The sequence below is a fragment of the Benincasa hispida genome, chromosome 1 (assembly GCF_027475165.1).
Source record: "Benincasa hispida cultivar pf3 chromosome 1, pf3_genome.v1.1, whole genome shotgun sequence".
Lineage (NCBI taxonomy): Eukaryota > Viridiplantae > Streptophyta > Magnoliopsida > Cucurbitales > Cucurbitaceae > Benincasa > Benincasa hispida.
Window position 1 is genome coordinate 6,013,907 of NC_143478.1, and position 72,089 is coordinate 6,085,995.

At 33.4% G+C, this 72,089-nt stretch overlaps 4 protein-coding genes across 6 annotated transcripts; 1 reads left to right on the top strand and 3 right to left on the bottom strand.

Annotated features, from left to right (window-relative positions):
- The first annotated feature begins 14,835 nt into the window (after positions 1–14,835).
- On the top strand, positions 14,836–22,681 carry LOC120088928 (growth-regulating factor 9). Of its 2 annotated transcripts, XM_039046371.2 has the most exons (5): positions 14,855–15,078; positions 15,203–15,571; positions 16,733–17,440; positions 18,070–18,477; positions 20,794–22,681. In XM_039046371.2, exons 1-4 carry the CDS (start codon positions 15,036–15,038, stop codon positions 18,453–18,455), a joined length of 1,506 nt encoding a protein of 501 aa, XP_038902299.2. In that variant the 5' UTR covers positions 14,855–15,035; the 3' UTR covers positions 18,456–18,477; positions 20,794–22,681. The 2 variants fall into 2 exon arrangements, with proteins under 2 accessions (XP_038902296.2, XP_038902299.2); XM_039046368.2 differs by lacking the exon at positions 20,794–22,681 and having other exon boundaries at positions 14,836–15,078; positions 18,070–18,856.
- Positions 19,686–22,410, bottom strand: AUR3 (ataurora3). The gene is made up of 6 exons (XM_039046376.2): positions 22,275–22,410; positions 21,542–21,784; positions 21,165–21,260; positions 20,766–20,980; positions 20,120–20,192; positions 19,686–20,025 (listed from the first exon to the last, which is right to left on the bottom strand). Exons 1-6 carry the CDS (start codon positions 22,398–22,400, stop codon positions 19,921–19,923), a joined length of 858 nt encoding a protein of 285 aa, XP_038902304.1. The 5' UTR covers positions 22,401–22,410; the 3' UTR covers positions 19,686–19,920.
- Positions 22,682–32,293: 9,612 nt separating the features above from the next.
- Positions 32,294–38,954, bottom strand: LOC120069861 (cytochrome P450 704C1-like). Of its 2 annotated transcripts, none has more exons than XM_039021684.2 (5): positions 38,049–38,954; positions 35,303–35,584; positions 33,887–34,225; positions 32,858–33,058; positions 32,294–32,733 (listed from the first exon to the last, which is right to left on the bottom strand). In XM_039021684.2, exons 1-5 carry the CDS (start codon positions 38,568–38,570, stop codon positions 32,539–32,541), a joined length of 1,539 nt encoding a protein of 512 aa, XP_038877612.1. In that variant the 5' UTR covers positions 38,571–38,954; the 3' UTR covers positions 32,294–32,538. The 2 variants fall into 2 exon arrangements, with proteins under 2 accessions (XP_038877612.1, XP_038877606.1); XM_039021678.2 differs by having other exon boundaries at positions 33,887–34,228.
- An 871-nt stretch (positions 38,955–39,825) lies between these two features.
- LOC120070200 (AAA-type ATPase family protein) lies at positions 39,826–54,054 on the bottom strand. Its single transcript, XM_090307337.1, is given in 14 exon segments — positions 39,826–40,153; positions 40,676–40,773; positions 41,418–41,453; positions 42,122–42,212; positions 46,960–47,009; positions 48,162–48,285; positions 50,933–51,013; positions 51,126–51,241; positions 51,718–51,813; positions 51,923–52,160; positions 53,005–53,024; positions 53,137–53,228; positions 53,752–53,975; positions 53,977–54,054. Coding segments are annotated over 14 exon segments (1,461 nt in total). The 3' UTR covers positions 39,826–40,036.
- Between the last annotated feature and the right edge of the window lie 18,035 nt (positions 54,055–72,089).

Sequence of the window (72,089 nt, forward strand, 5' to 3'; positions counted from 1 at the left end):
AGGGAATAACCTATCTGGTAACCCTAAATTGGGTAAAAATGAATTTCATCTTGCAGGACTATATTCCCAGCTATTTATCCGGTCTTATCCCCAAAATGGGAGGTTTATTGAGCAAAGTTGTTAAAATACTCTCACCTATGCAGATCAAAGGATAATTCCGAATAAACAAGAGTTTATAGTTAGCTCAGGATTAAGATCGAGTTACCCTATATCATCGAATTGAAATAGTCAATTTTAACAATAAACAGTCGTTATAAAGAAAAGTGACTATTTCATGGTCCAGTCTTATGCAAACATCTTTTGCATAGGATGCCCCCACTCACATGTCTCCACGTGAACCATTTCGGGATCACATCATTTGTATCAGAATAGCAGGCAGCATCCACAATGTCCCCAAGATGAGGTACCCAATCTCATCCATATACTTATAGACCTTTTAGGTTATATACTATAATTTGATCCTCTTTTATGTCTTGACATAAAGTTAAAGTATTCATACTATAGACTGGGTTCGTTTATTGGATTTTTTAACATAATACAATTTCAATAATACTTTTATTGATAAATAGAATATGTTTCTAAAATTACGAACTGCGAGTTTTAAGACATTCCAAACAGTATGCGGGGGGGCCTGTCCATCTCTTTTATGAGGGCAATACAGTAAATTCAAACATCACTGACACAAGAAAAAGGCCATATATCATTGAAAACCTAGGAAGAGGCCAAATAAATTTTGGGTCATCCATACAAAATTCTCTTGATACGATCTGACATGTTCCCAGTAAAATTCGACATTTTCTCCAGTTAGGCTGTGTTTTATAAGATCTCGTTCTATTTTAATTCGTGTACATTTTTAATTTAGTCATTTATTATAACAAAATGAACTAAATTTAGACATGTAAACTTAAGTAGAATAAGTTTCAACATGTATAGATCAATAGATATGGATATTTGAACCTTCGATCTTAAGTTGTTGGAGTATATATATTTATGAATAATAATCAGGGTTAGAATTGAAGTGAAATTTTGCCCCTTTTTCTTTTGGATTCCATCTCTAAACGGTGAATATTGGAAACATGTGAGCTTACATTATGGGCCTAGTTTTGGAGTTTTGTCATTTAAAAAGTGGAAAAAATTTATTATAACGTTGTCTTGTAGAAAATGTCAAACAAAACAAATTGTATTGTGCAATAATGTCATATGTTCTCGCAACAACATAAATACCTTCTAATCGGGTGTTTGGTTCACCAACATGAGTTGAGTTAATAAAATATATCAACTCAATGTTTGGTCCACCAACTTTAAATATTGGTGGAGTTGAGTTGGTATATTTTACCAACTCACCTCAACTCTCTATTCTTCTAATATTTTCAATGGTTCCACCTATCGACGATTACCGCTACTACACTCCGACAACCACCTTCGATAACAAATCCAGTGATCAACTCTGACCAATTTCGTGCTCCAAAAACCACATCCGACAACAAACTCCGATGACCAACTTCAATACCCACCTTCATACAACCAACTATAGGCTTCGACTACAAACTCCAGTGAAAATTACCTTTGATGATCAACTTCGACGAACACCTTCACACAACCAATACCAGGCTCTAACAGCCACCTCAAACGATAAACTCCAGCGACCAACTCCAATATTACCTTCATGCAACAAACTTTGGCCTCCAACAACCACCTTCGACTACAAACTCCGACGAAAATCACCTTTATAGGACCAACTCCGAGCTTCGGCAACCACCTCCAGCGACCAACTTCAATACCATTTTCATGCACCAACTCAGACTCCGACAACCACCTTCGGCTACAAACCCCAGCAAAATTCATATTTGATAATCAACTTCAACAACCACCCCGACTATTATAAGACTAATGATTGTTAAAGTATGTTGTAGGGTTGTTGATCATATAAATGATAATATTTTGTCTATGTTAAGAGTAATATTTATATGTAGAAAATTGTAAATTATATTTTTGTTTAATTGAATTCGCATATCAAATGAGTGTTAAGAATATTTAAAAATGTGTGTATATAGTTGAAAAGTATGTAACAATAACAAAAAAACCATAAAATTGAGACTTTTTTCCTGGAACATTTTATGGCATGAATTAGTGAAAAGTAGATATTTGTTCTCTAATAATCCTCTAAATTTGGAGGAATTAAAAGTGAAATTGTTGAACAAATGTGGTATCATTCAATTGGCTAATAAGATGATGGAGGAGATTCAATTAAAAAAATCATTATAGAGGAAAAATACAAAGCAACAATAAGAAGAAGAAGATGATGATGAAATTCATGAAAAAAAAATTGGAATCAAAATCTTCTATTTCTTTGTTTTCTTATTTTATTTAACCATATTCCTATAATAAATGTAGTGAGTTAATTGTTGTTGATTACCCAAAACAAGAAAGAAAGAAAGACTTTAAAAAATAAAAGTAAAATATTGTAATCCATATTTTATTTAAATAAAGATTAGTAGAGTTATTGAATAAAAAAAGTTTTAAAACAAAAATAGTAATCATACAAATAGATTATTTAGAGTTCTAAAAATACACCAGATACCTCAGACATATGAACTCAACTCTGTACCTTAAACACAGACATATGAACTAAAAAAAAAAATTACACCCCAAATAAAGACATATAAACTCCACATATATATAAATTTCAGACATCATATCTCAACCCAGTGCTCTAAACAGCTCCTAAGTTATATAGAATGTACAAATGTGATTATCATCATTATTTAAGAAAGATCATTGTATGCATGAGTGTGTATATTGAAATAGATTAATTATCATTATTATTATTTGATTGGATGATAAATGCACACATTTTATTTTCATTTACAATCTCAGTCTATGATTTTCAAATTTGTCATAATCGACTTTATGCAATGAGTTAACGCACTTATATTTGATTTGATCTAAGTGTCAAACATTTTCGCCTCAATAATCATTTGGATTTTAGTTTTTATTTTTTAAAACTAAGTCTACATATGCTATTTTCATATTCAAAATTTTTTATTTGTTATCTATTTTTTATCAATGATTTAAAAAATCAAGCTAAATTTTGAAAACTAAATAAATAGCAGTTTTAAAAACTTTTTTTTGTTTTTAAAATTTGACTAAGAATTATACCATTGTACTTAAGAAAGATGCAAATCATTGTAACAAATGATGAGAAAATATACTTAATTTTCAAAAATTAAAAACAAGAAATGAAATTATTAACAAACAGGACCTTCAATTTTCTCCTCCACATATTTTCTTAAAAATCAATTTAATGACCCTAAACTTTTAAATTAACCAAAGCTTTAGATTAATAAGTATATCAATTAAACTATAAACTTTTCATGAGGGATGAATTTAGATTAGTTTCTAGCAATTCATAGTTATTTTTGCTTAAAAGTTCATTCAAAATTGTCTGGGCTATTCTTTCTCCTGCTATAATAAGAAGAAAAGTTACCACGTGACAAAATGATAATTGGTATACACTTCTTTCCAAGAGGTCAAAGGTTAGATCCCCATTCCCTTAGTTGTTGTACCAACAAAAAAAAAATCACCATGTAATTTTTCATAATAAGTATAGGTAAATACAAATGAACAATACAAAATGAAAGACCATTCGTATTAATAGACACGACACGTGCAATGCATGTAGTATCAAATTAGTATTAATAAAAGCTAGTACTACAAACTAATTTAAGCAATTCTCTTTAATATTAACATGTGATAAGAATTGATTAGTCGTGAAAGTTTAGGATTTGGTAGGGAGGTTTAAACCACGGACCTATTGGTCGCTTACACATTCACATGCCGATTGAGCTATGCTCGCTTTTACGATATTTATATATATTTAACATACAAATTTGACATAGCCCAATGTCTTCATCGTACTTCTTTAGTACAAAATGTTGTTACATTTTAATCTTTATTTCTAAAGGTTTTAACTTTTATGAGTCAATAAATTTGTGTTGATTTTAGTAGTACAATTGGGATAGGTGGATTTGAACCACATACCTCGTGTTACTAATACACTCGTATGTCAATTAAACTATGTTCGATTTGATAAATCTGTGTTATTTTACTTTCATTTATGGTCATCAAACTTTCATTTATGTAATATTTTACTTCATAGACCTTCAAAATTATCACTATTAAATTAATGTTGTAAATTTTTTATCAAAATTAAATAATTATTTTAATATTTAACCATTTAAACTTTGTAGCATATTAACATAGTTGTAAGAAGTTATATGAAATTTTAATAGTAATTTCTACAATAAAAATTAAAATATACCAAAAAAAAGACTAAAAAATTATAAAAGTTAGTGACAAATCATAGTACGAAGGTTTGGATTGAGTTAAGAAAAAAATATTTTTTAAAAAAATTTATTTTTATTTAAATATTTTTTTTATAAAAACGGATTAAAATACTGTTCGCACGAGATTTCCAGAAAAACGTGTTTCGTAGAGTTGAACTTGAGTTGGTGTTGATGTTGGAGTTGATTTGATACGATGTGGTTCGATCTCTAATACTTGATCCTCTTATTCTCTCTCAGTTGGGTGAATATGCTTGACTTGGAGAAGGAAAGCACCGAATGTTCTTGAAGTAAAAGTCTTGGAAGCTTGGAGTAGAAGTCTTGGAAGAGTATTTGTGTCTTCAAAGGTCTTCTGCCTTATAGGAGTGCAGCTTCAAGAGTCTTGGAAGTTTGAAGCAGAAGTCTTGGAAGAGTATTTATTTGTGTCTTCAAAGGTCTTCTGCCTTATAGGAGTGCAGCTTCAGGAGTCTTGGAAGCTTGAAGTAGAAGTCTTGGAAGAGTATTTGTGTCTTCAAAGGTCTTCTACCTTATAGAAGTGCAGCTTCAGGAATCTTGGGAGTCCTCTGCTTGTTAGTGAATTCTCTTTGGGTCTTCTGAGTGTAGAAAATGCTATCTTTACAAATGAAGGGAACTTCTCTATTTATAGAGTTCTCAGGTGAGCTTCGTGGGCTTGGTTGGTTCATGGGCCTGACCCTTGGGCCCAATTAATTGGTTTTGGGCCTGATATGGAATTTAGGTCCAATTCAACTTTTTTTATAGTTTGGACTTTAAGCCCAATTAGTAATATCAAATTGGATCAATTTAATTTTATCTCATTCATCCGCGTGTCATCGAAACTTGTCTTCAATTCAATTCAAGACATGTGTCAACTTCTAATTGGACCCAAAGTCAATGATTTAGAAATTTGTCGTTAATTTAGAAAACGACGTGGTGACTTGTGATTGATCCAAAATTTCTCATTCAACAAATGCCTCTTTTTGAGATTTATGCACTTATATGCATGGATGAATCTTGAAAAAAAAGTAATTTGAGATCAAAGTATGATTTTTTGACTCTTTTAATTTGATGCATCATCATGATCAAAATATGAGAATTTAGCTCAAAATTTTGATTTGAAATCTTGTCCGTTTGACACACTTTCGCTAAGTAAACTTTAATTTGAACTAAAGTAGAATTTATGTTCTCATTTAATTGTAATTTTAATTTAATTCGAATTTGGACTAGAATTTGGGGTGAAATTGAATCTTGATCTATTTTGGTTTGAGATAAAAATTTGGGATATGCTCAATTTTACTTGGAAATGAGTATAGAAACTAAAGTTGATTTAAATTTGAGATAAAATTTGGAATATAGCCAAAATTTGACTCAGCATTTTATTCATAACTCAATATCAAGATTAACCATTCGAATATTGATAAAATTTGGGATATGGCCAAATTTTAATTTGGGAGGAATTTGACATTTATCTCACCCGATTTGGCTGGCTTGAATTTAGAATAAAAATTTGGATTAGAAGCTTTAGACTGAGATTTGGAATAACAGTTGATTTTAATTCCAATTTGAATGGAATATGAATTTGAATTTAAATGGAAGAGATTTTGGAGAGCCAACGTATTGGAAGACAGCCTTACTAGCGAGATCAGGCCATTACCAGCGATACCAAGCCCTTACTAGCGAGATCAGGCCATTACCAGCGATACCAAACCATTACCAGCGAGATCAAGCCATTACCAGCAATATCAAACCATTACTAGCGATACCAGGCCATTACTAACGATACCAAGCCATTACTAGCGATACCAGGCCATTACCAGCGATACCAAGCCATCATCAGCGATACCCTACCAACTTCATGGTGATACCCTACCAACTTCACCACGAACTTAATTTGATAATCAAATTCGATTCGTTTAACAGCTGAAGAAGGAATGATACTCTACTACCGAAGACAAGAGAAGAAGAGGACGAAGAAGAGTGTAGAAATGTAGAAGATCTACATCTTCAAGGTGTTGAAGCAAGTTCATCCAGACATTGGTATTTCCAGCAAGGCCATGGGTATCATGAATAGCTTCATCAACGATATCTTTGAGAATTGGCCAAACACGTTGTCTCTGAAGGCACCAAGGCGGTGACTAAGTTCACGAGTTCCTCTCTTTTCATAATCTTCTGTTTGCAGTGCTTGCAATTAGCACGTGAAGTTTATTGGAGAGAGCGACACTGGAGAGAGCGAGATCGTGGGAGGGAGCGAGATTATGAGCGAGAAAGTGGGAGAGAGTGAGAGTGGAGAGAGCGAGATTGTGGGAGAGAGCAAGAGTGGAGAGAGCGATATTTTGGAGAGAGCGACACTGGAGAGGGCGAGATTTTGGGAGAGCATTTCGAGCGAGATTCTCCCTTTTTATTATTATTTTTTTTATTAGTAATTTTTTTTCTTCTTCTTTTTTTTTTTATCTCAGACAGCCGTCTGCTTTGTGGCTAGCGATACCAGCCTTAGCGAGATTTCCTTCTCCATACTGTTGGCTTATGCCAGATTCTCTCAAGTCTTAAGCTCAAAACTCCTCGCCGTTGAATTTGGGGATTCAAAACTCCACCATGACCCCTAATTCCGGCAGCCTCTAATCGAGCATGATCTTTTTTGTTGACTTTTAACTAATTTCAGCAAGAATCGGAGTTCCACAAATAAATAGTATTCAGTTCGAGTAACCCGTGATTTTATCAGATTTCAACTGATTAGTATAAAAAATCCCATCAAACTTAGCTATATAAATACTGGCAGGACGCATGCTCTTTTTCATCTTGTAGTGTGATCTCCTTCGTTCTTACGTCCTTTGCAGTTTGAATTGTGATTCTCTTTCGATCATACGTTCTTTACATCCTTTGTCAATCGGACTCAGATTGCAAATCAGCCTTGAATTGTAGTAGGAAGTTGTAAGTGAGGAGAAGGGACTAAGAAGGAAAGATGGGGAATTAGGGCTTCCCTTCCTTCTTTTTTTTTTTGTTTTCATATATATTTTTTTCTTTTTTTTTTGTTTCTTAATTTTTTTCTTTTTTTTGCTCTCTTTTTTTTCTTATTATTTATTTTTTTACTAACTTGCCCCCCTACTATTTTTTTTGTAGGAGTTACAGTGCAACCAAAGGAGTACAAAAAACAAGTTTTTTTTAATCTCATCGACCCGTCTTTGGTGCACTCGTGTATCCTGATCGTCATAGGAGGGGCCCTGTAAAGGCTTACAACTCTCCCATTCGATCACCCTAGGTGGATCCCGAAAAAGTCTACTTTGCAGCACCGTTCGTACATCCTGATCGTCATGGGAGGGACCCCGCAAAGGCTTACAACTATCCCATTCGATCACCCTAAGGAGGATCTCGGAAAGGTCTACCTTATAGCGCCACTCGTGTATCCTGATCGTCATAGGAGGGGGCCCTGCAAAGGCATATAACTCTCCCATTCGATCACCCTAGGGAGGATCCTCGAAAGGTTTGCCTTGTTATGTTACTCCGTGATCAAAATTTGAAGATAAGGGAAATATGTCATTGAGTATTTGAAGATGAGGCAGATATGCCATCAAACCTTGAAGATGAGAAGAATGTGCCATCAAGATTTTGAACAGAGTCAGGTTGGCTTGAGTTGATCGCGTACAAGGCAAAGCCAGACGGACCGGAGTTGTCCTCGCATATGAGGTAGAGCCGGATGGACTAGAGTCGTCCTCGCATATAAGGTACAGCTAGACAAACCAAACTTGATCTCGCATATGAGGTGGAACCACACCCACATTTTTGGAGAGGAAGCGAAGTTACATAAATTTTGGAGAAGAGGTGAAGTTGTACCAATATTTGGAGAGGAAACGAAATCGCACCACGACTTTGAAGATGGAGCGAAGTCACGTCACTAGTTTGGATATGAAACGAAACCACGCCACGACTTAAAGATGAAGCAAAGCCACGTCATTAATTTGGAGATGAAACGAAGCCACGCCACGACTTGGAGATGAAGCGAAGCCGTGTCATTAGTTTAGAGATGAAATGAAGCTGCGTCATGATTTTGTAGACCGAGTCATTGAAGATGGAGTCGAGCCATGCACATCGACCTTGAACTTGAAGATGGAGCGGAGTCATGCACACCGACCTTTAACTTGAAGATGGAAGTGGGGCCATGCATGTCAATCTTGAACTTAAAGATGGAGAGGCATTAACGAAGCCTTTGAACTTAAAGATGGAGAAGCATCGACGAGACCTTCACACTTGAGTTTGACAAAGCATCAAAAAATTCTTCGCATTTGAGTTTGATGAAGCATGAAGCTTTGGCAGTAGGCTTGACTTTGTGACTTAAAGCATGAAGATGAAGCATCGATGGAGCCTCTAAACTTGAAGATGGAGGAGCGTATAAGTTTACTTTTAAAGAGGAAGTGAAGCGCATTCCACATGTGTGCCTTTTATTTACTGTGTTGGCTCCTTACGAGGGATGAACATCTTCAACTCATTGTGTTGCCCCCAATAGGGATGAACATCTTCAATCTGAAGTATCATTCTTTGACGTAGATGATCAACATCAATCTTGTAGTATTATACTTAGGTGGTTGTGGTACCTCTTCTGATGGACTAAACTTAAATTTCTTGAAGTTACCTTCGTACCTTTAAAGAAAGGGATCGAATCATGACGTAGTTCAAGTTTTTTTTTTTTTTTTTTAACTGGACTGAACTTGAAGTTTCTTCAAACTGCCTACATATCCTTCTTAATGATAAGGATCAAGTCATGATGTAGTTCGAAGAGAATTTTTTTTCTTTTTATGCGCGACTGAACTTAAATTTCTTTAAGTTGCCTACGTACCCTTTATAATGAAAGGGATCAAGTCGTAACATAGTTCATACAATTTTTTTTGGGCCGTTCACATTTTAAGCTCATGTGGGCTAGATGCATCATGCAGTTTAGGCTCGTGCGATGAGGAGCTTCTTCATTTAAACTTCATAAGCTCTTATTTCATCATGGTTTTGATTATCCTCTTCATTTGTAGGATTTGTTAATATGATGAGTTTTGGCTTCACTATCAAGGAACCTTCTGTACTTATGTCAACAGAAAATTTCCTTTTCATGCGTGAAGGGACACGACTGTGAATCTTTTCGTCGTTGTTTTCTTCATGGAATGACGTTGGCTTCAAGATTTTCATCCTTCCTTTACGTTGATCGCTTATTGTCTTGAGACGATCAAAAGCAGCTGTTGAAGGTTGATCTTTCTTTGATGTGGATATACTTAGCCTTTTGAAGGCTGAAGTTCGAGCAAAAGTAGTCATTGGACATTGGTCTTCTTCTCCCACCGTGGCCATACTCAATCTTTGAAAGACTGAAGATCGAGCACTTGAAGGCTTAATACGATCGAAGACAAAAGTTCTTTGCTTTATTTCTTCTGAGTCGTTGACTTCTTCAGCAGTCACATGATTGTTGTCAACTTCCACTATGCCGACAGTGTGACATGCAATAACTTATGATATTTTCTCTGGATGATTATTGAGAAAGCTTCTTGGGAGAAATTCTGCCGAAGTTTCCAACTATCGGAATTGAGGGAAGTCCTTGTCTTTTTTCTTAGCAGGCTTAGGCTTCTGTGTCATCTTTTTGCCTTTCTTTTTATGAGTATTGTTTCTTCTTCTATAACTTCGATAGGAACGCGAATTTTTTTGGGTGGAGTTTGGTTGTCTTCTCTTTCGATGAGTCATTATTATCCACCATTCGTTGTCATCTTCAACAAGCTCATCTTTCTTTTTGGAATTTGTTGTTTGAATCTTTTGTTGGAACCGAACAACTATGGGCTCGAATTATCCAAACTAGATCGGGATTTGTCTTTGAGCATAGGACACAGATAGTATTGGAACATTTGAAGTCACCGCTACTATAGCGTGATTTGTCTGAACTACTTCATTCAAATCTAGCTCTATCTTCTTTTCACAAGCCAACTTCATAATTCGTTCTTTCAGCACGAAGCACCTTTCAACTGGGTGACTAATGATCCGATGATACTTGCAGTAGTTAGGATCATCTATTTTTCATTTTTGTTCCAGCCACTTGCATTTCGATAGCTGAATAAGTTGCTTCTCTAGTAGTTGCTCCAACATACTTGCCACATCAGAGTCAAGGAATGGATAAACCTTTTATTGTCGTTCTTTAAGAGTTGAATGACTCTTCTTGCTCTCATTGTGCCTTCTTTCAAATTTTGTTTGTTTTCCTTTGGAGGAAAATTTCAGCTGGATCACAGAACGACCATAGATTCTTTTGTGGCACTACCCACGATCTTTTCAGTGCCTTTGGCATCATTTTTGTATTTTCTCCCTTTAGAGACTAGGAAATCTTTAGTTCCCCTATTGGCAATGCTCAGCTCCATATCATGAGTGTGTGTTGCCAACTCCTCAAACGTACGAGGTTTTATCCCTTGTAGGATGTAGATAAGCTCCCAGTGCATGCCTTGAGTACACATCTCCACTGCAGATAATTCAGTAAGTCTATCTTTGCAATCCAAACTTAAAGCTCTCCGTCGGTTGATGTAATCGATGATTGTCTCTCCCTTCCACTGTTTGGTATTTGTCAGCTCCATCATGCTAACAATACGCCTTGTACTGTAGAAGCGGTTTAGGAACTCCCTTTCTAGTTGTTCCCAACTGTCAATCACTTCTGGCTCCAAATCAGTATACCAATCGAAAGTATTTTCTTTCAAGGTACGGATGAACTGCTTGACTAGCTGGTCTCCTCTGGTTCCTGCATTTTCACAGGTTTCAATGAAGTGTGCAACATGTTATTTTGGATTGCCCTTTCCTCGAACTGCTGGAACTTTGGAGGTTGATACCCAGCTGACATTCTGAGGTTTTCGATTCTCTTGGTGTATGGCTTGGAGTACATAAAAGAGCTTTGCAACGGTCCTTCGTACTGAGCTCTTATAGAGTTTTTGATCATATCCTGGAGCTGTTGAACTGACAGGGAGGCAACAAAGGTGGATTGTGGTGGCTAACTTTCCTGCAAGACAGTATTTCCTTTTTCATTGGCTTTTGTAGCTGGGGATTGACTTGATTCAGTAGTATCTCGAGCCTATATCTGATCTCTTATAGCAGCGATTTCATGATCTCGCTCCTCTACAGCCTTCATTAGGAGGTTGATCTTTACCTTCATCTTTGCCATGGTCAACAAAGTCGTTATGTCAGTCATCATGACAGATACTACATCAAGATGTGATTCTTTCTCTGATAGATCAGTAGCAGAAGCATAATTGTCGATTAAGGGAGTTTTTCTGATGACGATCCCGCCTTTAGAAGATTCCATCAACTGGTCCCATATTTCCTTCGTGATGATAGAGCTTATGTAAGTGTTGCTTGCGATGGTAGCTTTGGATGCAACTTTCTTTGGTGCCATTTGTAGATTTATTAGACTTGGATGACGAGAGAGAAATGAGAGGTAAAGATGTCTCATTGGGCGTGCCAATTTGTTCGCACGAGATTTTCGGAGAAACGTGTTTCGTGGAGTTGAACTTGAGTTGGTGTTGATGTTGGAGTTGATTTGACGCGATGTGTTTCGATCTCTAATACTTGATCCTCTGATTCTCTCTCAGTTGGGTGAATATGCTTGACTTGGAGAAGGAAAGCACCGAACGTTCTTGAAGTATAAGTCTTGGAAGCTTGGAGTAGAAGTCTTGGAAGAGTATTTGTGTCTTCAAAGGTCTTCTGTCTTATAGGAGTGCAGCTTCAGGAGTCTTGGAAGCTTGAAGTAGAAGTCTTGGAAGAGTATTTATGTCTTCAAAGGTCTTCTGCTTTATAGGAGTGCAGCTTCATGAGTCTTGGAAGCTTGAAGTAAAAGTCTTCGAAAAGTATTTGTATCTTCAAAGGTCTTCTGCCTTATAGGAGTGTAGCTTTAGGAGTCTTGGAAGAGTATTTGTGTCTTCAAAGGTCTTCTGCCTTATAAGAGTGCAGCTTCAGGAGTCTTGGAAGCTTGAAGTAGAAGTCTTGGAAGAGTATTTGAGTCTTTAAAGGTCTTCTGCCTTATAGAAGTGCAGCTTCAGGAGTCTTGGAAGCTTGAAGTAGAAGTCTTGGAAGAGTATTTGTGTCTTCAAAGGTCTTCTGCCTTATAGGAGTGCAGCAGGAGTCTTGGGAGTCCTCTGCTTGTTAGTGAATTCTCTCTGGGTCTTCTGAGTGTAGAAAATGTTGTCTTTACAAATGAAGAGAACTTCTCTATTTATAGAGTTCTCAAGTGGGCTTCGTGGGCTTGGTCGATCCATGGGCCTGACCCTTGGGCTCAATTAGTTGGTTTTGGGCCTGATCTGGAATTTGGGTCCAATTCAACTTTTTTTTTTTTTTTTTTGTAGTTTGGACTTTAAGCCCAAATAGTAATATCAAATTGGATTGATTTAATCTTATCTGATTCATCTGCGTGTCATCGAAACTTGTATTCAATTCAATTCGGGACATGTGTCAACTTCTAATTGGACCCAAAGTCAATGATTTAGAAATCGTCGTTAATTTAGCAAACGACGTGGTGAGTTGTGATTGGTCCAAAATTTATTATTCAATAAATACGCTTGAACAACTATTTTAAGTGGTTACCAAATATTCTATTTTTTCAAAATGATTTATCTTTCAAATTAAATACTTAAAAATGTATTTCAAATACATGTTTATAGATAAATAAAAAAATTCAATGATTGAAAAGTGATTTTTTTTAATTATAATTGTTTCTTTAAATTAAATTAAATGAAAATTTTATTTAGACACCTACAATTTAACTTTTAACCAAAATTTAATAACGAAGTGGGAGCAATTTATTTGATCGTTTCGAAATTTAATTTACAAATCGAAACAGAAACAAACTCAGAAGGTGACAAAGAAACAAGAATATTAGAGATTGGGGCCCACCGCGAGTGATTAGACGGCTCGACCAATGACGTGTCATCTGAATGCATCGCCACGTAACCAAGGTCGACAAGAGCGCGTGACTGACACTATCAGTACTGCCAATTGCCAAAAGCAAAAACTGGCAGTTCCACCACTTGAGTCGTGTTTTTCACGCACAATTTCACAAACGCGCGAACCTTGTGATACTGATTTTGGAGGCAGACCGCTGACGGAAAATGGAAAAAGTAAAAAAAATAAAAATAAAAATAAACGGCAAATCGTAAAAACCACCGATAAAATAGGTAGTATTAGATGTAATTATACCATCTCATTTTTAATTTACAATAGTGATAGAAATGTAATTCTCAATCGATAAAAATCAAACTTTCAAATTTATATCATTGTTGTAACTTTTATAATCATGTAAATTTTAAGATTCAATATTTACGCTTATATAAGCTTGAGGGTCTAGATTTTTCACCTAAAATTTAAGAGTGTAATTATAATTACCACTATATTTTAAGGTTGATTTTTGTAATTTGTCCAAAAAATAAAATATTAATTTGGTCCCTAAATACTCTAATTTATTTAATTTTAGACTTATATTTTCAACCATCCTTAGATTTATTCTCTCAAAATTAGTTTTATCATAATTTTTTAATAAACAAATTGTGCAATAAAATATAATATGTTAGTACGTTCTAAAACTTATAACAATGTTTATTGATAGCACAAATATTAAAGGGAAACATAATTTTTTGTTTCCTATATTTTGGGTTTATTTGAACTTAATCACTAGATTTCAAAATGTTAGTTTTGAGCTTAGCTTTAATTTAGTACATAATTTTAAAATGTTACAATTTTACTATTGACATTTGAGTATTGTTTCAATTCGATTCCTATATTTAAAAATTTACACTTTTAATCTCGATTTGCAATAAATAATTGCTTGCGACTGACATTAATGTTTATTAATTAATTTAAAATAATTTTGAAGTAAAATTTTAAACTTAATTTTAACAGCGACAAAAATAGTGAAACTTAATTCATTATAATAGACATGACCTTTCTCTAGAGGTCGAAAGTTCAAACTTACATTCTCATAATTGTTGTACTAAAAAAAACACTAGGGATGAAAAAAATGATTATTTAATGAAAATTGAGGTTAAAAATTATAAACTTTTAAATTTAATGAACAAAGTGAAACAACACTGAAATCTGAAGGAGACTAAATTGAAACCACATTGAAAACTTAAGAACGTAGGTTTATTTGCACTTTGGTAGTTGCGAATGTTGCTGTAATAAAATGTATTTCTCAATTTAGCTTCAAATATTTAATTTTGAAAATAAATTATTTTTAGAAAAAGTGGAAGTTTTTTACAAATACTAAAAATAATTTTTGAAATACTCTTGAAAATATTTTTAAACCGTTTTATAAAAGAAGGTTTAAACAAAAATTGTTATCGTTAAAAAATATTTTCTCCCGTCAATCTAAATACAACAATAAAAAATTAGGGCCAAATAAAAAATAAATTTAAGACCTAGAAAAAAATGATATTCTGAAAATTAAAATTCGACATTTAACATTTTAAGGATTAAAATCGAACTATGACCAAAATGATATATTTTTTTTAAGTAAAGAAGAAAAGCCTGAAATATGTCAGAAAACTCTGTCACCCGCTTTAACTCTCTTCTCCCTCTATCTCTGTAGAGAGAGAGAGAGGAGAGCTTCTTGTTTTTGGCCTTTTCCCATTTGAAAATTTGTTCATCTTCATTGCATTTAAAATCCTGCAGCGATGCATCGAGAATCGAGCTCATGTTTCCGAAATTCCTATGGAAGTTCATCCACTTCAGAGCTTTCCTTCTTCAGAAACTGGTATTTCTGTCTCTCTCTCTCTCTCTCTCTCTGTTCTACTACTCACCATTTTTGGTTATGTATCCTGTTTGTTGTTGTAGACTTTTTTTTCTTCTTATTATTTTTACTTCTTGTGATTGTTCAGGGAGAGGATTAAGGCCGCGGAAGGCCAATGAGGCGGCAACGGCCGTGATGATGATGGAGGTGAAAAAGGAGGTTAATCGGCCGGAAGACGACGAGTTATCGACTCCGGTGTTGCCGTCGATTAATCTCGGTCTTCAAATTGGCACGAATTCCGCGGGAAGTCGAAACGAGAGAACCTCGATTGCTCGTCGGTCGAGGGAGCCGATTCTTACGGCTGGCCAATTGCAGGAGCTCGAGCAGCAAGTTCTTATTTACAAGTACCTGGCTGCTGGTCTCCGTGTTCCTACCCACCTTCTCGTTCCAATTTGGAAGAGTGCCGCCAGGATCTTGGACTCTAATGTCAGTGGTGTCTACGAGCGCTACAGTAGCTGTAAGCGAGTTTAATTCTTTGAGATACTCAAAACCGTTTCCAATTTCTTGCTTCTGTGTTAATTGAAGATATTGGTGCTTGTTTTTGTGCTGTTATATTTCAATTAAAATACGTGGTGTGATTGATAGTATGGTTGCTCTGAATTTGAAAACAATCGGTATACTAGAGATTGCATATAGTATTAAATCCGGTCTAAATGAATTTTTTAAGGTACTATCTGGATAAAAGTTCGTCTGGAAATCTTTTTTTGTTGAAGTAATATAGCAAATTCAACTATTCTATTTTTTAAAATTTTTCCGAGTTTTCTTTTTCCATTAGCGATGATCATAGATGCAATAATCATGCCTCGAAATTGCTCGTTAGGTAAGAACTGTTTTTTTTCACTGATGTTAGGGTTCAGGGTGAAAATGAACACCCGCAAATTCTTGTTATTAAGGGAAAATATTACGTGCTTGTTCATTGGATTTAGTCATGTTCTCTTGTTGATTGAACTGTGTTTGTCTTATCAACTTACCGCCTCAGTGGTTTGTTTCATGTAAACATCCCAGCAGAGACGAACCGCCCAAATCACCTGTTTGTGCATTGTCCTTTTGCCAATGTCTACCGGATGTATTTATTTGATTGTTTTGGCATTGTATGGGCACAGCAATTCTCTGCGACCCATTGTTGGACTTGGGAATAACTTTTTGATTACTAGGAAATTGAGTACTCTTTGGTTTTTTGTGTTTACGTTTATATTGTTGGGTGTTTGATTGGAAAGAAATAGCACATATGTTTATTATTATTATTTGAAAGATTATGGTCACAACAAAACATCCAAATTTTGGACTCTATATTGGATCCTACAGTATCTCAGGAGACAATAATGAACTATCAGTTGAATATATTACCATCTGGGGAAATACATCTTTGCCCCCCAAATTATTCTCTTCTCAAAGTAGTGTGCGTGAATATGTGTTGGAGGGCATCTCTGTTGGACAGCTGAGTTTATTGAGGATTCAACCGAGAGCCATTTCAGAATAATTTTATTTCAATAACTTAATGAGGTGCTCTCCTGTTTTGAAACATGGTTAATAATCACAATGTGTGGGATTTTGTATTTTTAACCCATCTTTTATAATTTGCTTGTAAATTTCGTTTCTCTTTATTAATTGTCTGCAGTTATAGGATTCAGTCCAGTGGGATTTGATTACAGAAGTATGATGGATCCTGAACCAGGGAGATGTAGAAGAACTGATGGCAAGAAGTGGAGATGTAGCCGGAAAACTGTTCCGCAACAGAAATACTGTGAACGGCACATGCATAGAGGCCGACAGCGTTCAAGAAAGCCTGTGGAAGCTTCAGAAAATGATTCTCCATCAAAGAAAATCATACTCAACAATCCAGACAGAGATGTAAGATGTACACTTGATGTTCCTACCTCCGCCATTTGTGGGAATAACAAAACCAAGAATCATTTAAGCTGTAATTTTACCACTGCCATCCCCTTTCTCCCCGTTGAAGCTGTAGTCCCTGATCCCAAAACAGTTTCTGATACCCTTCCTAAATCAGTTACTGAAACCATTACTGGCAGCATGCACAGTGCATCGGCCATTGTTACCAGCTGTGCTGATGCAACTAAAACCATCAGAATGGTCCCTGTCAGTGCCCCCAACACCACTGCTACATGTATTACAACAGTTCCCAGTATTAATCCAACTGCTACTACCAGCATTCCCACTAGTTATATAGTCGACTTGAAAGATGCTTGCAACATGAATTTTCGTGAGAATTGCAGCAAGAGCCGTAACAACATTGGAAGAAATGATCCCAATATCCAGAAGATCGCATCTCCAGGTCTTGGGTTCTCTCCTAATAGTGTTCTTCAAGGTATTATTTCGGGACTAATTGTTTGTGTGCTGCAAAATGGTTTTTAAATTTATTTTATGAGATATTGTTTGGAAGGCTATCAGTTTAGCCAAATATTTGAAACTTGAGTAGTTTTTCAGGTCATAAACTATGCAACCGTTATTTGATGATTTTTTGCATAATTTCCATTATTTTTATACGCACATCTTTTTTAAAGTTAAAACTGTTGCATGCAAAATGATGTATTTTGTTATGCCATTCATTACTGTACCTCACTATCCATGAAGATTACTTTTGTGTCAAAAGCTAATCCTCTAATATATTTACATTTTTTGGTATTATTATTACAGCTTTGAGAGAAACTATTGTACTTGTGATGTCCTAGCTGTAAACTTTGTCTGAACTCTGACGGTGGAACTTGAATGCTGCAATTGGCAACATAATATGTGAAACAATTTATTGGTTTTTAAAGGACTAGTCTTATTTTTGTACACAAGATTTACTGTACTTATTCCAATTTGTATCTTTTACTGTTAGTAAAACCGTTCTAATTCATGGTGTAGATTGCCAAATTTTTTTCTGATTGTGTTTGCTGACCTGAATCTTGCTTCTTAATGAAGTCTTCAACTAATGTCATTTGCCCCCCTCAGTTCCTGGTTGCAGCAGCTCATTGTGTGACAGTAAAATCAACCTTGAACTTGAACCAGGACGGTGTCGACGAACGGATGGGAAGAAGTGGCGATGCAGGAGAGACGTTATTCCAAATCAGAAGTATTGTGCTTTACATATGCACAGAGGTTCGAAGAAGCATTTGAAGCCCTTCCAAAATGCAGCCGTTCTTGCTCCTCCTGCTGCTACCTATGGCACTATGCTACCTTTAGTAATGACACCGCTCACAAAACTCGAACCTGCAACACCAAACACGAATCTTTCAATGTCGATCCAGGCCGACAACAAAGGGAGACACACTGAAGCAAGGAGCAACGTCAGCAGCAGCAGTGAGACCACCATTACTGACACCACGATCACAGCCTAAGAAAATGTCTCTCACTGAGAAGGTATGAATCAGAACCCTTTGGCTTTAGAAATCTTCTATTTCTGCTGTTTTTCGTTTCGGGTTTGTACCATTTCGGCATGTAAACAAGACTGGGGGATAATCTTGTTGGAAAAAGAAAGAGTGATGATGGTAGAGCAGTTGAGGTACAGGGAGTAGTCAAATTTTCTCGTACTGAAAAGCGAAGAAAAGTTTGGAAATAGGTTTCTAAATATGTTTTGGATAAATAGGTTTCTAAATATGTTTTCGTTTGGATAATTAACAAAAATGTGCAAATTTTCTGAAGCGACGTTTCTGTTCCCTCGTTCGTCAGCCGAAAAGCTAAGAGAATTTTGGGATAATCAACAAAACTGTGTAACTTTTTCTTGGGAGACTTTTTCTTTTTTCTGGAAATGATCCTTTTGACCTTGAAGTCGATGCTTAATGCTAGTTGAGCTATATTGACAAACGATCTATTTATATTGAATTAAAGAAATTAGACACTCGTCAAGTAAGCTTGGCCCAGTGGTATTAGTGTGACTTCCGTCCCAAAAGGTCGGAGGTTTAATCACTCTAAATTGCACTAAAAAAAAATTGGAGATTTGAGGGGAAGTGACAAAAATGGTGGAATAATTTCTAATTCATATTGCAAACTTAGAGGGGTCGTGGTAATTGAAGTTTGATCACTCATCTTTAGAATTGTTGTGCTAAAAGGAAATTAATTTATATCGATTATATTCTTTTAATTAAATTGCTAATCATGAATTAGTAAGTACAAATGTTTGCTTTCTAAAAAACGGTTTTATATTTTGCTAGCCTAAATTTGAATTTAACTGCTCACTGCATAGATCAAGTGAGCATAGTTCAATTGATCTAGGGGTTATTATACTAAAGTAAAGAACATGGAACATAACTTTGAAGTAAAATTCTTTTGTTGGTTTTTTTATAAATATATATTTTATTTTTAAATTAAAAAAAAAAATAAACATCTAATCTCTGGGTCAAGGAGTGTATATTTTTAACTAATTTACTTATGCTCAAATTGGTAATATCGTACGTTCATTATTTTGTAATCCAAACAAAATAAATAATTTTTTTATGCTACTATAGCCTAATTTTCGTAACATTCTGCATTTGCAAAAATAATACTTCAAAGATTTGAGATAACATGTTTAACTAAGATAAACAATTAACTAAGATCAATTTAGATTCCTGATTACATATATTTGAGAATCTAGTTTAAAAAACTCAAAATCATATCAAAGTGGGGAAAATTAGTAACATTTTGCCCCATGGGCATGATTTAGCCTGTGCCAGTAGGAAAGCAACTAGCAACTCTTTTCAACATTATGGTTAAAAGTCATGAATACAATGATATTAGAAAATTACACACATACCTTAATGAAACTCTATTTTACGTAAGGAGCCATAATTTTAAGACCAATTAGTTAAAAGTGAAGTGATGGTTCTACCTAGTATTGCAAATACCAGATGGATCTGCATTCTTGATTATCCATGGATGCTCCATTATCTTCTGAAGTGAAAGTCTTCTAGAGGAATCCTTCACCAAGAGCTGTGTTAAAATTTCATACCATTAAGAACCAAAGCAAAATTAATGCATATAATTCCTAATCCTACCAAATAAAGGCATTCGAAAGTTAACTAACCCGGCCTATTAGATCTTTTGCTTCTGAAGAAACACGAGGGGTCGAAGGAAAATTCAAATCAATCTTCACTATCCTGCATATATGGCCCATAGAACTATTTAGAATTTTGATCATGGTGAGGGTTGGGGAACTTCCAAATCTGTGTTCAATAGGTCTTTGTGTCTAATAGGCCTTGACTTTCAATTTTGTTTCATTCTCATGTCTAACATGTCCTCGACCTATTTAAATTTTTTAATAATGGATATACTTCATACAAAATTGTCAGTTTAGGTCCTACAGAATGATTATGGCCCAGAAACCGAGTTAATAGTGAGTCATTCAAGTTTTCAATTTGTATCTAGTAGATGGATTGAATTTTAATTTTTTTTTGAATATGTGAAGGATCTGTTAGATATTTTTTAAAGTTCATGTACATAGATAAAATTGAAAGTTTGATGACCTATCAGACACTTTTGAGAATTTAAGAACTAAATAGATACGGACATCAAAGTTCAAGGAAAAATACTAATTGAATCTAGTTATATGCCATATGCATTATATAAAGAGGCTAATACGAATGAACAACACAAGAAAGTAACCAGAAGCCACTCCCCTTTATGAAGATGAAGATCTAAGTTTTGTTCCTTTTGCAAATTATGATCCTAACCTTTTAAACGTGTCACTTTGACTCTCAGCTTCAAATGGAGGCACTCCATAGAGTAACTCATAGCAAAGGATGCCCAAAGTCCAATTATCAATTGCATAGTCGTGAGCTTTATTCTCCACCATTTCTGGGGCTAAATAATCCAGAGTTCCACACATTGTATGTCTTTTGTTTATCGACTGTACAGCCCATCCAAAATCTGCAATTTTCAACCGGCCCTACAAATACAACATGGTTACACACAAAGGAAAAACATATAATATTGACTTCTTTCTTTCATCTACGAAGTGCAGTGAAATCCCTGATTCTACCTCAAGGATACAAGAAGGATTTTACTATAGAGAATCATGTAATGAAACATTTTCTAAGCTGTGGAATAATAAAAAGAGGAGAATTTTATACCTCGTGATCAAGCAGCAAATTTTCTGGCTTAATGTCCCTGTGAATCACATGCTTCTCATGGAGGTATGCCAATGCTTGTGTGAGGCTTAAAATGTACTGAAATTCACAATACACAAACACAAAAGAATCTTTTAGATAACGATAGATGAAGACTGAGTTTAAATCGCAAGATCCTGGTGTCCTGTATCTCAGTGAAATATGAAGTTAAGAAGTGAAATGGCACAAGAAAGAAAAAAGACAAGAAGTATAATTTGAAAAAATGCTAAAGCCCATGGGATGAGTTCTTAAAATTTTGTTTGGCTCAATCTTCTAATATCCTTCGGTTCATTGTCCTCAGTCCAAAGTAAAGTTCATAAGGATATAGAGAGGAAAATTACAGTGGCAGCTTGCTTCTCGTCGAGATGACCATTTTTCCTAAGCTCCCTATAAAGCTCACCGCGGTGAGCGTATTCCAATATCAAGAAAATCCGTTCAGCATCATGGAACCATCCATAGAGGCGTAGGATGTTGGGGTGCCGAAGACTGGTCTGGATCTCCATCTCTCTCTTTAACTGATGATGAATCATGTACTTGTCCATCTGCTCTTTGAAAATCACCTTCAGTGCTACTATATACTTGCTCTGAAAATCAAATCGGAGCTCCAAAGGTCAAACAAACATCCAGATATACAATCTTATATTTGGATAAAAAAAAAATTCAAAAGGAAATTCATGTTTAACTTTAATGAAACAAATCGTACAATCGCTATTCGGTAAAAAGAAAAACTTAAGGAAAATCACTCCGTTTGGTCATCGGGAAGTGATAGCACTATGTAGCTACGATAGTTTCCAGAAAAGGCGATTGAATCCTTTCGACTTGATTTACCGGAAATGAGGAGAGGATATAAATTGACAACAAAATCATCCATCAGAAAATCCACAAGCAGCCAGAAAATGATGAAATTCCGTTCAGATTTAGAAGATATTGAGTAGACCAGAACGAAACAAAGCCATCCAAAAATCAATCAAATTAAAATTCAAAGCACCGAAGGTCTATGGATTCGAAATCAACCAAATATTATGAATATTTGAATAAGAATCAAAGAGAAAATGAGATGGATGGAAAACGAACCCTGACTTCTCTTGCTAGATAGACTCTGCCGAATTTTCCTTTGCCGAGGGGTTTCCCTACGTCGAAGTCTTGCAAGGACCATCGCCGCTTTGGAGATTGGTTTTCTTCCTTCGCCAAAGATTTCATCGGGTCGCCACCGTCGAACTCCGGTAGGAAGAAATGTGAAGACGGAGCAAAGCGAGGGAATTTGGGACGTTGAATGAATTTGAATTATTATACCGTGTCTGTATCTAATCTTCTTAAACGCATCGTTTCATCGACCGGTTCCTTCCTACATTTATTGGTTCAAATAATATTGGGGAAAATACTCTCTAGTTCTTTTTGTCTCTAGTCCTTTTCTTGGATTCTCGAGTTTTGAATATTGTTTCAATTTATTCACTATATTTTAAAATGTTATAATTTTATCATTGAGATTCAAATTTTGTTTCAATTTGGTCTATTGATTTTGGGATTTTACATTTTTAACCTCAAATTTTCATTAAATACTTACTTTCAATCATTGACGTTAATTTCTATTAATTAATTAAGATAATTATGAAGTGCAATTTTAAATTTAATTTTAAAAGTGATAAAAAATAGTAAAACGTAATTAATTATAATTCTTTTAATGATTTTGAATTGGTTAAAAATCACTTTTAGTTCCTAAAGTTCATATAAGTAATAATTTAGTTCCTAGACTTTGATTTGTAATGATTTAGCCCTTATGTTTTCAATTTTATAATAATTTAGCCCCTGAATTTTATTATGTAACAACCTAGTCTTTCAACTTTAAAATTTGTAATGATTTAGTCCCTATTGTAGAAATTAATGTTAAGATTTAATGAGATTTCGTGCATAAATAAATCGTTAAACTAATTAAAGATCTAATATTTTTACAAAATATAAAGTTTACATCATAAAATATTAAAAATTGACATCTAATTTTGATGAAATTTTTTTACATAGGGGGAAAATTGTTACAATGTCAAAAGAACAAGAACTAGACTGTTATATACTAAAGTTTATGGACTAATTTGTTACAAAATTGAAAGTTTAGGGACCAAAAGTGTTTTTTAAACTTTATATTAATAGATTAACACTAAAGACGGAAAATGAGTATTTAATGAATAATTGAGGTTAAAAGTGTAAATCTTAAAACATAGGAATCAAATTGAAGCAAAAACTCAAATGTCAAGAATAGTATTGTATCATTTTAAAACATAGAGACTAAATTGAAACCAAACTCAAAACTTAAAATAAAATGTGTAATATTTTGAAATCTAGAGACTAAATAAAAACTAGACTCAAGACCTAGGCACAAAAATGTGTTTTTCCAATATAATTTTAGACTTACAACTACTTTCATTCCTTTTAGTTAACAAATTTTTAATTACCTGCCTTCAATTTTTTTTTAATTATTTATTATAGTAGACTGCACATAGATAGATTATTAGAGTGGATTGCACAGAAATAGATGTCTAGAATATACCTTTAATATTGCTCTTTTCAATTCATCCAAAAAAAAATGGTCTTTATAATTGCAAGTATGTTTGTGTTTTACACTCAATTAGCAAACGTTTTTCTACTGTTATTATTTTTATTTTTATTATTATTATTATTATTATTTTTTTTTTTTTGTGTAGTTGGAGTGGACTACATAATTGTATAAAGATAGGTGTAGTTTAAAATGCAACAAGTATCACTCATTTTAAACTATTCATTTTAATTTCTATAGTTTTGATAAATCTATTTTGAATTTTGTAATTAAAAAAAAAAAAGTAGTCATTTGGCTTCTTTTCTGCATGCAATGAAATTTCTTCAAGATGAAGTCAAATATGCCTTTTATATAATAGAGTGAAATGTTTATGTTTGAAAGTTGAAATTGTGATGGAAAAATGAGATTAAAAATAAATAAAAAAAAGTGTTACACATTACAAGTATAGATTTTTAAATAGAAATTTCAATGAAATATATATATAAACTCAAAATATAGAGCTTAAATAAATGTTCTAAAAGCACATGTACCAAATGATTAATTTAAGTAATATCAATATACTTTCTACAATCATGTAAATCACAAAACTTATTCAAAAATTTTTTTTTTTTTTTAAAAAAAAAATTTTAAAACATTCACTTAGAAGCACTATACCAATTTTCAAGCACAAAAATAATTTTACCAAAATAACCATAGCTCAAATGGCATATATAAAGTTCAATCACTTAAATTAAGGTAGATAATTATATGCCCTTCATATGGAGCCTAATTCAAACGGCATCTCCTTCATTTACTATTTTAAATTTAGGCTCCATTTAGTATTGTTATAACCTTTAAAATAATTGATGGTAACTGTGTTTTTAGAAAAATCAGATGTTAAAAGAAGAAAAATATTGTAACGACTCGACCTTTTGAGTATTCTGATAACGATCGTTACTCATAATTATACATTTACATTCAAATCATTTTGACCATTGAGGAAAATAAATTTCATTCAAATAACAAAGACAGATTTCTAAAATAAATAACAAATAAGTAAAACCTTTGTTCGGGGCCCCTAAAATAATGAAGAAAAAAAATAACTTAAACAAATAAAAGTTTGACCAACATCGAGTTTCAAATCAAAACTCTTAAATAGCTTGAAACGTAAACTAAGTGGAAGCGATTTACATGTTCCATATGACACGATCACAGGTCCCTCTCGTCACCTGTTGGTCCGTTCCTATCATTACCTGAAAAACATAAATTAAGAAAGGTTGAGTATAAAATACTCAGTAAGTGATCCTATTACCGGGATCAGGCTATGCATCCACGAGCAAAGAAAAAAATAGCCCGTGGTTCATACAGCTATATCAGTTTTTTATGATGAAAGGAAAACCAAAAGACATACTAGCTTGCCTTGGTACGCATGTCTAGTGGCCCGTAGGCACACCATCAAACATGAAAATAACATGAACGTGAACTCGTCGACTCACGCATGTTTAGTGGCCCGTAGGCACACCGTCTAACATGGAAATAACATGAATGTAAACCTGTCGGATCACGCATGTCTAGCGACCCGTAGACTCGCCATCAAATATGAAAATAACATGAACGTAAACCTGTCGGCTCACGCATGTCTAGCGGCCCGTAAGCACACCGTCAAATATGAAACATGAAAATAAAAGTAACATGAACGTAAACTTGTCGGCTCACGCATGTCTAGCAGCCCGTAGGCACACCGTCAAACATGGAAAAATAACATGAACGTGAACCTTTCGACTCACGCATTCTAGCAGCCCGTAGGCACACCGTCAAACATGAAACTAGACCCGTAGGTCCTCTGAAATAAAACATGCGTCAAGGCGAGACAGTAAACCGCTCTATTGGTTTATTCATGCACCACATACATAATATTGAAAATTAGAACATGCTCATAATGCTTATAACTGTTGTATAACAAGTAAAACATAATGACAAAATCATGCTTCAAGAGTCCATTAGTTAACTTTATAATTCTAGACTAGGTCGCTTGGCACAAAGGCACCAATAATAGTGCTAGGTCATCTGGCACAAAGGCACCAATAATCGTACCACTTACCTCAACTTGTTAAAAAAACGCAAAACAAAATCTCCTTAGAACTTCTTTAGCACGCTTGAATCAACCTAAAGTTGTGGCTTGGTCCAAGACAAATTCCAAAACTTGATTCAATTAGCCAATCTGATCAAGAATTAAATCCAAAATCAATAACTTAATTTTCCCACTATTACTCTCAATCTAAAAGAACAACCAACCAACAACTTACCCAAAACTTACTGATATTTACCAATTTAATTTTCTGCAAAACGAAAAATGGTCTCTAGCTTAATGGTCAATGCCTCAAAACTTTTCAGACCAAAGAGAGGTTACTAATTTAACCCAAAATCAAATGGGTGAATTTCACCTCCTAAATTATAAGGAAAATAAGTCTTACCCAAGGTTTTTTTCAAGATTTCGGCAAAGATCGGGCAGTGGCGGTTGATGATGCATCGGCTCGTGGCTACCATAGATAGGCAGCAGGTGTTGGTGTCGGACGACATAAATTGTTGGCTCGCGACTGGTAGTGAAGGTGTTGCATAAGGAGGGTTTGCGAGAGTGAGAGAGAAGGATAATTTTTAGTTTTACATATTTTATTAAGCAGCAATTACGAACAATCATATCTTCAAACAATGATCCAACCGTTCAAAATAAAACTTCATATGTCTCGAACACTAAATTTGAGCATGATCCAACGGGTCAAACTCTAGCAATAGATAATTTTGTGAAAGTTGTCACTGAAAAACCAAATTGCTTTCTCCCCAATTTTTTTTTTTTTTTTTTTTTGCCTCTTTTCACTCTCATTTAATTTTTGAAAGAATCTCAACTCTTTTATTTTTTTTTCAAATTTTTAAAAGATAAATAAAATATTTTATCACAATATCTCCAAAATCTCCAAAGATTCTATTAAATTGATAAATCAATTAACTTTTCAAATTATCTTAATTTAGGCTTCAAAAACTAAAATTAAAGGGCATAAAATCCATCAATTTGATACAAATTAAATCCTTCCAAATATTTAAATCAATTAAACCACATGAAATTAATTATCTTTTAAAATTTTATTTTTTAAGTTGGCCCTAAAAACCAAAATCAAAGGGAAACAAAATTCAATATTTTCAAGATAATCAGTTTGAATATCTAATCAATTAAATTCAATTTAATCAATAAAATTTTTTCAATTATTTCGATTTAACCCAAATTTTTCAAATGAAAGGAAAATTAAACTCAATAATTTTAGATAATTAACTTATTTTTTTTCTGAAATTCAGGATGTTACATTCTTCCCTCCTTAAGAAACTTTCGCCCTCGAAAGTTCAAGTCCTTAAAGGCTCGTGATACTTAGTTCTTATCTCATCCTCATATTTCCAAATTGCTTCTTCAAACCGATAATTCTGCCAAAGAACTTTTAATTAGCATTAACTCCACGTTTCAAAAAGTCTTCACCTCCTACCATGAATTGTATAACTTATCTGAAACAATATCATGTTACTTTCTAATCTTAAAACAAACACATATCACCATTTAGACCCTCCTATGCACGAGTCTGGAAATCTCACTTAAATGAAGCTCTTGAAGTCCCCATATACTGTAGAGCATTTGTCATTCTAAAATACATCACCATAACCTCATAATAGCTGTAACCATTACCTGATGCCAGTTTCTAAGATAAAGACCTTCATGATTGCATACATCTATATTAAGAATGTTCACACTCCATAGAATGGGTCACCTCACTGTCCATGCAACAAAAAACATATCTCTCATGGCATCTCAAGTCCAGGATTCAGAATTCGGATTCGGCACCTAATTGCCCTAACAATCCCCTGCAACCGAGACATGCTATCATATTCAATCGTAATAGTTGATACAAAGTCGCGTGAATCATCTTTCTTTCCTAATAAACAAAGCATGTGTGCTCCAAGGCAAAACATTAAGGCACATATGAAACACTTGCTAAATGGTTCTTGTATCAGTGACTTAGGCTATTCCAACTCTACTAGTCTTTCTATGAGAAGCCTTAAGGATAGGAGTTGCTCTCAACTCAAGTTCATCTCTAGTGCTAGGGGTCATTCTGGAAGATCAAATTTACTCAACCTTAATACTCATATAACTTGTTTCTTACTTGGAGCTAGATTACTTTCACCTTCAAATCAAATCGATGGCTTCATTACTTTCTTGTTCTAGATATTCGTGTCCACAATCAAAACCTCTAAACCTTGTTAATACCTTTCAACGTCTTTTCCCTCTTTAACGAGGTCTTACTCTTTCCACAGTCTACAATCCAAAAACCTAAGCAAGCTATATTTTTTTTTCCGAATAATGCCTATTACAGTCCAAAGTTCCAAATGGTAATAAGAGATTCCTCTTTTACATAAAACCAACACTTTGTATCCACCCATATCATGTTTTAAAATCCAAACCATACTTAACTATTTAGGTATCTTGAACACATTAATTTTTATTTATCTCCCCAAATAAATAAAATCTTTCCTTAAATACTATTATTTTCTTCACATTTATCCTTGCTTAACCCAACAATTTGAAGGTGCACTTTTCACTTCAGGAGGGAAACATAATCCCTAAACCAAGACATATGACCTTTTATAACATTTTCCATAAATCTAAAATTTCATTCCAAACTTGGAACTATAGTAGGGTATCCCACAAGATAACATTGCTTTTAAACTTCAAAACGTTTATCCTTCCTCTTGGTATGGTTAATTATACTTGAACCTTTTCATTGCGACAAACACATAGTTCAAACCCAAGCAGCTTAAGAATTTTTCAATCCAATAACTCGTTTTCTCCCATCCAAAGGTAGCTATAATTTCAATCATCTTGGCATTCCTTGACCAATTCGTCTTACCTAGGTCTTGTAAAGAGTTCCTCATACTATCGCTTTATCCTCCATCTAGTAATTCTTCTTCCTTTTTGGCACGTTACATAAAGAACCAAAACACCATACATTACTCGCTCCACCAACTTTAATACCATGAAAGTGATCATGACCTATTAATCCTTTCAAATTTTTTTCTTGGAACATTTTGACTTTAACATCTAGTAATCCTTAATAGAATTTATAGTCTCTTCTTCACCTCTTTCTTACCTTATAAAGAAACTTTAATCTCGCAACTAAGAACGTGTGCCTTGTGATAAAGTTCCTTGTAGCACCACTAGTTTTATTCTCGTAATGCAAAACTTAATATTATTCCCCAATGAATTTCCAATTCACCTATCTTATTCTATATCTTGACCAAATATATCCATTTCTTTCTTTCATGTTATAAGTGCATAACACTTCATAGTTCTATCAGGTTTCAATATTCCTGAACAGAAATATTTGTCCATTTCTAACAATCCTTCCATGAATCAAACTAATGCCAAATGACCTTATTATGATCCTTCTCTCTTTCCATAACACAAAAACAAAATAGTCATCTCATATTAACTTCTTTCAGGTTGTTAAACTAGCAATAACAATCAGTCAATACCAAAGTTTAGACATGAAGACTTTTAAACAAATCTTCCATAAAATATTTAATGAAAGAACATACCTGGCGAGGACGAAGGATCCGTGAATAGCCATAAGGGACACAAAACCAAGACTTACATCTTAAGTCGGTCTACAGAACCTAAAACATACCGTAACGATCCGACCTTTTGAGTACTCTGATAATGGTCGTTACTCATAATTATACATTTACATTCAAAAAAAATTGACCATTGAGGAAAATAAATTTCATTAAAATAATAAAGACAGTTTTCCAAAATAAATAATAAATAAGTAAAACCTTTGTTCGGAGCCCCTAAAATAATGAAGAAAAAAATAACTTAAACAAATAAAATTTTGACCAACATCGAGTTTCAAATCAAAACTCTTAAATAGCTTGAAAACGTAAACTAAGCGGAAGCGATTTACATGTCTCATATGCCACGATCACAGGTCCTCTCGTCACCCGCCGGTCCGTTCCTATCATTATCTGAAAAACATAAATTAAGAAATGTTGAGTATAAAATACTTAGTAAGTGATCCCATTACTGGGATCAGGCTATGCATCCACGAGCAAAGAAAAAAAATAGCCCGTGGCTCATACAACTATATCGATTTTTTATGATGAAAGGAAAACCAAAAGACGTACTATTTTGCCTTGATGCGCATGTCTAGCAGCCTGTAGGCACACCGTCAAACATGAAAATAACATGAACGTGAACCCGTCGACTCACGCATGTCTAGCAGCCCGTAGGCACACCGTCAAACATGGAAATAACATAAATGTAAACCTGTCGGCTCACGCATGTCTAGCGGCCCGTAGGCGCACCGTCAAACATGAAACTAGACCCGTAGGTCCTCTGAAATAAAACATGCGTCAAGGCGAGACAGTAAACCGCTCTATTGGTCTATTCATGCACCACATACATAATATCAGTACTGATTAGAAATTCGAACATGCTCATAATACTTATAACTGTCATGCAACAAGTAAAACATAATGACAAAATCATGCTTCAAGAGTCCATTAGTTAACTTTATAATTCTAGACTAAATAGCCTGGCACAAAGGCACCGATAATAGTACCAGTTACCTCAACTTGTTAAAAAACGCAAAACAAAATCTCCTTAGAACTTCTTTAGCACACTTCAATCAACATAAAGTTGTGGCTTGGTCCAATACAAATTCCGAAACTTGATTCAATTATCCAATCTGATCAAGAATTAAATTCAAAATCAATAACTTAATTTTCCCACTATTACTCTCAATCCAAAAGAACAACCAACCAACAACTTACCCAAAACTTATCAATATTTACCAATTTTCTGCAAAACAAAAAATGGTCTTAGCTTGATGGTCAATGCCTTGAAACTTCCAAATCTTAAATCTAAGTTTCAGACCAAACAGAGGCTACTAATTTAACTCAAAATCAAATAGGTGAATTTCACCTCCCAAATTATAAGGAAAATAAGTCTTACCCAAGGTTTTTCTTAAGATTTCGGCAAAGATCAGGTAATGGCGACTGATGGTGCATCGGCTCATGGCTACCATAGATAGGCAGCGGGTGTTGGTGTCAGACAACATAAATTGTTTAGGCTCGCAACTGGTAGTGAGGGTGTTACATGAGGAGGGTTTGCGAGAGTGAGATAGAAGGGGAATTTCTAGTTTTACAGATTTTATTCAGCAGAAATTACGAACAAACTATAGCTTCAAACAATGATCCAACCGTTCAAAATGAAACTCCATTTGTCTCGAAACCAAATTTGAGCATGATCCAACGGTTCAAACTCCAGTAATCGACAATTTTGTGAAAGCTGTCGCTGAAAAACCGAATTGTTTTCTCCCCAAATTTTTTTTTCTCTTTTCACTCTCATTTAATTTCAAAAAAATCTCAATTGTTTTATTTTTTTTAAAATTTTTAAAAGATAAAATATTTTATCACAATATCTCCAAAATCTCCAAAGATTCTATTAAATTGATAAATCAATTAACTTTTCAAATTATCTTAATTTAGGCTTCAAAAACTAAAATTAAAGGGCATAAAATCCATCAATTTGATACAAATTAAATCCTTTCAAATATTTAAATCAATTAAACCACATAAAATTAATTATCTCTTTAATTTTTTTTTATGTTGGCCCTAAAATCCAAAATCAAAGGGAAACAAAATTCAATATTTTCAAGAGAATAAGTTTGAACATTTAATCAATTAAATTCAATTTAGTCAATAAAAGTTTTTCAATTATTTCAATTTAACCCCAATTTTCCAAATGAAAGAGAAACTTAAACTTAATAATTTTAGATAATTAACTTAAATTTTTCTGAAATTTGGGATGTTACAAATATTGTTTGATAAATTTCAACTTAAACTTGAAAAATTAAGTTAGAATGTTTGATAAATAAATACAAAAATTTCTTATTTTAGATATAATAACTAAAATAGACTTATAATCAACTTTTTTTTATTAATCTTTTTGTAATTTAAAATTTTAAATAATTGTTTAATATGATAAATTTTATTTGTTATAGATTAATTTTTAAATATTAAAGAAAATAGCTTTATCTAAAAAAAATATGAATATGATATACTTTTTTTAAAAGATGATGCATTTAACTCATGAAAAATAGAAAATAGATTTGATTAGATGAGAAAAAGATAAATATATAAAATAAATCTTCTTTTTAAAGTATAAAATTGAAAACTAAATATTAACTAAAAATTCTATCTAGAAGGATACTGTTTTTAAAGTCAACATGAAATTAACGTATTTTGAGAAGTGATCTTAACAGATTTAATTCAAATCGATTTTACTAAACGTAAGAAAAAACGATTAAGATTTTAAGACTGACTTTTGACTTTTTGGTACAATATTTGAAAATTTTCAATAATAGATGAAACTATAGAACTATAGAATAGAATACAATACTTTGAAGTTTAAATAGAATTAATTAGACTAACACAATGAATAAAAATAGTATTTAAACAAAATAAACAATTGAAGGGAGTTTGACTTGGGTAATTATTTTGACAATCCATTAGTTAATTCATAACAAGCCTGCTTATATATATACACACACACACACGCGACATGAGTAAATTCACATTGCAAACTAGTCCTTTTTCCTTGTATACTTTTCTGATAATACATTATAGGTAATTTTCTTATTCTTGGAAGTGGAAGAAGAGGAGAATTCACATTACCAACTAGTTCTTTTACCTTGTACACTCTTTCACAATGCTTTAAGTAAAATTTCTTACTCTTGGAACTGCAAGAAGTGGGAGACCTCCATCTATGTGAAGGGTAAGCATGATCCTATAAGTTACATTTCTCGTTGGATCGGCTAATTTGAATCGAAAAAACTGAAGCAGTGCAGCGGATACTATCTTCATTTGTCGATAAGCAAAATCCTTCCCCAAACAAGTTCGAGGACCCGCCTATGATGAAGAAGCTCGGTAAACACACGTACGTAAAAATATAATGATGATATGATTAATATGAAACCAGTACTCACATGAAATGCGATGAATTTGATATGATTAATATGAAATCAGTACTCACATGAAATGCGATGAATTTGAAAGGCGATTCAGGCCGAAAAGATCCATTTTCAAGCCATCTCTCAGGTTTGAAATCTTCAGCATCTTCTCCCCAAAGACAGGGCATTCTACCCATGGAATAGGCCAAGTAGTATACTCCATCCCCTTTTCTTAGTTTATAGCCATCAGGAAGAACGTCATCTATTTCTGCAGTCCTTCCATCCTAACACATTTAACACAAATTCTTGTTATTATAGTTACTTTGATAACGTTTAACAATAGATTAAATAACAATCAGTAATGCTATGTAGCTTGTAAAAGGCATGTTTAGGAGTAATTTTAAAATAGTTAAAATCACATTGAAACATGTCTTCAACCATTGAAAATCAATCTAATGTTTAATTTTACATTTTAAAACATGATTTTCATACTAATCAACTTTGATTTTAAATTACGGTAATATGTTTTGAAGTGATTTAAACAATTTCATAATAACTTTCAAACATCCCAGAAATATGCAAACATACTAGTATTTTTAAAACTGGTATAAATATCCATAATTTTATATTCTACTGTTGTTTAAATTTTACTTCTATTTTAAAAGAGATTAACACGTGGCAATTCCACGTGTGTCGTATGACCAACTCTACCAAGAAATTAATAGCCCAAAAATAAATGTGTAGTAGAAAGAGTGAAAGGGAAGAGCTCCCAAATACTCCCTAAACTTGCTCTACAACATTTAATTTACATTTTACCGTCACGATAATTTCATCCAATCTCATATTGATGTAACACGTTTACGATTAGGCCAAATTCAAGGTCAAACAAGAAAAATCTATCGTTTTCTAATAAGGAAGTTCTATTTCAAAATGACTAAAAAATGCTCCCAGTACAAGTTATAGCCATACAAGAAAATAAGCCGAAGAACTAATTGAATTCAAACTAATTAATCTAAAATTAACTAAACTAATATTAACTTAATTATACTAATTATCTAACATTTCTCATGCATCAGATATTCAGCCAAAATTTCAGATTTTTGAAAACTTACCACAGGGACAGCAGGATAGAGCCTTAGAGTCTCCGTCAATGCTGCATGAAGATAATGCATTTTATCAATAGCTGAATCGGTTAAGTTTTGTATGAACAAATTTATGTCAGCTTCTTCCCCTTGAACCCCGACAATTTGGCTCACTTCTTCTGCAACTTTTTCCTGTATTAAAGGGTTCTTGCATAGCATATAGAAGAACCAAGACAGAGTTCCTGCACTTGTATCCCTGCCAGCCAACATGAAATTCAGGACTATATCTCTTAGATATTGATCATTCATTCTTGTTGGATCCTTCTCACTTTCCATCAGAAACCTCGAAAGTATGTCCTCTTTGTCATTCTTCTTCAAGTTCCAAACAAAATTCAGCAAGCTTGTTAACAAAAGCAAAGAGTTTATTTCTGTTTCTGTAAGTGTAGCATCAAAATGATAGTTAAACCACTAGTTACCACAACTTAACTTTTGAACTAATTGGTTGTTTCAAATTCAATTCTCTTCTATCAACATTGTATTAAGAAATTGTTGATCAAACATATTACTTAGTTTAACTAGTACATTAAGAGCATGGTGTTCTTTCTCATTTATAATCTTAATTGTCATCAACTTATAGACATCTTGACTAATTTTACAAAACACCTATATGAAACTATAATATTTCGCATTTAAAAAATGTGCACAATGCTGTTAAAAATATTATAATTAAACTTACTATCCATCAACTTTAACTTTTGGGATCAATGATGATTTAACATTGTATCAAATTAGAAGATGTTGTGTTCAAACTCTTGTAATATAGCTTTCTTCCCAAGTAATATTGATTTATGCTCGTTGGCCTTTCTACAGATTTCTAAGCCAACAAGTGAGGGAGAATATCGAAGTTTTAATATAAAACTTAGTATAACCCATCGGCTTAAATTTTTGGGTTAAGTGGAAAGTACTAATTTACGGTGCAATGGGCTGATCCTACAAGGCTAAAAACACACATTTTATAACTCGCAGTACATACCAAGTAAAGTAGCTCCCATAATATGAACATCAATAGTTATTTCCAAATTCAATCATCGAATTGAGATAATTAAAGAGGTACGCAATCACTTTACTGGCATAAAAAACAAAAACTAGGTCCCGTTTAACCTTTTTTTTTTTAGTTTTTTAAAATTAAGCATATCGACAATACTTCTACATCTAAATTTTTTCTTTACAAAATTTTGGGAAGTAAAAAAAAGTAGTTTTCAAAAAGTTGTTTATATTTTTGGAATTTGGTTAAGAATTCAACCATTCTACTTTTAAAAAAATGCAAATCATAATAAGAAATATGGATAAATTTTCAAAAACAAAAACCAAGAACCCAAATGATTACCCAATCGGACCTTAAATGTTTAAAGGGAGAGTGATAGTGGAGAATGAAATGAGGCTTACGAGATTTGGTTGGTGAAGCAATTTTCTCCTGGCACTGATCAAGTGGTGCATAAAAGCATCGATGAGTTTGAGGTTGTTCCTAAACGAAGCTTCGGAGCCGATGTTGAGAAATCTTTTCAATTTCCAGAAAGGATCGATGTATCGCCAAAAAACCTGAGCGCTAGAATCGTCGAAGGCCTTCATGAACCCGCTCCCTGCTTTGCTTGGTTCCTCCATGCAATTCAAATCGACGCCGAACCCAACTTTGAAAATGGAGTCTAAAGAGCATCGCATTAGCAAATCCTAACAAAAGAAGCGGAAGACTGGTTTTAGAGTGATGGTTTTTATCATCACGTTGAATTGCAACCAAAAATGTTTTTGTTCGAAAAAATAAAGTGACCAAAATTTTCCACAAAAGTAAAAATTGCCTGTTTCGCCTGGGTGGAACTGAGTTGTTATTTTTATCTAACTCATCTAAATTTACTTCAACTCTTCTTCCCTCCAATATTTTCAATCTCGTCGACCACTATCAGCAACTACTGTCATTACACTCCAGCAATATACATCAACGACCACCTTCATGCCAACTCCAACCAATGCTCTTAATGATTTAAATATTATTTTCATCCAATTTTGATGAATTTCTGCACTTCCTTTTTTGGAGTGTCAAAACATAGTCTTACGTACTTTTAATAAGTTAGATTACAAAAACAATAAAAGAAATAAAGGGGGAAAAAAAACCATAGAGACCATTTGTTTAAATATTTTCCCTATTCACTTTTTATATAAACACGAGTACAAATTTGTTATAATGTTGGACGAAAATCATAACATTAAATGATATTGATTTAAAATGAACAGTCGTATAATTTTAGGTCACCACTACGTTCATTTTGGATCTCAATTTTCATTAAAAATTCTAATTGACTAGAATAATAATAATATTAAAAGAAAAATACTGAAATCAAATAAATAATAGTTGTTTTTCATTCATGGAAGTGATTTTTTTCATCTTTTCGAGTTCCTCTATGTTTCACTAATTGTTTAGTAAGAATTAAGTGATAATTTCTCTGGTAACTATGGTAAGATTTTGATCGAAAAATACTTTATTTTTTATTTTTAGTCGATTTTAAATAACACAAATAAAAAAAAGTTACAAATCACTGATAAAAAAAAATTAATTGGACAAGATAAGTTTGCCTTAGTGGTATTGACATGCACTCCATCCCTTATTAGTATAGTTTCGATTTTAATCAATACTTTGTATTTTATTTTATATTAACCCTTTTACTTTCAAATTTTAGAGTATGTACTTTCAATAAATCTTTAAAATATTCCATGAATTTCTATGAAAATTAATTTTGAAGTACTGAATTTAAGATTTATGAAAAATACATAAACTAAATTTAAGGCCTATTAAAAGTAATAGATTAAATTTGGATAAGTTATACTCCATTTGATAACCATTTATTTTATCGTCTATAGTTTCTATAAGTGTTTTCAAAATCAAAGCTACATTTTGAAAACTTAAAAAACAAAAATAGTTTTCAAAAACTTTTTTTATTTTGAAAATTAGCTAAGAATTCAAACGTTCAAATAGAAAATATGAAAATCATGAGTAAGAATGTGGGGGAAAAAACCCACAATTTTAAAAATAAAGGATTACCAAATGAAACTTTAAAGGGTAAGGACTAGAATAGAATAAAATTCATAGTACACAACCAAAATTTTATTTTAACATATGATTTAACTTGTTATTTAAAAAGAAATGGTTTTTTTTGTTACAAGTCCTCGGAGTTTTAAGTTTGTGTCTATTTGTTCCTTACACTTTAGAAATTATGTAATAGTTATCTGAATTTTTTATCTTTGTATCTAGAGGACTTAAACTTGAAAAAGTGATTTATGTACCCTCAAAAGTACGTGATAGTACTTTGAATTATACCCTCAAACTAAGGGTATTCAAATAATCCAAACAATTCGGACTATCCAACTCAAAATATAAAGATTGCGTAGGATTAATTTTGTTTTTAGATTGGATTAATTTTTTTCTATTTTTGTTGAATTGGATTGGGTCATGAAAAAATTGGATTGACCCAATCCAACCCAAATTTATATATATACTCATTTTTCTTTGTTTAAAGTTTGATTACTTTGTATTCATTAATTGGTGAATTCTTAATATTTTTCTTTTAAGATTGTTATGATATTTGTCTTTGTTTAAAGTTTGTAATAAATATCATAGATATTTAGTATTTAGACTTTGAATTTTATGAGATTTTAGTGATGTGTTATGTGTATATATAATTTCCATATTTTTAATTATAAAAAAAAAAAAGTTATAACTCGACAATCCAACACAATTCAATCCGAATTTGAAGGGTTGGGTTGGGTTAGATTGAGTTGGAGACTTTATTTGGATCATTTGACTTGTAACCCAACCAACCCGAATTTTCGGATTGATCCAAAAAAACACCCTTAACCCAACACATGTACATCCCTACCTCAAACTTACAATATTGGTAAAAATTGGATCCTCAAATAATTAAAATTGAACCTTTAAATTTATACAATCTTAATCATTTATACATTTATATAAGTTTGAGATCTAATTCTAACACTTATACATGAGAGGGCTCCATTTTTATAATGGAAAGTTTAATGATATAATTATAAGGCATAGATATTTTTGCAATTTCGTTTTTTAGGAAAAAATTGCTATTCAACCGTATTGTTGTACACATTTTTGAGTGATTGGAAAGTGCGTTACCTGGACGTCGAAGACCCGAGCCGTGGCGGCGAACTCCGAAACAATTCCAACAAGTTTAGCACCATTTCTTCTGAAAACAGAGCAACTGAAATCCCTAAGAATCTTCGTCGAGAATTCATAGCTCGCCAATTTCCTCTGCTGCTTCCATTTTTCTCCATCCACCGCAAATATTCCTTCTCCGAACAAATCACCACACACTTCTTGATCTTTCCTTCCTTTTCTGTACTTGTCGAATTTCGTCTTCAATATCTGCTCGATGTTTCTCGGATCAACTGTATATATCTCGCTGTACGCCGTCCCGACGAGTCGGAAGGTTTTATGCCGCTTCGCCACCGCCGTCAGATGGTCGTACAGGTTATTGAAGTAGAAAGCCTGGCCGTATATGGTGCCGTACACCGGCGAGTAGTCGGAGTTGGTTATGGATTTTCCGGCGAAGGTTTGGAGGAGGAGAATGAAGAAGAAGAGAAAGAAGAGGGAGAAAACGATGGAAAAGAGTGTGAAGGTATTGATAATCACTTCCATGTGCCTTAATCGTGGTTTGAATTTGATGGAATTAAGCGATTTTGGCGTTGGAAACGGGAAGAAATGAGGGATTGAACGAGAGAAACACCAAGCGGCATATACTTTTTGAGAAATTTTTAAGGATCAGTGAAGAAGAAACGACAGGTTCAGGCGTCAGCCGAGAGAGACTGGGCGATCATTCCGATTTTTTTTTTTGTTTTTTTTCCCAAAAAAAAAAATTATTACAAATTGGCTTCCTGGTGATGTTTGGTGAGGAATGGAGTTGAAAAGTCCCGGGAGTTAAATTAAATGTTGAAGAAATATCAATTTATACCATTAAATTTTAGTAGATATATGAGTTTATGAATTTTGTTAGTATATTAATTCATTTATTATATTTTGTTCTGAAAATTTTCGTTTCAAACTTACAGTTATTATCACTTAAATATCTAGACATTCAAACTTATAGAACCATCCAAATAATTACTCTTACTGTATTTTAGAAAATCGATATTTGAATAAGTTTACAATTATCAGTTTGGATATTTGTCCTAAAATATAAATTAATTTTAGTTGTAGGACTATTAATTCCTTCAACCAAATAAGTTGTTTAAAATTCCACTCACCATAACTCTTTGGACCAAATATGTCAAACGCGAATAGATCACTAATAACAAACCTAGATGGGATGACAAGTCAAATCTCATTTTATTAGTTGTTTTAAAATCAGTACTCTTTCTTTCAAATTTTCTATAATAATTTTCATAGTTAACCAAACATTCAAATTATTAGTCAAATTCTAAAAACAACAGCCAGCAGAACAGCACCAAATCTGGTAATGTCCTCCCTAGCCCTGCAAGATGCATCAATATACAAAATCCACGAATTCAAAACCCCAAACGGGCTTAACAACTCCTGATTTGCCTGCCTATTACAAACACAGCCATTAAGATTCAATAGAAATCAAGTGGAGAGGAAAATTCCATCTTCAACAAAAAGAAAATTAGGAACAAATTTTTTCATATATTTCATTTTCCATTTAATAGATTACTTCTTTTTTTTAAAAAAAAAAATAAATAATAAAAAATAAAAAATCAATTTATTTGTCAACTAATCAAATGAAGTAAAGTCTTTCATTAAGTTTAAAACCATGTAAAATCATTTTGCAAAACTGAGAGGGTCCAAATGCATTCAGCTTTTTTTTTTTTTGTCTTATTTCTTTTTTAATTCAAAAATTGCAAGAGAATTCAACCATTAACTTTTGTTTACACTAAACTAAGCTCGAATAAACATTTCATTGATTCTGTTTCCTAGATACAAATTATTCTCTCATATTAAGATTTTGGCCATCTCAAAAAAGAAACCAAAGAATCGAGCAATTTAGAAGTTCTAATTCGAGATAAGGCTGTACAATATTATACAAAGTAACGAAGAGTTCTCTTCAGTTCACTTCAGCTGCCTCTAAAAAATAGAGAATTTCTGCATATCTAATTGGATCCAAAACTTTGGTTCCATTCTTCAAGTTCCTGCCACCTGCTTTTGTTTAAACTGGGTCTGATGACTTTCATTGCCTCCTGGAAATCTCCATACTTTAATGACCTTATCTGGTGCACACAAAGTATATATAACATTTCAATGAAATGGTACAGGTAAAATTTTAAGACAACGTTTCCATGAGATTATCCTGTAACAGGTAAGATTATGATACGATAATTGATAATAATCAAAGTTTACAGATCCCCAATAGCGCAAAATGAAAGGAAAGGAAACTCTTGGTTAGCTCGAAACGCACGAGTCTCCCAACAAGCTACTTTAAAACACAATACAAATTTCCTATACATCACCTTCTCTGTAATCACTTGACGGCATTGGACACAATGTCTGTATGAGATTACTTTGTAACAGGTGAGATTATGATACGATAATCGAAGAAATGAGGTTTCTCTAGCAATATAATATAGAAATATAAATTACAAAAGGGGAAAAAGATTATTGATCAACGAGCTTTGTTCTGCAATTACACATGATATGATATGAATTGACTTAATGAAAAGGTACTTTACTCCCAAGTCCTATCTTTAGTGAAACACAGAGAAAAGAGTCCCAACAGTTTTTATGTGAGTCACCTGATCTGCCTTTACGGTGAGAATGTTCCCACCTAGCTCCCTAATTGGCATCATCGCAGCTTCCTCGCACAAGGCTTGTAGATCACTTCCAGAGTAACCTGTACATGTAAAATAATACTATGAGCTTTTCGGCTCAAACTTCAATTTATTCAAATTCACTCTCCACAAGGGTTTTGTAGGATAAGTGTTCTCAGTGGGAGGAGACTTGGGAGTGCGGCTTCTGTTTCTAGCTTTTTTCAGGGCATTCTTATGCAACCCTATTCTAGATCACTAGCCATTACAATTCCTACTTGCAAATGTTCCTTACTTTTTCTGCTAAACCCAATCAGATATATACTCGGAAGTTCGGAACAAATGTTCCCTTTTGTTTTGTTCCCCTTTTTCAGCATGGCCCTTCTAGTTCTAACTTCTAACTTCTGTTCTTTTTTTTTGTTGGGTGGTGGGGGGGGGGGGGGGGGGGGGGGGGGTGGTGGGGTGGAAGCGGGGGGTTATAAGTAAACGATAACTTTTAACTTCTGTATGTTTATTCTTCTCAATACAAATTTGGTTTCTTATTTTAAAGCAAATAGCTCTACTAAAGTCTCCCAAATGCACACAGACACTGGATGGATAGTGTAAGATCATCATAAGCACAGGGTTATCTAGCTCATTTCTGTCCATGCCATTCGTGAAGTCGTGCTAATTTTTTGCCTATTGAAGTACGGAAAGATGAAAAAAATCAGGCAAGAAAATAATATAGTACCTTCAGTCTGTATAACTAGCCTCTCTAGATCTCTAGCTGTCAAGAAAAATGAGACATTTATGTTAGTTATAGTAAAGAAAAAATATATAATAGTTCGCCTGAAGGGACAAACATATAGTTTAGACGAGCACATTCCATTACCAAAAGAAAGCGTGTACTACAATAATCTACTATCAGAACAGGAGATGCAATTCTAACTAGCATACTAAATTAATCAATCAGACCTCAGAAGTATTAATGACAATAAAAGGCTGGACTTGGATGAATATAAAAAACAATAATGAAAAAGATAGGAACGGGGCTAAGCGGTACTGTTCACCGGAAGGAGAGAGTTATAAAGTCCACAGTCACAACCATCAGCTACTGACTAATCCCATAGGATAATCCACCTACCTTAAAATAAAGAGTTAAAATTGTAGAATATTTAATAATTTAGGTAAGTCCTCCCATAATTTTAACTCATAAACTCAATATATAATTTTACAACTTCCTCCTTCAGTTCCTAGCAAAGTTTACATTATTTATGGAATTGAATAACCTTTTCTTAGTCCTATATATACATCTTTGGGGGGGGGGGGGGGGGGGGGGGGGTGGAAGTGTTATGCATACACCATGTAGTTAGAGAACATCAAATGTTTGCATTAAAGTTGATACGTATTTGAAGGAAATATTTAGCTGGAACTTCACTAAATCATCATTCTTACTTGGTAGAGAAAATGACTGTCCCTTGAGGTTGTGCTTGAGAAGAAGTCTTCTACCGCTTTCATCTGGCAAGGGAATGTAAATTCTCTTCACCTGTCGTAGAGGAAGGGGCATTTGAATGAGAAATCAGTTTAAGCGAGTAAATGTGAGGTACTGTAATGAGCCCACTAATTGTCGGTAAAGAATAACATCAGAGAAAGGTGGTGCAAAGGTGTGAAGATCAACAATGGTAGACATGGGCATGAGATAAGGTTTGGCTGCAGACATTCCAGATGTTTGAATAGGTCAACAAGGTACCTAGCCCGATTAACAAAAATGCCACTAGGAGTGTAATGAATCTCAAGGCCAAGAAAATAACTGAGGCGGTCTAGATCAGAAAGCTGAAACTCAGAGGATAACTGTAGCTTTAAACGAGAAACATAATCAGAATCTGTACCAGTGATGACAATATCGTCAACATAAAGCAGGAGATAAGTCAAGGAAGAACCAACACACCGAACAAAGAGGGAGTTATCAACGGCAGACATACTAAATCCCAGTGTGAGTAAATGAGAAGCAAAGCGATCATACCATGCTCAAGGTGCCTGTTTAAGACCATAAAGGTTTTTGTGAAGTAAGCAAACATGATCGGGACATGATCGATCAACAAAGCCCACATGCTGAGACATATTGTAAGTGACCGTGGAGGAAGGCATTTCTGACATCCATCTGATGTAAAGGCCAGGAAAAGGTTGCAGCAAGCGTAAGGATGACCCGAATAGTGGACTGTTTAACCACGGGACTAAATGTCTCAGAGAAATCAAATCCTTCAATTTAATGATACCCTTTAGCCACCAAGCGAGCCTTATAACGGGCAACAGAACCATCTGCATCGTATTTCGTGTGAAATACCCATTTGCACCCAACGACATTCATATCAGGAGGGGGGAACAAGGGACCTGAAGAGCAAAAAATTCTTCAGCCATGGCAGATGCCTCAATGTATGAAACAAGGTCATGAGGAATGGTGGTATATGCACTAAAGTTGAGGACTCGAGATTTAAAGATATCGGACTTGGATCGTGTTTGCATGGTGTGAGTATTGGTGGGAATACGTGGATTGGTTGTTGGTGGTGCAGGTGAAGGTTGAGAAGGTTGGGAGTTTAAAGGTGGGTTGTTGGGTGGTGTGAAGGTAGGTGGTGAGGTAGGGGGACTAAGAGGTAAAGGTGGAGATGGTAATGAAGAGAAACCGACGTAGTTGAAGTAGTACTTGTAGAAGAACCCTGCATATTAAGCTCAATGGCAGTTAGTATATAAGTATTAGCAGAAGGAGAAGAAGAGGAAATAGGGGAAGAGGGAAGTGGAGAAGGCGATAGAAGTTGTTGAAGAATATCAGGAGACAGGGATGGGGATAAATGGGATGAATTGGGTGTGGTGGTAGAAAACGGGAATGTTGTTTCATGAAAAATGACATGCCAAGAGACAATGGATTTTTTTGTATGGATGTTATAACAAATGTAACCTTTGAAATCAAGTGTATACTCCAAGAAACATGCTAAGAAGTTTTAGGTTTAAGTTTATGTTTATTATAGGATTTTAACAAGGGATAACAAGCACATCCAAAAACTTTTAGATGTAGCAAATCAGGTGTGGTGCCAAAATGCTTTTCAAAAGGAGATATCATATTGAGAATCAAAGTAGGCATGCGATTAATTAAGAAGACAACAGTGGAGAAGGCGAAGGACCAAAATTCAGTTGGTACTAAGGAATGAAAGAGTAGAGGCATTGCAGTTTCAACAATGTGCCTGTGCTTTCGTTCAGCAAAACCATTCTGTTCAGGAGTATATGGGCATGATTTTTTATGTAGAATGCCTTTAGATGTAAATAATGTACGGATAGCAAAATTTCAAAACTCACCTCCACCATCAGACCGAAATATTTTTAAACGCACAGATAGCAAATTTTCAACAAAAGGAACAAATTGATGCAGAATAGTGCTCACATCAAATTTATGAGTTACTGGAAATAACCAAATGAATTTACTAAAATCATCAATAAAGCTGACATAAAAACGATAGCCTTTATTAGAAATAATTGGAGAAGGTCCCCAAACATCACTGTGAACTAGATTGAGTGGTGCAAAAGAGACAATGCGACATGGAAAAAGACAATTTTGTCATTTTAGCACATAAGCAACTGATACAGGAACAGGTAGAGACAGACTGACTAAGAGAGATACCTACTCTAGATAAAGAATGACGCAGTGCTTTTGGTGATGGATGTCCTAATCTATGGTGCCATAAAAAACACTCCTTTTTTGGTAAAAAACTAAAAAAAAAAATTGGACAAACTTGAGATGGCAGCACACTAGGATTTATTGGAATGGGATATAGGCCATTGATGCTTTTGCCTTTGTAAAGAAGATGACCGGTTACTTTATCCTGAATGAGGAATTGGTCAGAGTAAAAAATGAAAACACAGTTATTATCGAGACAAAACTTGTGCATAGATAAAAGATTTGTAGTCAATTCAGGAGCACAAAGAATTTTAGATAAGGTCAAGGAATGAGATGGAGTGGGAAGTATACTGCTGCCATTGTGAGTAATATGAAGGGGATGGCCATTGCCAATAGTTACCGTTTCCTCACCATTCTAATCATTTGTTAAGTTCAGATTGGGCAGGTCATTTGTCATGTGAGCTTGCAACCACTGTCAGTCAACCAGAAATTATTAGTAGGAATAGAATGTTGACTAGGTATATTATTTACTACCATGGCGGCTAACTGGGCCGGAGGATGACGTCCTTGGAAAGAAAAAATCATTCGATTGTAACATATGTTTCGATTTAGTGCATATTTGACAGAAGATTCGCCCATTGGATTAAATCCTGCATTATTAAATTGATTAGATCCAGAAAATTGGCCCAAGAAGTTGGGCTATTGAGAATATTGGCCCAATAAGCTGGGCTGTGAAGGAGGTGGTCCATAGTATTGTTGAGGCCCATGTTGGTAGAGGAAAACGATGGCCCAAATGAGAGGTTAGGGTTTTGAAATTGATTTTAGAAGAAGCCTCTTCCATTCCTTCCTCTCCGACGACCCCCACGGCCATTTCCTCTGGCAACCCACGATTGTTGCCACTGGTGAAGGATGATCCACGACCAAGATGTTGAAATGCAGCCGTGGCAGTCGATGCAGGTTCCGCTGGTGATTGTGAAGCGCCGACTGCTTTGGATTCAGCGTCAAGAAGAAACCTCGAGTTCTGCAAGTGGCAGGGTGGTATCGCGTGTTCGAATAAAGGTGCGAAATGCATTGAACTCGGTTGGTAAGCCATTAAGGATGTGCAGAAGACTCTCCTCATCGTCAATTTGAACGTTGGCAGCAACAAGACGATCCACGAGCACCTCACGCTGCGAAAATATTGTTTGATGGTTTCTGAGGGTTCTTTCTTAACTGTATACAGCGTGGATCTAAGTCCTAAGATGCTAGATCGGGTTTTGAAAGAATATCGGGTCTCAAGACTGGTCCAAAGTTCTTTGGTTGTGGTGATGAAGGTGATATGGGAGAATGCAGATGGGGAAAGGATGGCGTTGATCAGGGTAATAAGGACTTGGTCTCTATAGATCCATTGGAGATATTCTGGATTGACGTGGTTGGCATTGGTTGGAAGGACAATAGTGATATTTTCAGCAGTAGGTTGGTTTTGGGTAGTCACGATTGAAAGAATTTTTGGGGGAATTGGAGTTGTACCGTCTAAGTGACCAAACAAGGCATGAGCTTTAAAGATTGCAAAGATCTGGAACCTCCATTGAACATAGTTTGTTGCATCAAGACGGACCGAAACTAGATTACAAATATTAGAAAGAAGACCAGAAATTTGAGGGGTAGTCTATTAATTAATTTTTATCAATATATTGAATGATATTTATTTTTTTAATTAATTAATCTATTATAATTGTATAAGATTATCATACTTAATTTCATAAATTAAATACAAACATAATTTTTGTTTATAAAATCTTGATAGCTTTTCTCATGCACAACCAAACAAGATCATCTTTGATTCCCAGACATCCTATTCTCAAGTATTTATAAAACCTTAAACCAAACGGCCCGTGCTACAAAAGGAATGCTTGACATGCCTGAAATCGAAAGCCGGTCACTTACTTTGGAAGCATTCTTATCTACCTTAAGCATTGCCTATCAGCTTGCACCACATAAATCATCAAGGTCCAGTGCCTCCTTTCAAAAGAATGGGAACTAAGAACTATGTCATCGAAACAATAAAATCTATAGAAGAGAGACTCGAAATGGCAGAGGTTACCAGAACATCTCCAATTGGACACCATATTACTTGAAACCATAAATTTTGAGTTCTTTCCCCTTTTCCTTTTGAAACGGAGGCACTTAAGGATTGATGCAAGGGATAAAATCAGAATGCAAAAGATAAATGGCATTCTTAAATCCACTTACATCTGCTTGCATCCCCGTTTTGGAATAAGGGAAGGATAATCTGGCAAGCTCGCTGCTTTGACATAATTTGGAGTATTTGGTTAGAAAGGGACAACTGAATTTTTAGCAGAATTGATAGGTCTTGAAAAGAGGTCTATGATAGAATTAGACTCAATCTTCTTTGCGAGATTTTGTTTCTCGAGACTTTTGTACTTATCAGCCTGGTTTGATTCTTTTGGAAGTCGCCGTATTTAACAGAACTCTTCTTTTGTTAGGCTTTTGTTGTAGGCCCTTTTCTGTTTTTTCATGTTTTTCAATTTTTTTTTTTTAGAGAAGAAACATCTCTTTCATGTTTTTCAATGGAAGTTTGGTTTCTCATTAAAAATAAAAACAGAACCATTATAAATTCACATACCAATCTCCTGAGAACTGCATCATCCAGTTCTTGGGGCTTGTTAGTAGCACCTGCACAATAAGCATAAAAACCTTGTATTTCCGAAGGACGAGAGAAACCAAAAACACAACCTAGCAAAAAAAGGTCCAGCATGCTTATACCAGCCACTTGGCTCATATCAATTAGCTCACAACTTCATAATATCTAGGGGTGTTCAAATAACCCAAACAACCCGGATTACCCAACCCAAAATGTAAGGGTTGGGTTGGGTTCAACTTTTTCTATTTGTGTTGGGTCGAGCCTGGCGTGGATTGACCCAACCCAACCCGAATTTTATATATATTAATAATATATATACATTTTTATTTAAAGTTTGATTAGTTTGTATTAATTACTTTGTGATTTTTTAATATGTTTTTTAAAATTGCTATGATATTTGTCTTTTTTTAAGTTTTGCAATAAATATCATAGATATCTAGTGTTTAGCATTTGAATTTTATGAGATTTTAGTTATTAGTTACTTAAATTTACATATTTTTAATTAAAAAGAAAAAAAATAAGTTATAACCCGACAATCCAATCCAACCCAAATTTTAAAGGTTGGGTTGGAGACTTTATTTGGGTCATTAGGGTTGTCAACCCAACCAACCCAAATTTTCGGGTTAGTCCTAAAAACACTTTCAACCCAACCTAACCCAACCCATATACACCCATAATAATAACAAAAGAAAGAGAGCACATGATTTTCTTTCAGGTTGTTGCGATCTATCATTTCATCACATAAAAGAGAAATTTTTTCAGACTGCAGGCACATGTAAGTTAGTTCATGTACTATGTGGAAGTAAAAATGACTACGAATATATAAATGAACAAACAGATAATAATATACAAAATGTAAATTGGAAATAAAAGGTAAAAATACGTGTTAATAGGTAATATAACATCAATCCCAGTGTTTAGTGGATCATATCATAATTCCGAAACTGGTAAATAATGGTATATGTTTTGAGCTCTCAAACAAGCAAGTAATTACTGCAAGTCATTGGCTATAGGAAGCAGTAAGCACATAGCCCCTACAAATTTTTCATGGCATCTGAACCAAGCTTGGAAATCAAAAGGTTTAAAAGTCAATCAGTATAACAATTAGGTTATATTCCTTTCCTTCCATATACACCATAGAATTGGCAAAGGAGCAGAACAGACGTAACTAGACCAAAGCTTACCAATAACGATTACAAGATCAGTAGAATTGGACATTACGCCATCAAACTGTACAAGAAACTCAGACTTCAGCCTCCTGCTAGCTTCATGTTCACCAGCATGCCTTGATGACATGACACTGTCAATCTGTACAGTCAAATTTAAAAGAAAATCATAATGTCATCAATTATTTACTTATTTATTATTATTATTATTTTGTAAGAAAAAATAGATTACAAAAGAAGGAGGGAGATGAGATAATCAATTGAATGTCATCAATTGTGTTTCACATAGAAAATAACTTGTGAAATAAACCGTTGATTGCTTGAAATCCAAAAACATCGGTAGAGGATATTTATTATTATTATTTATTGAATGTCATCAATTATGATTGTTAATATGAAGTACCTATTTGACTACTAGGCTAAATAGATGAACTACCAATACTTAATAAGCATAACCAGTAAAGATCTAGTTCCAGTTTTGGGTACAAGATTTGCTGTGACAATAGGACTTGCACCTTTGAAAGGCACCTCACTTAGCAGTATTTTTACCGCGGGCTGTTTCCTTTCCAATAATTTATATGGATATTAGTCTTTTTACATGGGATTACCTTTCTGTACTAGTCCCAGTTTTTATATTGAACAGATAAAAATAGATTCTGACAAACCAACTGGTCAATAAGATTCTAAATCAAATAAAGGGAAATGCTAGAGGATCAAACAATTGTACTAAATTTTGGAATAGTTATTAAGAAGAATGAAAATTATGTGAGATATTACTGACCATACTAAAGGTAATAACAAAATATACATGAATATATAAATATAATAGCTCAAGTTTCAAGTTCTCTAGTTTAAGCAACTCGACCAAGCAGGAAAAAGGAGAAATTGATGAAACCAAGTATCAAAGGAGAAAACCTCTGAGAATCCTTAAAGAAATGTTTACTATGAATCAAAAGGTAAGTCAGTAACAAAAGATTTACCATCATTTATAAGAGACTAATGGGTTGGTCTACAACATACTAACTAGGTAAACAACTGACTGACAACTGACTAAAACAATTAACCATGGAAATGAAATTACAAAATTATTGCTAATTATGCTACATCCCCTATAGGGAGAAGGGGAGAAAAAAATTGACCCAATTTCCCTTTCGATGCCTCTAAAAACTCTGTTATTTACTTACTTATCTCACTCCAAAGATCACATAACAAGGCACACATCTCAACAGACCATAAGAAATGGCCCTTCCCACAAAAGGAGCTCTTTGATCGTAACTCTTAACATCCCTCTTATTACGTAGGAAATTAAAGAATACAAAAAACGTAAAAGAATCAACACACAGATATACGTGGCTCACTAACAGTGTGTTAACTACGTCCATGAGGTAGAGGGAAAACAGTATTATTAGAAAGAATGTTTTATGAATACACAAATGGCACCTCTAGGGTTAGAGAGTTTATATAGCGCACTACTCTAAACCCTAGAGTCATAATCGTAAATAACTACAGCGAGACTCCCGTACTTGGTTGTTCAAAGCACCAACAAACAAATTCAAGGCATTCCAACACCTCTGGTCAGTCAATTCCAAAAATCCATAAACAAAACTCCTCATCTTTGCTGGAAAAATTGGACTCACCTTTCATCCCCAAAAAGATCAAATTCTTCCTGTGGGAATACAGCCATGGATGTATTAAAACTGCTGGTGTACCCTCTGTCACAAGAACAACGAGACTATTAAGCACCACTTCGTCACTTGTGAAACGCTTTTTGGTCTAAATTATTGGGGGCCTTCAATTACCACATGGTCTTTCCCGATGATCCACTTATCCTCCTTCAGGCGCTCCTCACTGGTCACCCTTTCCGAGAGGAAAATAAGGTCATTTGGAATCGCTTTGTTAAAGCTTTCTTTTGGTTTATCTGGCTTCAACGAAACTGGTGAATGTTCGACGACAAAGCTATGGACTTCTCTTCTTCTTTTGAACAACTCACATACATAGCTTTCTCTTGGTGTAAATTTACCACATTCTTTTGTGATTACAGTCTTACTTCTCTTACATCACACTGGAACTATTTTATGTAATCATCATGGCAAACATTCTTGGAGTTTATCATCATGAAAAGGGCTCCTAACCAATTCTAGAAGGTGGCTCTCTGTTTTTGAAGCATCCTTGCTGATAAAACAGATTGTTCTTGATCCAATTGTTTGAACATCATACCCGGCATACATTGAACTTTGATCAAATTTCTTTGTATTTAGCCAAGTTATGCATCAACTGACAGCAAGCATTTAGTTGCCAATTTTAGTCGTCTTCCCAGCCATCGCCCTCTCATAAGGTTGAGGGTTGCTCTAATACCAATTTGATAGAACCAAGCATCAATGAAGAAAATATCCCAGAATCCTCAAATGAAATGTTTATTATGAATCAATGTAAAGTCAATCATAAAAGATTGACCCTATACTTATAACGGACAAAAGAGTTAATCTACAGCCTCCTAACTAGGTAAACAACTAACTACTAACTAAAACAATTAAACATTCGAATGAAAAGTGCAAAATAGTTGCTAATTATGCTACTCCAAAAACTACTTTCTGCATCCAAATGTTCAATTGTTGTCGAAGAGCTAAGCTAAGAATACTAAAATACCTAACCTTTTAAAGGCATTCTGTGATTTATCTATTTCTATGTCAAATCACCAAAAACTACATTGCACTCAAAACAAAACAAAACAGAAGAATTAAGCATACAAAAACAATGTACAATTCGTTTAGCGAGAGACCAAGACATACTTCATCCATGAAAATTACGGAGGGCTGCCTGGACTTAGCAACCATGAAGAGAGTCCGTACAAGCTTTTCACTTTCCCCTAACTTGGAGCAAATATAACTTTATTAAAATTTGCAAGGATAATAACCAGAAAGGATGGGGAAGAAATTTTTTCCACAAAGAAAATATAATTCTTGAAATGGAATTGAGACATACCCATTTTGATGTGAAGGATGCCGCTGACAGGTTAAAAAAAGTGGCTTCTGATTCTGAAGCTACAGCTTTAGCAAGCATAGTCTTCCCATTACCGGGTGGGCCAAAGAGAAGAAGACCTGAGGAAATATGTGATAATGTTGGATGCACATAAATGATTAACGAGATTAGAGTCCCAAAAATTTCTAGCAGCTCGGCTCTAAAACATTATAATCTTCAGAAAAAGGGTGAACTTGATACGAAGAGGAAGTAGTTGCCTAGTTGTTTAGAAGATAAAAAATATTAAAATGAATATGCTTGAGTCTTAAGATTGTGTTGATTTTGAGATATGACACAGCGACAGATTATTACTTAGAGCAGTCAATGTCAATTTGACAAATAACTTTAGTCTGAATTACCCATATACCGAATATTCAAAGCAAATGCAAAAATTCTTATTGTTTCGACAGAAACCACAATCTTGAAGTAATGTATGATGTCCAGGCCCATCAATCTTGATGCCTGATGCATTTTGTGTAAGATGGTATGGCACTTTATTTCACTCTTGAAAGAAGTACTAGGAGAGCAGTATATTGACAGTTTCCAAAAGCACTACCTCTAGCTGGCTTTCGAAGACCAGTAAATAAGTCTCTTCTCTTTGTGGGCAAAATAACCATCTCCAATAAAGCTTGCTTTGCCTTCTGAAGTCCAGCTACAATTGAACCAGACCATTCAGTGTCCAATTAGAGAGTACAAGTACAAAAAAAAGTTAATGAAATGTAATGAAGTAAACGAGAAGTTGAAGAGAAAAAATGTACTACCAATATCATCCCATTTTACAGAAGGACTTCGATCCACTATAGCAGTGTTTATCATTTCAACCAATTTTGGATCATATCCACCGGGAACTTCTTGAATAGATTTTGAAGTTCCAACATTAGTTGCTTGACTTCTTGTTATTGGATTATTTGCACCACTGTGAGAAGAGCTCCTTAGCACAGGCTTTTTATTTGGCATTGTTGAAGCGACTCCAGCTCTTTGCACATGATTCAATGAGCTCTGGAATAAAATTTAGTAAAATAAATGTTCCCTGAAATTCAGATTTGTTCCATTTTGGTCCTTTTAACTTTTAAAATGTCTATTTTAATCCTTCACCTTAAAAATTATTTATTAAGAAAAATGTAATAATAATAATAATAATAATAATAATAACAATAACAACAATAACAATAATAATAAATCATTGTGTTCCTTATTTTTATTTCGTCTTTAACAACTTATTGATATAACCTCTGAGTATGTGTACTACCATGTTTAATGAGCATGATTTCAAGTCACGTAGATTAGAAAGGAGCATTGGACAAGTGAAAATTAGATGGAAAAGTAACATAACATGGACCAAAATGGTTGTTTTTAAAAAGGTTTAGGAACTAAAATAGACATTGTGAAAGTTTAGGGACCAAATTGGAACAAACATTAAAGCTTAAGGACCAAAATTGACATTTTCAAAGTTTAAGGGTTAAAATAGAATAAACAGATATACTCCCCCCACCCCCCCACCCCCCCCCCCCCCAACCCCCAAAAAAACAGATATTTTTTTCATAGGATAGCCTCTCATGCTTGGCCCCTAACTTTCAGAACAATAAACACCAAGCATGCAGCCAGATGATTGTAAAGACTACTTTTCCAACTCCATGGAATTTGGAACGTAATCCTAACGCACCTAGTTTATAAGATACCAGAAAAGTTGGCAATTCTTTCTTTCTTAGCCGAAGCTCAAGTCATCCGAGTTTAGGGTTTATAATACTCACCAGGAGGAAAAGCAATTTTCTAATTAAAGTAAAATCATAGAATCTTACATTGAATACTTACACAGTTACAATTCAGAAAGATGAAACCATACCTTGTTTGGGGATGTAACACCTGAATTTATAAGGTTGCAAAACAAGAGACATTATAAGTTATTAAATGCCCCTGATAACCAAGGTCGTCATTGATGAAATTGATTTGAGCTGTTATAGGACAAGAACTGAACCTGCTCGAATACTTAGAGTTGCTAATCTATCAGAAACTTGACTTTGCCACTTTGAGATTTTTTGTCTATAAGATTTCACCTTTTCTTGTTCGCTGTTGAAAAAGAAAATAATAGTAGACCATGCATGAGTGAAAGAACAGAAAATCTATGAACTTTGACCGGTACTCCATCAAATTATAGATATATCTTCTTTAAGGAGTGTAAGAATGTTGTATGAGGCAGATATGAATAACAAAATAATAAAAGAAAAAATAGTGTGCAAAATAAAAACAGATAATAAAATATTACAGAATAGTGACTAAATGTTATAGTGACAAATGCATACTGTCAAGCTGTGAAGAGACTACTGTTCAAAGTAAAACAAGTGACAATGCAAGAGATTGCCAGTAATTTATTTTCTCAGAATTTGCAAGACGAAACATGATAACTCAAACTAAAGCTCCAAGTATTTTCTAATTTTTGCCCATATGTTCCCACTTATTTAATTCTCGAATTTCAAATATGCATTCCTTTCCCATCCTTTTAGACATCTGCACTAATACAGTTTACCATGTGGATTGATAAAATGGTGAACTATGAATCAAATATCCAGCAAATTTACAGAATTCCGAATACCTGGAACTGATAAACGAAGGCACAGCAGTTGAACTGGCCTCGGCCAGAATGCGGTGAGCATTCTGGTAGTGCAGGATCGCATCGTCGATTATGCCCCACTCCTCCGCCCTGACGGCCTTGGCGATCTCCTCCTGTGACAAATTAAAGTACCCTTTGAGCTTGGAAGCATAGCGCTCGTTCGAAACAGGAACTCCATTAACGCCTTCCATGGTTGAAGCACCCTCGCGGCGGCGAATCGTGAATCGAGCTCGTTTCTGAGAAGATCGACCCAATATAGTCAACTACACCTCTGAGGAAACTCATTCCTAGGGAAACAAATACAGTTAGCAAACAATCCATGAAGACGAGGTAGGAGAGGCAAAAGGAGACGGCAGTTCGAACCAGGCTACAAAATTTCTTCGACGACTTCATTCTCTGAGCTGCTTCGGTCACGAATGGTTGAGAAGATTGAGCTAATTCGATTTTGGCGGATTTGATGATTCTTCTCTTTCGGAATCTTCATAAATACAACACCCGGACTTGCCTATTGGAGGGAGCGGAGCGCTGGAGAGTAGACGATGAACAACTGGAAATTGGGCTCTATTTCCTTTTTTTTCCTTTTTCCTTCCAATATCATTTTAGTTCCTGTATTTGGTTCAATTTTAGTCTTTCAACCATTCTTAAATTTAATTATTATCTTTACTTTCTAAACAATTCTTTTTATATATTCGAGTTTTTACTATAAATTTTCAAAACATGTATTTTTCTTACATATGTAACCGATGGCTCTATGATTCGAATTATTTACCCGTAATTGCACCAAAATAATAATAATTATTATTATTTAATTAATTTCGATATATATATAGTGGTGAGAAATTAGTGATTAAAATTAGATAATTGAAGTGAACTGTAAAGTATGTGGATTAATTTGGTATTTTAACCTATTTGTTTATTTATATTTTGTTATTGTCAATTACAAGTCACACTATACCACCACTTTTCTTTCCTTTTGGGTTTTTTTTTTTTTTTCAGATTTATCAAACACATGTTTAAAGAATTAGGCATGCGGCGCATAAATATTATATTTGTAAAAATGTCAAAAGTCCAATCCAGCCCAACCCACCTTTGAAAAAGTACAACGACAGTTCTGTTCTCACGTTTCACCTCCCTACATTTTATGGTTCAACTTTTTCCGTTAATTTCTACACTTTTCAGTTTTGTCTTTCAGTTTTCCCCATCACCATTCTACTTCAAGTATTGTTCATCTTCGGTCACCCTTTCATCGCTGTTCAGTATTCGTTCATTTTTTTTTGTAAACATTTCTTTTTTCCTACTCAACTTTTCATTTTCCGTTCATCTTCCTTGACCATCACTGTGTTGATTGTTCATTGTCCATTCATCTTCCTCTCAACATTTCTTTTTCATTTTCCGATCGTCTGTTCATCTTTTACAACCATCATTATATCATTTCATCTTCTTCTCCCATCGTTGATATATTTCAATAAAAATGGCAAGGTATTTCATACTTTTCTTGTCGATCATTGTCCTTCTTTTTTCTTTGTCATTTAACTTGTACACAATAATATTTTATTTTCTTGTTGAATATAAGCAGAACGGGGGAAATATTGAAAAACTCAAAAACAACAAACAACGACGAGGAAAATAAACTTTGAAAAAGGTGAAAGTCCAAAAAGGTTGGGGGGGGGGGGGGGGGGGGGGAGAGACACTTGATATGTTTGATACACTTGATGTAATGCAGATACACTTGGTATGCTTCAATTATACACTCGATGGATTTAATAGACTTGATATACTTGATAACCTATTGATACACTCGATATACTTTACCAATACATTTGATACATTTTATATGTTTGATACACTTGATATGATGCTGATACATTTGATATACTTCGATGATACAATCGATACATTTTATATGCTTCATACACTTGAAATACTGCAAATACCCTACATATACTTCACCGGTACACTCAGTTTATTTGATATACTACATTTAATTGTACTGATATACTTAATACACTTAACAGATCATACACTTCACTTGATTAATTTGATACACTTGATGCATTTGATATACTTGACACGCTTGATGAACTTGATATTGTTGTTAGATTCAATACACTTGATATATTTCATATGTTCAATACACTTATTTGACAATACATTTGTTTGTATTCATGATAAACTTGACTTATTCAATTGTTTTCACTTTACTTAAACAGAATAATGTATAATTGAACCTTAGAAACAAGGTTCATTACTACGCGAAGTTGCAAATATTAGAATCAATTAAAGAATGATTGAAGAACAAATGTAAATATTTAGGAGGGGTCCGTTTGGGCACCTTCTTGATATTCAAATCCACAGGTGTCTTGGACAATTATTAGTTCACCTGCTTAGAAGATGGTCTGATAAATCCACTGATGAGACAATAATTTTCAATCTAGAGGGTAAAAGTATTAAATAAATCTGGAGTGAGAGAATTATTATTTAATAACTGAACTAAATTTTCAGTCTCTCCTTCAATCCACAATCTCAAATATTCAAGATGAATTTAATAGTGATATGAGAACTGCCCTTTTTAGTGGTATTAAAAAATTAGACATGAACCAAGTTATTGCAACCTTTACTATAGGACTATAGGACTAACTGAGGACCAACTCATGGTTAGACTAGCAAATCTTCTCGTTTTAAATTGTTTCATCTACTATAAATAACTCCACAATTCAGTGATTGAAAACACCTAAAAATAATAGATATGAAGAAATTTTGTTAAACTTTCCATGGGGTAAGTTGCATTTAACTTAATTGTTGAACTTGTGAGAAGAGTTGCACAAGACAAAACCACCAATTTCTCTTTGCAAGGATTTTTGCATGTTTTAGTTTGTTGGGCCTTAGAAATAATCCCAAACCTATCTCAAAGTCTAAATGGGATGGCCATAAAAATTGGACATGGAAGCCGAAGAATTTTAAATTGAAAATCAAACAAGCAACCTGATTGGACATGCCTACATAACAATTACTTCAAGTCAAGTGGTGTAAGATCTTTTTCTTTTGTGATTTAATCATTACTTTACTTCATTTGAGGTAACTTACTTAGTTTATAAACCCGATTTACTTCATATGAAGTATATTAATATTATCTAAGTTATTTAATGAATTACTGTTTAAAAAAAATGCAGTTTACAATTATTTTTCTCACCCCCGCTAATGATTAACCAACCTCTTCTAACTATCAAGACTTCCTAAATGACCCACCAAACGAAGTTGAGAAAGAGCGAAGTAAAGAAAAACAAGATGAGAGTGTAGAAGGTGATAAAAAAAATGAAACTATAAATGATGAGACAAAAATTATTGAGAGAAGAAATTCAAAAAGTGAATGAGGATTCAGACAACTTGAAGAAAATTATAGAAAAGGGAACAAACAAAGTATTGGAAATTTTTAATAACATCATTGTCATAATAAATGAAAGAATGCCAATGAAAACCAATCACAATAATCTTACCAGGAAAATAATGCTCCCACGATAAGTCTGCAATATCTTGAGGAAAGAATGAATATTCATAATCTGCACGATGGAAAGGTAAAATTTTTATTGTTCAAGGTATATCAATATCACTGATATAACATACAAGTTATATAAGTGATACTAATATACATTACATAAGGATATTATCAATTTGTTGATATACTTACCTTACTTACTAACATTATCCTAATTTAATCACTACAAATTAATGAAGAAGAAATTGAACAGGAAGAAGAGGATGATGACCTAGAACAAGCACTAAAGTCTATTGATGACTTTATCAACTTCAACGCAATACATTTATTTACCTTCAAGGATTTTATTTTTTTTATGGATATTAATTATTCAACTAATTGGTATATGTTATTTTATTAGATTTTTTGTACATGTTCATAGAAGAATGAAGAAGATGCTGGAAGAAATGAAGAAGAAATAAACACTAAAAAAATGAATGCAGAAGATCAAAACAAGAATGTAAGTAATTTATCATACATTTGTTATATGCTTTATATATATATATATATATATATATATTATCTAACTATTGTACTTGTTTAAATACATTTTTCTATATATTCACTAAAGAATCAAGTAGAGAATGAAAGTGAAAAATTGAATGAAAGCAAAAAAAATAAAAAAAATAAAAAAATGAAGTTCCAAATGAAACAGAGGGACCAACTGTAAGTAATTTTTTATACATTTTGATACACTTTGATAAAATATTATATTGGACATATCATCTGATTGATTCACCTATTTTCATGCTTTTACTTTAAAGATTGAAGAATCTGAAGAACAACCGAATAAAAAGGAATTACATGGAAAGGACTTAATGGAAACAAGCCCGGAAATAGTTGAAGATATCCTCAAAATTCAAAAGGTAATAACTTAACAATATATTTGCTTTTACATTTTTTTAACACTTTTTTTATTATTACTGATATATATGTTTTGGATAGTAAGTATATAAAAATTAAGCTTACTGATATACCTTATTTCTTTTTTATGATTAACATATTACAAGGATCCAAAAGCAAAGACAAGGAAGAAAAGCAAAAATTAGAAGGGAATTAAAAAACAATATGAAAATGAACTGCACATGGTAAATAAGAAGAGTGATAATTACTCTAATGAATTGTAATATTTGATATGATATATTTGTTTTATGTACATAAGCCTACTAATACACTATTGATAAGCAAATAATTGGCAATGATAGAAGTTAGAGCATTTAATATTTACTTCCAAGCTAAGGTTACTACTCATGGTGAATAATTGCAACTTTTCATGCATCTAAAGACATCTTTTCATCCAAGAATCATAATGAATCTAAAAATTCAGGTTCATTTACCTTATTAATGTCATATATATCCATTTAGTTAATGTATATGCGTTTATTAAAGGTTCGCATATTTAGTTGATAGATGAAAGGTTGCATCCTTTCATGGTGTCTTTTCATTTAGTATATCTAGTGTTGTAATTTTAACATCTGAGAGAAGGATATTTGAAAATGTAGAATATTGGGTTTTAAAACCTTGGAAGTTTTTTAAACTTTGTCTCTCGTGTGTTCTTGTGATAGAATGCATGAATATTTAGAGCATTCAAGTGAGAATTGATCTATCTTGTTTGTGAAGCGTTTTGAATATTAAGGGTTGATGGGAGTTGTAAAACTTTGTCCAATCCTTGCTTTATTAGATCATCTTAGTAATCTATTATCTAGCCTACCTTAGGGGTGGAGATCAAACTGGCTTTGAGATCTGCTGGGCTTTGAGTTTTTTAGATCTTGTTTTTCAACATGGTTCTTAAATCCGACGTTCCAAGGGTCACTTGGATACCCAAAAAGTCATAATGAATTTAAAATTTTCATATTCATGTGGATATTTAATGCTTGATGTATTAATTTATTTTAATGTATTTACATTTATGAAGTCTTATGTATGTAGTTGAAGAGTTTTTGTTGAACCTAGTCAATTAGATGAAAGGTCGTGTCCTTTCATGTTGTCCTTTCAATTAGTATAAATACTTATGTACTTTTGTCATTTGAACAATATTTTGAATTTGAATGAAATCTTCTTAGAGTTTAATCTCTTAAACTTTATGCTTTAGAATACATGTTTTAGAACATTCAATCTAGTTTGATCAATTAGATTGTGAAAAGTTCAAAATCTTGAAGTTAGGAACAGGTTCTCATTTCTTATTGATCCTTGATCAATCTTCCAAACCAAATCTGTTTAGCTTTTTTGGGATTGTTATCAATTTATTTAATCGAGGTTATTCTTATTACTGAAGATTAGGAAAGTTCTCAAATATGATAGAGGTAGTTCCCTTCATCAACTATGGTTTATATAATCAATACACGTTGAATGAATTTTGGATGGTGACACAGGACAAACACCAGGAAATTGAAGAAAAAAGAACAAAGAAGAATAATGATAGAGGAAAAAAATGGTAAAATCTTTTTCTTGACTATATTGTTTTTAATATTTTTTTTCATATTCTTTTGTATAATACAAACAAAGAAAATTGTATTTTTTAGGTTATTGAAAATATAGTCCTTACAAAGAAAGCTTCACAACAAGTTGAAGATGCTTAAAAGCTTAACGTGCATAATAAACGGCCAAAAAGAAAATTGAAACCCATACCTAAAACTATTAATTTAGAATTGGCTAAGAAGAAGAGATCTAAAAAAAAAAAAAAAAAAACACAAAAGTCAACTGTTGAAATCGAAGCACCTAGTTTAGACTTGAAATTTTCACAAAACAAATGATGCCCTTGATAAAACTTTTCTTTTTTAATATGTTTAGACTTCATTGTTAAGACTTTAATGATAGACTCTGGTCTTAAATTTTAGTTAAATTTTATGTTTTTTTATTGCTAATATATTGAACTATTATGTTCTTATATATGTTATCATACAACACTTATCATCATGAACATTGATGTTCGATTTTTTTTTTTAAAAAAAAACTTATATTGTCTTAGAATGAAATGTTACTATAAAGTTTGTAGGTAGTATATCATCTCTCGGATTTACTATCATCATTAAACTATTTAGGTAAATCAAATCACAAATCAAGTATATCAATTAAGAACAAATATGAATTAGGAACAAAAAGCTTTTGAGCATTAATATACCTTATTTTAGGTATATCACTTATGCATCTTTGAACTTGAAATACCTTATATCAAATATGTCAATTAAGAGTAGACATGGATTAAGAAAACAAAGCTTTTGTGCGTTGATTTACCTTATCTTGGGTGTATCGATTATGTATTTTTGAACCTGAAATACCTTACATTGAGTATATCAATTAAGAACACATATGAATAATAAAGGAAATAAAGCAGTGAAGAAAATATTCCCAGACAACGCTAATACACCATTGATAATTGTTAAAGTTTAAAACTATACGTTGTTTTCAAAACTTAAATGAATACTAACTAAAATATTTAGTTTCATAAAATTCAAAGAAATATATCTAATCGTTCAAAGAACAATTTGAACAATATAATTGTTCAAATAAGTTAAAATGTACAGGTTCTTTTATTATGACCAGTACGCTTATAACGACAACACTTTGAACATTTTGAAACTTCATTGATAGATGGAACCCTTTTTCTGAGGCCTTCATGTTGGATGTCTAAAAACTAGAGGCAATACATTGTCCTTCACCTCTACAATACTCCAATTATGATAACCCACCAGGTGAACTAAACCAATATAAGTTGAAGACAGTGCACTGACATAATAATACTTCAAAACAAATGCATAGAATTCAAATTAAGACTATGGATCACAATAAGAGCATGACTATATGGAATTATTTTTCAAAATCTCGAACATGACAACTATTACAATCCAACTTCTAAAAAAAATTGTTACTTCCTTCAACTACTTGATATTCAACTTCACCCACAGGATTAACCTAAAAAAAACTAGTAAGTAAAAATAAGTAATATAAGAATGAAATATAAAAGACCGATATACTTCAATAAAGTATATCAACTGTATATTACATAACTATTACACTTTAATATAGTATATTAGTACTTTATTGTTATAAACAAAAATATAAGACACAACACTTACGGTGAAACTTCATGATTCATCAACTAGCTTTCTTATCACTCCTTCAGCCCAATAACTCAAAACGCTCTTCAAACATGATGTTGATTTACTCCTATCACAAAACAACTATTGAAGCAACTCTCTAATGGACTCAAGAATGATGAAACAGGTAAAACCCTATCAATCTTCAACTTAGAATTCAAGTTTTCAAAAATATTTATTGTCATCATTTGATATTTTCTTTGTCTAGAGTATTCATGTGATCATCTCTTAAAATCATTTTTTCTTAGATGTTCTCTAATAGATGGGTATATCGACTCCATCAATCTTATATACAATTCAAAATCATCTATTGTATAAGCATATGCATGTTGACGAAAAAGTTTATGAATTAAATAACCTTTGAATGACAACTTAACACTCTTCAAAAGATGTTTCACCCAAACGCAATATTCAATCTATGAAAACACATTCACAACGCCCTTTGGAATACTTATATGTCTATAAAAAATAATAACTAATCCACCTTACTTTCCCAAATAAAATTTTAAAGGCTAAAAAAACTATCTTCAAAAAGTATTATTCTCTAAATCTATTATACTATAAGAAAAAGGGGAATTTTGACTATTACTACCATCATTGACGCAGTTAATAATGTTCCACCATACTTACACTTTAAAAATGTCCCATCAACAGATATATTTGGTCTAATATCTCAAACCTTCAATTGATGATCCAATAGCCATGCGAAAATATTTAAAACGCCCATTTGACATTTGTTTCATATGCAGTAAATGAACCTGCAAAAAAACAAAATAAGAAATTTAATAGATGCACTTAATAGTAAAACTGACATATTCTGTATTTTGTACATTTTTTATATATACATTTTATAATAGGTATATCAATAGAATGATATAACAACTGTCCAATATATCAATTATATAAGTAAAATACTGAACACATAATATATCAATATCAATAGTATAAAAACAAATAAGTTGAACAATATACTAAATTAAGTGGGGAAAAAAAACCTGGATTTATTTTTTTAGCTTCGAAAATAACTTTGGCATCAAACCATAAGAATCATTGGTATCTCCTTTCAACTTCATAACAGATTCTTTTGCTTTCCAAGCCTTGTAATAACTAATAGAAACCCCATAATTCATACACATGTAATGCATGATATCTTTTGGTGTTGAGTGGTCATAACTATATCTTAAATTTTCAACCATACATTGACTAATAAATTGTAAAGATGCTTATTTATGAGAAGAACGAACGATCATGGAGTAATTATGATCACTGATTTACTTTCAAATCATCCATAATTCACTGATTTTATAATATGATGCTCTAACAAACTAATGATAACCATATTGAGTATATTCCAACTCAATGGATCTTGAATTGGATATCATAGTCCTAAACTCAAAATTAGACTTGACAGTTATAAAACGAAATGACTTCGAAAAAATTTATTTACTACAAAACAAATCATTCTCCTTAAAAGTCAACTCATCTTTAATATTGCTAATATGAATATCTCTAAAACTTGTTAATTCACCGCTCGAATCAGCCTCAACTATGGAAGAAGAAGAAGAACCACCAATTGAAATATCCAAAACCATATTTATAGCATGAGCAATTAAAGGATATTCGGTACATTGATCTTTAACCAATGTCAAAAACTAAGATACATCTTTATCTTCAACAATCTCAATAACATGTTGAGCACCATTACTACCTATATCCAACAAAACTGAAAGTTCAATAGATGACTCAATCTGAATTTCTTTACGTATCAAGTTAACAAAAGAATCAAATATCATCTCTCCATCAACTAGAACACAATTTATAATTCACATAGCACTATCTATTATCCCATTGACCACTATGAAAAACATTTACTGGAAGATTAACCATATCTACAGCAAACTGCAAAAATATAAAAATTAAAATAAATTATAACTCAACTCGAAAGTAAGTATATAAGTTTACTGATACATTAATATAAGTATAACGTGCCACTAATATACTATAAAAAAACAGAACAAAACCAACGTAGAAAATAGAACAATACCAGTGTCAAAAACATCTTAAATAAAAAAATGAACTCTAAAATTCACATAAAAAAAGGCAGAGATCGATTAAACACTAAGTTGAATTTCTCTTATCACCAAACATTATATGAAAAAGAAAATATCAACTTTCAATTAAATGTGAACGATCTAGAACGAAATAACCAAAAATCGTGGATGGTTAATCGCAATACCTTAACTTAAAAAACCAAAGAAAACAAAACAAAATGATCAAATCCTAAATAGTTGAAAACAAGAAAAATCGAACTAAAAAAATCGCAATGACGAAATCAAAATCAGTAGCAATTTAGGACGAAATCGATATAAGAAATCAAACTGCATGCATAAACATGAACCTTAAAAAAAATGAACAAGAAAAAGAATAAAAAGAAATAGACCTTAATGATTTCGACTAATCGATTGAAATCTACCGAAATAGCTAGATTCAAATGATCTTTAAAAGGAAAAAAGAAAGAAATTAAGAAAGAAATAAAAAGAGAAAGAACAGGGTGAAAGAATAAAAAAAATTTAGGGATAATTTGGGAATAACTAAAAATTCAAAATAGAAAATATACTCATCCCCTATTTCGACTAATCGACTAATCGTTTGACATTTGTTTATCGAAAATAAGTAAATAAATAAAACTACACACTTTAGTTGAGTTTTATGGACTATAATAAGAAGAAAAATAAGGATTTCAAGACTCGAATGTTTTAACAAAGTTATATAATTGAGTATGCGTTAATAACCAAAATTTTCTTTTATCTGACTATTTATCATTTTGGTATGTTTTAAAGGAGATATTTCTATTTGAAATTTTGTGACATTTTATGGGATTTTATATTTTAATTTAAAATTTTAGTTGGTGAGAAAATGGTGTTAGCTAAAAATTGAAAAATTAAGAGACTGGAAGTATCTATATGAAAAAAAATGAGGATATCTATATTATTTATGTTAAAGCTATTATTTTTTAACTTTAGAAAATGTCAAATAAATTGATCACCATATTAACGGTATGAGCATTTGTAAACTTTTTTTTTTTTAAACTTTAAAGTTATTTTTGCAATCAGGTATTAAAGGTTTTTGTGCATATACTAATGGTAAATGTATTTTTTAGTTTTCTTTTCTTTTCAAGTTAAGGGTATTTTTAAAACAAAACTTTGATGGTTACTATCTAAAACTAACGTAAGAGTACTTTTAAACTATTTTTGAAAGTTTAAGGGTAATTCTGAAACTTTTGAAAGTTCCTAGGTAATTTCGACATAAAGTACAAAGTTCTTGGGTTTTTTCTTTCTTTCTTTTTTTATAATTTAGCCTACAAACTTTATGTTAGTTAAGCTCACACAAGCTACCACACTAGAGATATGATTGTGTTGGTGAAATAGCTCTATTTCTGATGCCATGTTTTAATCCATTTTATTTAAAACAAATTTTGTCATTCATTTTTCAAAATGTTATTTTATTTTTATTTGGTAATGTTCTCATTTTTTATATATATATTTTTCGAATTTATATATATAACTTACATGTAATTTTTCTAATATTATATAACTTCCCAGCAATCCGACTCCACAATGGGATGGACATTGAGAGAGATAATACTAAGAAAACCTCACAAATAGTCATCGCTTCGAGAACCTTAACTTCATTCAACTAATGGTATCCTGACCTCAAGCCTATCTTAGAGAATACCGTGGCTCCCTTTAACTGATCAAAGAGATCATCTATATGATGTAAAGGATATTTGTTCTTGATTGTTACCTTATTTAATTGCATGTAATCTATACATAACCTGAGAGTACCGTCTTTCTTCTTTACAAATAAAACCGGTGCTCTCCAGAGTGACACAATAGGTTTAATATACCCCTTATCAACTAACTCCTGTAATTGCACCTTCAACTCTTTTAACTCAACTGGTGTCATTCTGTATGATGCCTGTGAAATAGGTGTTGTACCTGGAATCAGGTCAATAGTAAACCCTACTTCTTTGTTAGGTGGCAATCCTGACAACTCCTCAGGGAATACGTCAAGAAACTTCTGCACTATAGGCACATCCTTAGGCTTTAACCCGTTATCCTGTGAAACCACCACATGTGCCAAATAGGAAACACATCCTTTGCTCAACAACTTCCTAGCTTTTACTGTCGATATTAAATTGCTAGGGAGAAGTCTTTTACTTCCCACAAACAATAATTCCTGCTCTCCTGACCTTTTAAACACTACTTCTTTCTTAAAACAATCAACGGAGGCATGATACTTACTCAGAAAATCCATGCCTAAAATAACATCAAACTCAAGTAACTCTAATGGAATCAGATCAACCCACAAACTCTGACTCCCAATGACTATCTCACAGTTCCTATAGTACTCATGCACTACTAGAACATCTTCAATAGGCGTAGAAATAAACAAGTCCTCAAGCATGCTTTCAAGTAATCTATCTATATGTAATGCAAACATGGTCAATACAAATGAATGCATAACACCAAGATCAAACAACATATAAGCAGACTGGTTACATAAAGTTACTTTACCAGTCACTACATCTGTAGACTCCTCTACTTCCTGATGGATCACCGCATACACTCTACCCTATTGTTGGGGCCGTCCTACTACCCCTTTCTACTTAACTCCACTGGAACCCTCACCTCTGGTCCCAGTTTCTCTTTGTTGATCTACTGTCTAAAAAATAGCTTACCTCACAAGCGAGCTGAGGATAATCTCTCTTAAAGTGCCTTGTCTATTCACATTAGAAACAGATATCCCTGCCATTGCAACATGTCCCCGAGTGTTGCTTACCACAACTCGCACAAGAGAGTTTCCTACCTGCACTAGCTACAGACTCGCTAGTACGTCCTGTTACTGATCTACTAACTGATCTAGCTATAGGTCTCGATCTATTCTTACTAGATTCTTGCTGACTCGCAACTCTCTATCTTCTCATAGTTGACTGTCCAGAGAATGGAGGCCTAAAACTCTTACCTCTCGATTCTGCAGGAACCCTCTGTTGCTCTTCTTTTCCTCTCTGCTCTTGGTCAACATTAGCTAGGCTCATCTCAACTCTAATGACTATCTCCACTAGTTTAGTGAAATTCATCCAATTAGCTCTAGAAGTGACTAGAGTATGGATTTCCTTTCTCAAGCCATTCTCAAACCTTCTGCATCTATCTTTCTCTTCCGCTATGATCGGAAGAGCATACTGAGACAGCTCTGTGAACTTTTGCTCATAGCAACTGTCATTGATCTCTGAACTAATATGAGAAACTCATCTCTCCTAACTACTTTGAAAGAGCTAGGATAATATTTATTCTAAAAAACTTTTCTGAACTCTGACCAGGTCATAACCTCTGATCGCTTCCTTCTGGCGTTTACGATCTTCCACTATCTCTCAGCACCTTTCTGTAATAGAAACATCGTCAACCCGACCTTACTATCGTCAGGGCATCTCATCACGTTAAAGCACTTCTTAATCATATCTAACCAGACCTCAACATCTGCAGATCTGTGGCTTCTTCAAATGTCGTCGCACCATAGGCCTTGAGCCTCTCGATGCCATATTTCTTTTTTGGGTCTGCCTGCACGAACCCTACACTTGCCACCAGTCTTTAGACAATCCTATCAAATACTCTTCCTCTAACTGAGGATCTGCTCCCATCTGCAGGGTATTTGACTTACTATCTGAAGTCGTTTCCTTAATTACTGGATTTTTACCTTTCTTTATACTCGAATCTGAATCCCTTCTATCCTCAAGATGGTAGGTCAGGGTCCCCGTCTGCCATCTGTTTGCTCCGTCTGCCACTTTTTCTTGGCATCCTTAACTAATTATGAAGTATACATGTTAGGGACTCACAATAGGGACTAGACTAATGCATGAACTCTCTCTCTTTTCCCAAAACATTATGCTCTGATACCAACTTGTCACACCTCCTCCCAGATTACCCTCTTAATTGGGAAGAGAATGTGACGACGGTAGTTACCAACCCTTTTGTGGCACTTACTCCTAACTGGATTGTTTAACCTGCTTAGGAAACCCTTGAATAATATATTTAACATTCAAGTGCTAGTAAAACTTAAAACGTTTATAATAACCTCAGGGTTCGATACACAGCAAGCATGAATCTAAACATTTAAGAAAAGCATGTGTGACTAAAACATTTGAAAACATTAATTTTGTCACTCACAGCCTTGGGCGTTCTTCCTAGGGTTGATAGGCTTTTTCTATTGGTTTTAACCTTGTGGACATGAATAACATGTTTAGCTAGTGCCTTTAATCTTCTTGTTAGACTAACTCACCTAAATGAGTGTAACATTAAGCTTAAACATTAATTTCCCTTTCAACGCATACCTTCTTATGCGTCAAACACTTAGGAAAATCTTGAGTAGCTAAACCTTAGTTATGCGACCAACAAGACAACTCATGCACCCATCACATGCCCTATGTGCCTAACTAGTCACACATCAACGCATAGCCAGCACCCCTTGTGCCCATTGCTTCAGCACACGCTCGTACAGCTCAACGCATACCCTTGCGCATAGCCTAGCGCATGCCTTACGCTCAACCAGCTCTTCGTGCGCGCCTGCAGCCTGTCTGGGTTGAGCAGTCTGCTTGCTCAACAGTTGCAGCTGCCTGCTTGTTCAACCAAAATTCCAATTTCAATTTTGAGCTCGAATAACTTATTTTTCAAACTTTATCTTGGAAAATTTCCTTCTACGAACTTGTTTAAAAATTTCTTAACTTGCGTATCCTAAAATTTGAGCTCTTAATTCCCAGTGGTGTGTCCAGAAACCTTAAATATTCATCACTAGCTCAAATTCATCCGAGAGCTTAATCTTCTTGCAATTTCCTTCAGATTTCATATTGAATTCCTTGGAGATTCCTTCCAGCAGCCTTAGAACTTCAACAACACTCATCAAGTTTTTGAATGGCTCTAGAATCACTTCACTAGCATGAGTAAAATGTTTAAATCGAATCTCTAAACTAGGACATTCCTTTCATAATGAAGGTTGCATGCTTCAACTTTGAGTCCTACCAAGCCAGCTAGTCCACTAAGTAGGATTAGTTTCCTTAATTTTGATAGTTGGCCCACTAGATCTGGTGACTAAGTTGTAATCACCGTTTAATCAACGCAAGGCTTCACCATCAACTCACCATCGCATGGCACAATCAGTGCACAACCCTTGGCCCACGCATACCCTCAACACATCTAGCGCATCATTTAGTTTAGTGCCAACGTCTGACTTCCCTTGTCGTGGCCTTTGCATTAACATCATATAGACTTAACCATCGCTTCCACATACGCATGGCTCAACACTACCTTATTAATGCATGGCAGCACCTCATCGCATGGACTTGTCTGCTCACACCACTTATTTAGCCATCGTACGCACGCCCAACCTCAGCGCATACCTCAACTAGGCAGCGTATTGCTTCACGTGTCCTGCACCTATGAATATCAATGTACATGCATAGTCCCCCAATGCCTAAGGCCTCCATGCTCTCACGTGCACATGCTTGCCCATATAACGTCTCATTGTCTTGCTATCGAGGACCTTAATGCTCAACACTTAGAATATTTTCCTTCTTTTTCCTCTTCAAGCTTTTCCTTACAAACATATTATTAACTTATACTTAATCTTGATTAACATGCGAATTAACTTACTTAAGTAGGGAAAATAAGGTTCAGGGTTTATAGGTCGAATAGGTTATGAGGTATTTATAGAGAACAAAAGATTTATGTTCACTTATCGGAGATTAGAAGTTTTGGAGATCATTGGATATTCTGATTCCGATTATGCTAAATGCTAAGACACTTTGCGATTCACTTCAAGCTATTTATGTTGGCTGGAGGAGCTGTATTATGAAAAATGTTAAACAAATGCTTATGGCTTCTTTTACCATGGTTGTAGAGTTTATGCTATAAGGCCTCTAATCATGGAATATGGTTGCAAAATTTTTTCACTAGGCTACATATAGTGGTCGACATAGAAATACCACCAAAATTATCTTGTGACAATAAACCAACAATGATGTATTCTAACAACAATAGAAGTAATACAAAGTCAAAACATGTAAATGTGAAGTTTCTAGTTGTGGAAGAAATAGTTCAGAATGGTCAGATTTCAATAGAACATATAGGAACAAAATCTATGATGGCAGACCCATTGATTAAAGATTTACCATCGAAAGTTTTTCACGAGTGTGTTGCTCACATGGGTGTTAGTCACTTTTCTGATTTCATGTTTTAGTGAGAGTTTGTTACTGAGGATGTTTTTTTACCTTAACTTATTTGTTTTCTGTATAGAATAAAGTTGATGGTTTATATTTTTATTATTTGAACTTGTTTATCATGCATGTGGTTTTGCAAATGCGATTTAGCATAAGGTATTTAAGAATTATCTCACTAAGGAATTTAAACCAGTTGGAAATAGACATGATCTAGATCCCTTTACATGTAGTTTCCATGCTATCCATCCATACTTGATCTATATCATTAAATGTATTGGAACTGGTGATCAATGAAGGTTTAGTTACAAGGATAGTGACAAAAGTCACCTTGATTTCGTGCTAATTTAGGAGATTAACGAGATTGAACTAAAGGGGAATTCTATTATTGAAATAACTTGTTTATGCGCAGGTTTATGTGATTTAATTACATTAGGTATACAAACATAGCCCAAGTGGGAGATTGTTAGACGTATTTAAATAATAATACGTATAATTAAAGTACGAGCTATGTATGTGGATTAATATTTTATCACATTGGGTTATTTTATTAGATTGGGGCTTATGATGTGATCTAATTAATTAAGGTCCTAGATTCCTAATTGAGTATGGACTTAGTAGATGGAAACATATTACTAGTTAACTAGGGTTTAATAGAAACTCTTGAACTAGTATATAAGGGGACCTTAGGGTCATGGTCTCCAATATACAGAAACAATACGCATTCAGTCTTTCTTGAATTTCATCTAGAGAGAAATCTCACTAAGGGCATTCAGAGTTTTGGTTGAGGAAGATTGATAGTCATCATAAAGTCATCGTCATCTTGAAGCTATCACCAATCTCAAAGGAATATGGTATGTTATTTATTTTTTGTAATTTAGCATGAATGATCCTATGATTAATTTATTTTAATGTAGATTTGAAGTAATTATGCTAACAAACAGTGTGCATGTGTGTATATATATATAAAAGGAAAGGAAACCTCCATCAATAAAAGGAGTCCAATAAAAGAATACAATGAAAAACATAGGAATGAAAAAAGTAAAAAATGCCAATCAGGAAGAGAAGAAATTCACTCCTCACACCGCTCATTAGACTAGACCTATGAAGCCAACAAATGAGCCACAATGTTACCAGTTCTAGGAAAACAAATAGATAAGTTAAACTAGCTAGAAGTTTGGTTTTCAAACTTGTTTTTGTAAAAAAATAGGTTAAGTGAAAAATAGCAATTTCTCCTGAAATGTCTATCTCTTTTTTCAGTTCATTTTTAAGTAGAAAATTCAGGTAAGTGTGGTAAATTTTTTATAGGGTTCCGAGAAAAAAATTGATGAAACTGAAGGTTTAAAATAATTTTGTTGCAACTAAGACACGTTGAGGGATAAAAATTAATGTTTCTAAAGAAAAAAAAATTAATTAACAATTAATAATTAAATTATAAATCAAAAGGAAAAAATGAAAAATCGAGAATTTCAACAATGTTGGACGTGAAATTAAACAAGTCCTTATCCTTAGTCAAGTAAAATGAAGGGAAAAAAAATGCTTCAATGCGTTAAAAAAATGGAGGTGTGGGGTATTGAACCATTTAAATTAAAAATAATAAACAATTAACTATTATAATTATAAATCAAAATAAGAAGAAAAAAAAAAAAAAAACATCGAAAACTTCAACAATGTTGGACATGAAATTAAACAAGTCCTTATCCTTAGTCGAGTAAAACGAAGGAAAAACAATGCTTCAATACATTAAAAAAATGGAGATGCAAACCCTTAAAATTAATAACAATTAACAATAAAAATAATAAATCAAGAGAAGGAAAAAAAAAAATAGAACTTCAACGATGTTGAACGTGGAATTAAACAAGTCCTTATCCTTAATCAATTAAAATGAAAAAAAATGATTCAATATTTTTTTTCTTTTCTTTTAATAAAAAAAAGAGATGCGAGGTATCAAACCTTTATATCTTTTACATGCAAAACAAGTGCTCTACCATGTGAACTACATACCCTACTCTTGAATCATAATGTTATGTGTTTTAGGAAAACAGCTAGATAGGTTAAATTAGTTAGAAGTTTGGTATCAAAACTTGTTTTACCAAAAAAAAAAAAAAGGTCATTTATGTAAACTCAAAATAGTTTTAGGTGAAAAATGGTAATTTCTCCTAAAACATCTTTTATAAAAAATCTTGTCTAACAATTTATCCTAGAAAAAAGCATGCAATTCATTTTTAAGTAGAAAATTTAGGCAAGTGTGGTAAATTTTGTATAGGATTTCGAGAAAAAAAAACAACATTGATGAAATTGAAGGTTTAAAATGATTTTTTGGGAAAATTAAAAAGATATTGTCTTTTTAAAAACTATTTAGGAAAATATTGTTGTTTTCAAACTATTTGTAAAAATATTGTTGTTGTTTTTTTAAGATAAGTCA

Coding starts and splice junctions, on each gene's coding strand:
- LOC120088928 (XM_039046368.2), top strand. CDS start 15,036: ATGGAAGTTCATCCACTTCAGAGCTTTCCTTCTTCAGAAACTG. Junction 15,572..16,732: donor CTACGAGCGCTACAGTAGCT/GTAAGCGAGTTT, acceptor AATTGTCTGCAG/TTATAGGATTCAGTCCAGTG. Junction 17,441..18,069: donor TCCTAATAGTGTTCTTCAAG/GTATTATTTCGG, acceptor TGCCCCCCTCAG/TTCCTGGTTGCAGCAGCTCA.
- AUR3 (XM_039046376.2), bottom strand. CDS start 22,400: ATGAAATCTTTGGCGAAGGAAGAAAACCAATCTCCAAAGCGGCGATGG. Junction 21,261..21,541: donor ACGAGAAGCAAGCTGCCACT/GTAATTTTCCTC, acceptor TGTGAATTTCAG/TACATTTTAAGCCTCACACA. Junction 20,026..20,119: donor CAAAAGATCTAATAGGCCGG/GTTAGTTAACTT, acceptor ATTTTAACACAG/CTCTTGGTGAAGGATTCCTC.
- LOC120069861 (XM_039021678.2), bottom strand. CDS start 38,570: ATGGAAGTGATTATCAATACCTTCACACTCTTTTCCATCGTTTTCTCC. Junction 34,229..35,302: donor TGCTTCACCAACCAAATCTC/GTAAGCCTCATT, acceptor TGGAACTTGAAG/AAGAATGACAAAGAGGACAT. Junction 32,734..32,857: donor TCAAATTCATCGCATTTCAT/GTGAGTACTGAT, acceptor TCTTCATCATAG/GCGGGTCCTCGAACTTGTTT.